The sequence below is a fragment of the Ictidomys tridecemlineatus genome, chromosome 14, assembly GCF_052094955.1.
Source record: "Ictidomys tridecemlineatus isolate mIctTri1 chromosome 14, mIctTri1.hap1, whole genome shotgun sequence".
Lineage (NCBI taxonomy): Eukaryota > Metazoa > Chordata > Mammalia > Rodentia > Sciuridae > Ictidomys > Ictidomys tridecemlineatus.
This window is the reverse complement of record NC_135490.1, coordinates 53108860-53180948: the sequence shown is the minus strand read 5'-3', so window position 1 is coordinate 53180948 and position 72089 is coordinate 53108860. Positions and strand designations below refer to the sequence as shown.

The following is a 72089-nucleotide window of genomic DNA, read 5'->3' as shown; positions in this document are numbered from 1 at the left end:
TTAATGGGAAAAATGTTACCAATCCAGTGAAACTATGGCCCAAGAGCTGAGAGAGACATCTCTGGAAGGAGGGCTGTTTATGATTGTAAGCAACCCCCAGGAAAGGCATGGGTGCGAGCAATGAAATGGTGCCCAATGACTTTCCCCAGGGACCTGAGGTCTGATCCCTAGCCAATGGGGACCTTGATTACAATGATCAATTTCATGGTAAAATTTAAAAATTTGCCATAATAACTATACATAAGTTATTTGAGTTGGAATTCTTGGGTTAATGGAAAGTGTGCACTTCAAATTTTGGTATATATTTTAAACTTCTCTGCAGAAGGGTTATGACAATTTTTCATTGCAATTATCAGAGCATGACAATTCCATTTTCCAACACTGTCAACATTAGGTTTTTTCATTCTCTTTATTCTTTTTATGTGATATGCACACACACAAATGTACTTTATATATTCTTTGGATTACTATATTGACATGAAATGCCATCTCAAGTGTATGGTATGTGATATTTTATAAACAGCCTACATTTGTCTTTTCCCATTTTTATTAAGGTGTTTGTTTCTTTTTCTTGAATTTTACGAGCTCCGTATATGATTAACCTCTAGTGAGCTGTTCGGAAACCCAAAGGAACATCATCAAAATACTGTTTTCTACCAACTGGGAACAATTTTGCCTCGTGTAGAGAGCCCTTTGCCAGCTTGGGAATTCTGGTTCTATTTCCAAATTTCAGATGTGAAATCAAATTTTTCAGATGGGGTATTCTGGTGAATATGATTGATATTGGTGAAAGTCAGGGAAGAAATCTTCAATATTTTACAATTATGTTTAATTTTTACATGGATAACATTTGGGTCACCCAAATCAGGCTTAGGTAATATAAGTAAGTCTCTTGCATTGAAGAATAGAGTCAATCCATGATGTCCTACTGAAAGTAAATGTGAATAAAATCAAGAATATGAATGAACTAGTTTTCTTTCTTTTTCCTTCCTTCCTTTATTTATTTGTTGTTTTGGCTATTTATTTATTCATCAGCTCCTGGGGGGTTTCCCCTGGTGGGATTGATCCATACCTAATTAGGGTTCTGGCAGCCATGCAGATCCATGAGGAGGATCTGGCCTTACTTGAGCTCCATTGGGAGTCTGCTGATGGGTGCATACAGTCCTGGGCCCTGCCTGAGTTCTGGAAGTGTCTGCCAGTGGACTGAGATAGTTCTGGGATGAGCCTCAAATCTGGTGAGGGTCTGCTGGACTCAGGCCTACCCTAGGTAAGGACACCCATGCGGTTGCAATAGGCTGATCTGGACAGAGCCTGAGCTCCAGAAAAGGTCATCCAGTGGCGGGATGGTCCTAGGCTTACCCTGAGCATGAGCTCAGGAGAGTTTGGCTAGGCAGATCAGATCTAGGCATAAGCTCCTGCAGTGGTTGGCTGGTGGGGGAATGGACCTGTGGCCATTCTGTGCCCAGGCTTCCACTGCAGGTCATCCTCACAGATCTGGGGTGATCCTGAGCTCCCAAAGATGTCTGGCAATGAGTGGAGGAAGTCCTGGGCTGAGCCTAAGAACCACAGATGTCAGGTGGTGGCAGGTAGAACCAGGGCTTTCCCTGGGGCCTGGCTCCTGGGCAGAGCTTGAGGTCCAGATGAGGTGTGCAGGTGGTGGGATGGAACCAGTCCTACACTTGCCAAGGTTCCCGAGCAGGTTGGAGAGGCAATCTTGAGCCAAGCCTAAGCTCCACCTGCTATCTAGCAGTAGAGAAATGAACTCAGGCCTACTACTGGACTCCCACAGGTGTACTAGGATAATGTGGGCTGAGCCCAAGCTCCAGCAGGAGTCAGCAAGTGAGCAGAGGCAGTCCTGGCCCGGGCCTGAGTCTGGTGTGCATCTGACCATAGATAGAGGTGGTATTGGGCTGAGTCTAAGCTCCAGTGGGGATCAGACACTGGGGGGATGGCACTATGTCTATCCATGTGTGGGCTCCCAAGTAGGTGGACTAGGCTGATCGGAGAAGAACCAGAGTCCAGAAGGTGTCTGCCTATAGGTTGAAGCTGTAGAGCATGTGGCCTGAGCTCTACCAGGGGCCTACTTGTGGCAGTTGATCCCAGGCCTACCTTGGACCAGGCTCCCACACCTGTCAGCACTGCTGATCTGGGTGGGGTTGAACTTGGGTGACTGATTGTCAGTGGGTAAAGTCATTCATGAGCAGAGCCTGAGCTTTGGTGCCAGTCTCATGATGACTGGATCGACTTGGGCTACCCTGGGCTCTGCCTTTGTCTCCTGCCAGGACACTGAGTTGTATCTGGTTAGAGCTGGAGCTCTGGTGGGATTCTGTAGGTGGCGGGATGGAACTGGGCCTCCCCTTGCACAGGATCCTGCGCAGGTCAGCAAGGCCAATCTTGGCCATGTTTGAGCTCTGCCTGTGTCTGGCCTTAGGGCTGCTTGGGGCCTGCTTGTGGCATAGTCCAAGGCCTAACTTGGGCCAGGCTTGCTTGTCTGTCAGAGGGAGATCTGGACTGGGGCTGAACTTTGGTGACTGTCTGACAGTGGACAGTCATTTCTGGGAGGAGCCTGAGCTCAGGTACCAGTCTGAAGGTGACTTGATGGACTTGGGCTACCCTAGGCTCTGCCTCTGTCTCCTACCATGTTGTCGAGTTGGATCTGGGCAGAGCTGGAGCTCTGGTGGGGTTCTGCAGCTGTCAGGATGGAGCTCAGCCTCCCCTTGCCTGGGCTCTTGTGCAGGTCAGCAAGGAAAATATGGGCTATTTATGAGCAGCAGGGGACTGCATGAGGGTGGTGGTGGTCCTGGGCCAAGCCTGAGCTCCAGCAGGGCTCAGACAGTAGAGGAATGGAACATTCCTAACCTTTCCCTGGCTCTGCTGCAGATGCTCCAGCTAGACCTGGGCTGGGAATGAGCTCTGGAGAGTGTCTTGCCAGTGGGCAGAGTCGGTCCTGGGCCAAGCCTGAGCAGAGGTGGACGTCTGGTGGTGGCCATATGTTCCCAGTGTTACCTTGTGCCAGGGCTCCTGTGCACATCTGCAAGGGTTAACTGGTTGGATGCTGAGATACAGCAGGGTTTCAGCTGTTGGCAGGAGGGAACAGGATCTACCCTGTCAGGACTTCTCAGTGGTTTAGCAAGCTGGATTGGGGCACAGATGAGCTCTGGCAGAGGTGGGCCTTTGGGCAGAGACTGTCTTGTTTCTGGCCTGAGCTCTGCTCAGAGCCTGCTTGTGGCAGTTGGGTCCAGGCCTACCTTGGGCCAGGTTCCTGCACCTGTCAGTAAGGCTGATCTGGGTGGCTGCCAAAATGACTTTTGGTAGGGTAGGCCTTTGGACAGAGACTGCTAGTCTCATGGTTACTGGATTGCCTTTGGCTACCCTGGGCTAGGACTTCATCTCCTGCTATATCATGGAGTTGGATCTGGGTAGAGCTGGAGGTCTGGTGGGGTTTTGCATGTGGCGAGATGACATTGGGCCTATCTTTGCCTCTGCCTTCAAGCAGGTCAGCGGGGCCAATCTTGGCCGAATTTGAGCTCCACTTGTTGATCGGAGGTGGTCCCGTGTCTGGCCTGAGCTTTTCTTGGGGCCTGCTTATTTCAGCTGGTACCAGGTCTACCTTGGACTAGGCTCCCGTGCCTGTCAGTGAGGCTGATCTTGATTGGGGCTGAAGTTCTGCAGCTGTCTGTCAGTGGGCAGAGTAGGTCCTGGGCAGAGCCTGAATTCCAATGCAAGCCTCTTGATGACTGGAAGGACAGGCCAACCCTGGACTCGGGTTTTGTCCTGCCAGGTCTTTGAGTTGGATCTGGGCAGAGCTGGAGCTCTGGTGGGGTTCTGCAGGTGGCGGGTTGCAACAGGGCCTCCCCTTGCCTGGGCTCCTGTGCAGGGTAGTGAGGCTCATCTGGGACTTGTATATGCTCTGGCAGGGTTCTGCCTGTGGCAGAGTCAGTCCCGTGCCGAGTCTGAACTCTGGTGGTGGTGTGGCATTGGACATATGCTCCCAGGGCTACCCTATTCCTGGGCTCCTGTGCCCATCTACAAGGCTAATCTGGTGGGTGCCTGAGATACAGCAGGGGTCTGCTGGTGGTGGGATGGACCAGGGCCTATTCTGGGCTTCAGCTACCACTCAGGTCGTGGAGGCTGAAATGGGCCAGGATTGGCCACCAGCGAGTGTTTGTTGGTGGGCAGTCTGTCCTGGTCCAAACCTGAGCTCTGGAGGTAGCTGCTGGAGGTTGGAGGCAGTCCTGAACAGAACCTGAACTTTGGTGCCAGTCTCAAGATGAGTGGATGGACTAGGGCTACCCTGGGCCCCGTCTCCTGCACAGGTCCTCACGGTGACTCTGGACTGGATCTGAGCTCCTGCAGTAGTCTGCTGGTGGGCAGAGGCAGTCATGGCCCAAGGCTCAGCTCTGGGGAGGGTCAGCCAGTGTTGGGATGGACCTGGACCTACCCTTTCCTGGGCTCCATGCAGGTTTGTGAGCCTGATCTGGGCAGAGCCTGAGTTCCAACAGGTGTCTGCCAGTGTGGGGACGTGGTCCTGGGCCAGACTTGAGCTCGGTGCAGGTCTCCCAGTTGAGGGATGGACACTGGCCTACCCTGTGTCTGGCCTCCTGCCCAGGTCAGCGGGGGCAGATCTGGACTGTACATGAGCTCTGGTTGGTGTCTGCAGGTGAGTAGAAGCATTCTGGGCTGGGCCTGAGCATCCCACTGTAGCTCCAGTGCATCTGGGAAGGGCCTGAGCTCCGGTGGGTATCTCTGGACCTTTATCTTATTCATTTGTTCATAGAAGGTACTGAGAGTCAAACCCGGTGCCTCACACGTGGGAGACAAAGGTTCTATCACTGAGTCACAACCTCAGCCCTATTTGCTTCTTGTTGACCTTTAATCATATCATCTTTTTGTTCTATATCACTTTTTTCATGCATGAATTTGAATTTTAATAAATAGCTATTATTTGATATCACCAGTAATGCTTCCCAAGCTGGCCCCAAATCAGACCTTGATCCTCAGCAGGATTACATCCCACACATCCATGTCGCCTCTGGCATAGGTGCGAAAGAGAGATAACTAAGAAATGGTCCATGATTCTCAAGTTTTGGGAAAAATTGCTTTGAAGAGGTAAAGGGTAAGGCGACACTTGACAGAGATCTGCAGAATTCAGAGCAGGTATGTTTTTGAATAAGATTTATGTATTGATAGTTTGTTTATTTCCTTTTTGCTGATGTTGATTTATCTGTAATTTGTTTTTCATTTTTCTTTTTGGAACAGGGATCAAACCCATGGCTTTGGGAATGAGAGGCAAGCACTTTGCGGCTTTGCTATTGATCGCTTCCAAGGCCATTCATTCATTGTCAGCGTGGGAATTTGGGGCCTATTCTATGAATGAATCTACTATGAATATTAAAAAGAGACTGACCAATGGCATTAGTATGTGTCCAACCCAATTAGCATAACTTTGGACCAATAGCATTGGTACCTTTTTCAAGTCCTAATTAGCATAAGTTTGGACCAATAGCATTGGTACTTCCTTCAAGTCCTAATTAGCATAAGTTTGGACCAATAGCATTGGACCAAGTGCTATATAACCCCCTTGGAGGCTGTTCTGCGAAGAGAAGTTGCGAGGCCATCCAGGTTGCTGTCCTCGCCTTGCGGGAGCCTCGCCTCGCCGCCGGAGCCTCGCCGGAGCCTCGCCGGAGCCTCGCTTTGCCTTGCGTCGCTGGAGCCTCGCCTCGCCTCGCCTCGCCTCGCCTCGCCGCTGGAGCCTCGCCTCGCCTCCCCTCGCCTCGCCGCTGGAGCCTCGCCTCGCCGCCGGAGCCTCGCCTCGCCGCCGGAGCCTCGCCTCGCCGCCGGAGCCTCGCCTCGCCGCCGGAGCCTCGCCTTGCCTCGCCGGAGCCTCGCCTTGCCTTGCGTGGCCGGAGCCGAGCCGAGCCTCGCCGGAGCCTCGCCTTGCCTTGCGTCGCGGGAGCCTCGCCTCGCCTCGCCGGAGCCTCGCCTCGCCGGAGCCTCGCCTCGCCTCGCCGGAGTCCCGAGGAAGTTCCAGCCTGCTTTGTTTCCTGGAGATGGTTCCTCGACTTCCTAGAGGCTGCCGAAAGAAGAAAAAATGGTTGAGGATCTGCTGGGGTCTGCTGCAGCCCTGGATGGAATGGTCCGCCATGAAGAGCTAGGACTCCTCTGTGCTGCAGAGGCCTCCCTGCCCCTCGCGGGCAGCCCCTTACCTGCCAGCAGAAGCCATGGAGCTTCGTCTTCGAACTCCGGTTTCAAAGGTATTGTTATATTTTAGATAATTAGTCTAAATATTGAAATTTGTTAGTTTTTATTTTTAATAGTGAAAATTATGAGATTTATAAAGAATAGAAAATTAACTTCCCACAGTTCTGGAGGTAAGAAGCCAGAAAAAGTCTGTCCCAATAGTTGTGTCGTCATTTGGCAGAGAAGTGGGAGAGACTATATCCACTCTTAAAAGCCCTTTTTCTTTCCATTCATTTGATGTTGATTTGAGTGTTATTAAAATGTTTAAAGGAACCGAGGAAATGTTTCATTTTATTGATTTTCACTTATTGGTTGTTTTAGTTATAAAATCCATTTTTAAATTTTTTTAAAGTTGTTAATGGACTGTTTTATTTTATTTATATGCAGTACTGAGAATTAAACCCAGTTCCTCACACATACTAGGCAAGTGCTCTACCACTGAGCCACAACTCTGGCCCATAAAACTCATTTTGATATAGTCCATATTTGTATAATTATACTTTATCTTTTTAGAGTTGCATTCTTAGGATGTCCATGGCAGTGGGATTCCCTGTGTTGTTTCCACGTATATACATGGTAAAGCTGTGTCAGAGTCTTTCCACTCTTTCCTTTGCTTATGTCCTTTCCTTTCCCGCCATTCCCCATCGTCTAATCTACTGTACTTCTGTTCCTATCACCCCTCCTGTTGTGAGATAGCTTCCACATATCAGAGAAAACCTTTGTCCTTTGTTTTTTGTAAACTGCTTTAGCTTCATTAGCATGATTGTCTCCTGGTGAATCCATTTATGGGCAGATACTATAGTCATATATTTTTCTGCAAATTGGTATGTTTTCTTTAATCAACTTTTAAAAAAACTTGTTCTAATTCTACATGACAATGGAATGCACTTTGACATATCATACATAAATGTAGTATGATTTCTCATGTTTCTGGTTGTGCAGGATGTAGCATCATACTAGTCATGTATTTGTATATGTACTTTGGATGTTCTATCCAATATACTCCTTCCCCTCTCTTCACTTTTCTATGCAATCTAAAGCAACTGTAGACTTTCCTACTCCCCCACCTTCTCATACTCTGATTAGCATAAGCATATCAGGGAAAACTTTCAACATTTGTTTTTTGGGATGGGCTTATCATTTAGCATGATAAGCTTCATCCATTTACCAGCAAATGTCATAATTTCATTCTTCTTTAAGGCTGAGTTGTATTCCATCATATATATGTGTGTGTAAAATTGTGGTTTTTTTTGGTGTGTATATATCTATAATATATATATACACACACACATATATATATGTATGTGTGTATATATATATAAAATCATATATATACACACACACATATTTATATCTATACTCATACACACATTTTCTTTATTCATTTATCTGTTGAAAGGCACCTAGGTTAGTTCCATAGTTTAGCTGTTATGAGTTGAGCTGCTGTAAATATAAGGTGGCTGTGTCATTGTAATACATTGATTTTAAGTCCTTTGTGTATAAAATAAGGAAAGGGATAGCTGTGTCAGATGTTGGTTCCATTTCACATTTTCTGAGAAACCTCCATACTGCTTTCCGTAATAGTTGCACCAATTTGCAGTCTCAGAAGCAATGTGTGCATGCACCTTTTCCCCACATTCTCGCCAACATTTATTGTTATTTGATGATTGCATTCTGTATAATCATGTTTGTGACTAGAGTGAGATGAAATCTTTGAGTAGTTTTGATTTGCTTTCCTCTAACGGCTAAACGTTGAACATTTTTTTTCATGTATTTGCTGCTGCTTCTGTGAAGTGTCTGTTCAGTTCCTTAGCCCATTTATTGATTTGGTTATTATTTTTTTTGGTAAGTTTTTTGAGTTCTGCATATATCCTAGGGATTAATGCTCTGAGGTGCATGTGGGGAAGATTTTCTCCCATTCTGTAGGCTCTCTTTTCACATTATTGATTGTTTCCTTTGCTGAGAATATGCTTTTTAGTTTGAATCTATCCTGTTTATTAATTCTTGAATTTACTTCTTGGAATGTAGGAGTCTCCTTAAGGAGGTCTTAGGCTGTCATAATCAAGATGTGGGCCTACTTTTTCTTCTATTAGGCACAGGTTCTCTGTTCTAGTGCCTAAGTTTTGATCCATTTTCAATTGAGTTTTGTAAAGAGTAAGAGAGGGCTTTACTTTCTTTTTGTTTTATGTGGCTTTACAATTTTCCCTGCACCACTTGTTGAATAGACTTTTTAAATTTAATGTATGTTTTTGGTGCCTTTGTCTAGTATGATATAACGGTATTTTGTGTGTTTGTCTCTGTGTCTTCTATTCTGTACCGTTCATTGGTCTCTGTTGTTTTGGTGCCAATGCAATGCTGTTTTTGTTACCGTGGCTCTGTAGTACAGTTTAAGCTATACTATTATGATGTGTCTTACTTCACTCTTCTTGCTAAGTATTGCTTTGGCTATTCTGAATCTCTTATTTTTCCACATGAATTTCATGGCTGCTTTTTCTAGTTCTGTGAAGAATTGTCTTTGGGATTTTAATATGAATTCCATTAAAATTTATGCCCAAGCACAAATTAGTTAAAACTGTGAAAAAGAATCCCTGCTCACCATGGACATGACAGCTGTCTGGTCACTGGTATCTGTTGAGCCAGCTACTATCTCCTGCACACTGGGTGGTGGCTAAGCTGAGGTTACTTGTTGCATTTCGGTGTTAATGGTGTCTTAGAGTTGAGTCTACTCTGCATGTTGGTGCTGAGGTCTAGATTCAGGCACACTTTTGCCACCACACAACCTGGGATACTTTTCTGGGTTTTTTAAACTTTTAATTGTGTCTGAAAATTTCTTTGGGTCCTTTAACCACTTTGCTTGATAATTTTGTTCCTTCCACTCATTCATTTAACAAAAATTCACTGGGAATGTAGCACATTTTATCACCCAGTTCAGGGGTCTCACATTCCTAGGAGGGAGGCAGACCACAGAAGGACACACTAGGTTCTTTGCAAGGCCCTTTGGTGAGAGCATGTTGGGATACCATGTTTATCAAAGCCATGGTCCAAGAGGGGAATTGATCTTTCAGGAGAAAAACACAAAATGTGGCTGGCAGCAAAAAGAAATTGAGGTACTGAATCCAGGTAAACTGCACACGTGGATTGAAAGCTTGGCCAGCAGACAGGATCAGAGCTGTGTGCTCTCTGACCACAGGATTGAGGGCCACACGGAGGAGGGCCAGGCCTTGTGACCACTAGGCTGAGGGCCTGGCTGGAGGCTGCCCGGCTCACCCTCCACTCTCCTGCAGTGGCAGGGCCTCCCTTTCCCAGTGGGGATACTCAGATGGTCTCCACAGCTGAAAAGGGCAGTAGTCAGAGGCAGAGCCACTGTATTCTGCAGCTCCACCATTAGGGGATGGGCTCTGTAGAAGTAGGAAGGTTTTCTGAAGAGAAGGATTAACCTGAGCCTGTAAGCTGAGGAAAGTTTCCGGTGCTGTCAGTCTCCCTGACTGTGGTCAAGCCAATGATGGTAGAAACCTGTTGTAGAGTGTCCACTGGCCTCCTCCATCTGCTAAACAGCATCCTTTTGGAAAAGAGGACACAGCTGCAAGGGAATGCTGCTTGTTCTGGTATACATGAGGTTGTCGGAGGGCTGGAGCAAATGTAGCTCCCTTATTCTTGCTGTCGCCTGGAGGATCCAGAGGGGAGTTTCACTTTAAGAAATGGAAACCTTTTTTTCTTTAATTGATTTTATTTTTTAAATACATGATAGCAGAATGCATTATAATTCATATTACACATAGCACAATTCTTCATATCTTTTTATATAGAGTATGTTCACGCCATTTCATGTCTTTTATAAATGTACTTTCTTCATTAAAACTCTTATTACACATATATACCTCAGTTTTTCATAACTCTGGTTGTATATAAAGTAGTTTGACACCCAGTTCGTGTCTTCATACTTGTGCTTTGGATAATCATGTCCATCACATTCCACCATTCTTGCTAATTCCCTGCCTCCGCCCTTTTACTCCAAACCTTCTTCACTATATAGAATTTATCTATTTTTTCCCATGCTCCCCCTCCCTATCCCAGCCAGTATGACTCAGCCTCCTTATATCAGAGAAAACATTCGGCATTTGTTTTTTTGGGGGGATTGGCTAACTTCACTTAGCATTATCTTCTCTAATGCTATCCATTTACCTGCAAATGCTGTGATTTTTTCTCTGAGTAAAATTCCTTTTTGTATGTATGCCACAATTTTTTATCCATTCATCTCCTGAAGGGCATCTAGGTTGGCTCCACACTTTAGCTATTGTGAATTGTGCTAGTATCAACATTAATGTGACTGTGGTCTATAGTATGCTGTTTATAAGTCCTTTGGGTATAGTATGAGGAGAGGGATAGCTGGGTCAAATGGTGGTTCTATTCCCAGATTTCCAAGGAATCTCCATACTGCTTTCCATATTGGCTGCACCAATTTGCAGTCCCACCAGCAAGTATGTGTGTGCCTTTTCCCCCACATTCTCGCCAACACTTTTTGTTGTTTGTCTTCATAATAGCTGCCATTGTGACTAGAGTGAGATGATATTTAGAGTAGTTTTGGTTTGCATTTCTCTGATTGCTAGAGATGATGAGCAATGAGCATGTTTTCATATATTTGTTGATTGATTATATATCCTCTTCTGAGAAGTGTCTGTTCAGGTCCTTGGCCCAATTGTTGATTGGGTTATTTGTTTTTTTTGTGCTTAGCTTTTTGAGTTCTTCGTATGCCCTAGATATTTGTGCTCTACCTGATGTGTAAGGGGTAAAAATTTTCTCCCAGGATGTAGGAAACTTTTTAGTTTGATTCCACCCTATTTATTGATTCTTGATTTAATTCTTGTGTTATAGAAGTCTTATCAAGGAAGTTGGGGCCTAATCCCATATGATGAAGATTAGGGCCTAGTTTTTCTTCTATTAGATGCAGAGTCTTTGATCTAACTCTTAGGTCCTTGATCCATTAAGAGACCCAGAATAGCTAAAGGAATAGTTAGTAAGAAGAGCGAAGCAAGTGGCATCGCTATACCAGACCTAATCTATAGAGAAATAGTAACAAAAACAGGACAGTATTTGCACCACAACAGACTTGTAGACCAATGGTACAGAAAAAAGGACACAGAGATTAATCAAAAAAATTATAATTATCTTATATTAGACAAAGATGCCAAAAACATAGACTGGAGATAGGATAGCATCTTCAACAAATGGTTCTGGGAAAACTGGAAATCCATATGTAACAAAATAAAATTATACCCCTATCTCTCACAAGAAATGGAAATCTTCAGAAATCTGCAGGGAGGAACACAGACACGCAAGAGACTCTACAGAGCAGAGGCCACTGGTAAAGACAGGAAGTGGAATACTTCTTGAAGCTGCAAGAAGTGACATGAACAGGAGTGTGTCTTCCTGCAGCTATGTGTGCCAAGATGTGAAAGGGCCATTCCCTCCAGGTCACCTTCATTCCTGGGAAGTGGGAAGATGTATGCCCAGAGAGGTGTGCAGGCTGGAGTTGGGATGTGGAAGCACAGAGAGGAAGTGTCTGGAAATCAGTGCAGACAGTGCGTTGTCGGGAGCTAAAGACCCAATTGGACCTGTGACAACTCAGGCGTTAGACTTCAGTTGTAATAACGGAGGCATCTACTTTATAATAAATTCTTTTTGAAAATTGGCTTATAAATGACATTTTGACAAATTCTTTCTCTTTATCCAGGAAGACAAATAAGAAAGTCATGTGCTCATTATGCCTGGAGATGGAAAATAACAACAAATAAGGCAGAGGATCCAGCCTCATGAAAGAGCTCTGTAGGGAAAACAGGCCATGCACAGGCACAGGCCTGCTGCAAGGAGGCACTGTGGAGGCTGAGCTATAAGAGCAAAGAGGAGGGCGTGCATGACTGCTTCAGAGTCTCTAGAAAGTTGATAGTTGTGTTAGTCCACTTTCATTCACTGTAACAAATATGTGAGCTAATCAGCTGATGAAGAGAAAGGGTTTGTTTGGGTCCACAGTTCTAGAGATGCCAGTCTACAATGGTTTGGTGCTGTGGCTTTGGGCCTGTGGTGGGGTGGCCCATCATGGTGGGAGGGTGTGTCAGAGCAGAACTACTCCTGTCATCAGCCAGGAAGTCAAAGGGGAGGAGGGAACAGCTAGTGTCCCACACTCCTCCTCAAGGACACACCTCAGGGGCCTCAGGCCTACCACTAGGCCCACCTCTCAAAGGTTCCTCTTCATCCCAATTATACCACCCTGTGGACAAAGCCTCAGTAAATGGGCTTTGGAAGATCTGTCAATACCCAAACTATAGCAAGGAAAGACGCTTAAAGGATCCATGAAATGGAGAAGCATGGCTGTTCCTCACTCCCCAGTTACGAATCCAGTGACTCTGTGGTCTCTCCACCCATGCTGACCCAAGGATTCATGCTGATTCAAGCTGGCACTGAAGCCACCTGTGGTTCATGGCTATCTGTTCTGCACAGTATAGGGAAACTGGAGGAATTTGCTCGAGGCCTGAAAATGAGGTAGATGATCCATCCAGTCTACTATGAGGGCTCAGTCACATGCACCCAGCTCAACTTCAAAGGGAGCTGCCAGGAAGAGATGGCAGGCCTTTAAAGCACCCAACCAGCTGTCCACTTTGATCCTGTCCAGCATCCCTCAATATCTATCTATCCACTCTCCCATCTCCACATGTACACACTCACAGACATACACATGACTTCAAAGAGAATAGTACACCTACAGCATATTTTATAGTTATACCTACAAATATTATACTAGTGTCTTGTCCATTATATAACAAAGTTTCTGTTTGCCAATTGGATGATGAATGAGATCATTTTCTGTTGAACTTGGTTTTGGTGAAGACTCAGTTTCTGTTACAAGTGAATATACCTGGAACAGTGAAAAAGCATGAAGGTGTTCAGTACTTATATTGGTGAGTACATCTTTAGATTTATGGGTGGTTGATATGCAGATCACATCAGAATTGATTTGGTTGTTTTGGAAAAGTTAAACAGCTTGTGGGGGGGCAGTGTTGCTTTAGAGTTCTATCAAGTGAGCCTAGGTTTAACCCATGTACTTCTTCATTTGAAGCAAGAATTATATTTGGAGCATGTGCCTTTAGTAATTCATTTTGCTTGGTCTTTATAGTGTGTTGGATGATGTACTCCCCAATTCATGTTCACCTTGAACTTTAGAATGTGAGGTTCATGGTCTTTGCAGATGTAGTTTATTTAGGATTATTAAGGGTGTACCCAAATTCAAAGATTAGTAACTTTCTAAATAAAGAAGAGGACACAGAGAGACAGAGAAGAAGACCAGGTCAAGACAGAGGAGGCCCTGGGTTTAACAGCACCAGCTGAGGACAACTAGCCAAAGAAGAGACAGGAGAGATGAAGAGTACAACTATGATCATAGTCTCTAAGGATCAGAAGGTTGGCAGCCACCAGGCATCCATGTGTGAATAACCGGGAGAGATAGAACCATGTGGTAGCCAGTCTTTCCCAGGAGAAAAGAAAAATTATCTGTCTTTTTTGATCTATTGCTAATTTTAAAAATAATTTTATGCTATACATGAAATTATACAGCCACATAACAGAATAGATGAAAAATGAAGGGGAAGAAAAAGCCCCCATTGTCCCACATCCTAACACATGGTGCAGTTCCTCCTCCTTCCAGACTTTCTCCTCATCTCTAAGTTCTGCATGGTGATTTTCTCTTCACTTGATCTGTTTGAATATTCTAATGTGTTGAGATGCAGAGGGAGGTGTATCTAATATCAAGAGGAATGGAACCACAGGGCCTCCTCTTCTAGGCTTGCTTGCCCACATTGGTTTCACACTGCACCAGAAACTTAGCCATGTTTGTTGATAGGATTTCTGGTAATTGCTTCCATAACTCTAAATGACATGTTCATGACAATTTATTTTTTTATTGTTTTTTTATTAGTTGTTCAAGACAATGCAATGATCTTAACATATCATACATTTGATTCAAATGGGGTATGAATTCTCATTTTTCCACGTGTACAGATTCCAGGATCACATTGGTTATACAGCCACGTATATACATATAGCAATACTAGTGCCTGTTGTATTCTGCTGCCCTCCCTATCCTCCGACAATTTATTTTTATAATGAATTATTTAAAAAAAACATTAGAAGTATGGTATAACAACCACCCAGCTCCACAGAATGCCAAAATTCTGTACCTGGATTTAGTTTTAAAGAAAAAAGTTTGCAGAATCCATGTGAGCCCTGCCCTCCACTCACAGACCCTGACCCCAGTGACCTTACTGTGTTTATCTTTCCCACGAACACTCCTGTTTCAGCTGTTCCCAGTCCTGCAGAATCCCTTCACATTCTTAAAGATTATAAGGACCCACAAACTATTTCCTGTGAGTGGATAATAATTATCAATATTTGCAGTGAAACAAAGATGGGAAATTTTAGAAATATTTATTAATTTGTTTTAAGTTACTTTAAACTCATTGCACATTAGAATAGATATTTTATGAAAAATCGATGTATTTTCCAGAGTAAATGAAGAAGGATTTCTTTTTTTAGTTTTTTTAATGTCTGGCTTTCTGCAAGACAGCTGGCCTCATAGGTCAGCAATGATACCCAAGTGCTGTGACGTTCAGCTCCATGGCATTTGGAAAACAGTCCCATGCTCATAGTAGAAGGAGAGTGGAAGAAAGATGCCTTAGTCTCATGATGTTTTCATCATTGTTGTCTTTAGAGTAAAATTCCTATATCATAATGCCTGACTGGAACCAACCCTTGTCCCAGAGCTATGGAATGGCTGCCCACAGGGCCTGGAGTTTGGGTGGCAAGCTGCAGCCAGATGGAGCCCATCACATTGGCGTGGGCCTGAGACACCAAGACCAGGCTTAGACCAAGGTGGATGCTAACTGCACACAGCACTGCCTCCATAACTCCAGCCTCTACAATCCCAAGACCTCAACTTCCTGCTGGCCAACCAATAGTGAGAAAATACCACTGGGGTGAACTAGAATGGAAATTCAGGCTTCAGTGTGGTGAAAATCACGTTAGTACTTTTCCAAACTCTGATTATCATGAGTCTGAACCAATATCATTGATCCAAGTGCTAGATAATCCCCTAGACTAGCTCACTTGGACTGAAAACCTGCTGTTGGATTCCTTCTTGCCATTGCAAGAGTTCTGTTTCTATTTTTCATACTTAAATAAATTCTACTGCTTTCACACATATCTTCTGGGACATTCTTTGGATTTGTGTGAGAACAACCTGGAAATAAGTTGGTAGTGAATTGCTAGAGTCTGTTGCAATACTGGAGACCCTCCCCAGGCAGGGAGCTCTAGCACAAAACTGAAACACACTGCTCAGTGGCAGTGGAGAAAATGGCCTGGCCTGTTCTGACCCTCAGAGCTGACAAGGGCAGGCATCCCCTGCTGTGATTCACAGTAAACACTGAAATAGGCTTTCTTGGCTAAAGAGGCCTGCAGTGTACACAGACTCATCCTATCAACAGAAGTGGTAGAGTTTCATCTCAAACTGATCTTATGACTGTGCTAGAAAGGAGGCCATGTCCCCCTGTGATGCAAATGCAGTGACTGTAGTTTTGTTCTGGAGGTGATTCTGAATTCCAGCTTGATTCCTCCCAACACAGCCTTCCCAGAGCAAGATGCTTTTCTATATGATGAATTCATTCCTGTAGATCAATGGACTTCAGCATAATAAAATACAGTGAAATAACAATAAAACGATGAAGTAAATGACTACACATGCTGTCCATAAATTGCAGTTACACCACCAGGTTGGTTGTTCAGGTGATGTTCAGCTTACTGGCACTAAGCACTATTCTGCTCTGATTTGGGTATCAGTGGGGAGGATCTAGGGCTTCACAAAGTGTTTTCTGTAGTAATCCCAAGGGGCTGGAGCCACCATGGTCATTTTTGCAAGGGTTTTAAGTACCCAGTGTAGAAAAGTCAACACAGCAAAAGCTAGCAGAGATCTTTAGGTCCCTGCATTCTGGTGCAGAGCTCCCTCTTGAAACTTGTCTTAAATCTCAACACCACATGCAGATAAGGTAGCCACTCATTAGAGTTGTTGTCTGTACCCAAGCAACAATGATAGAAGTACACAGTTAGAGTTTAAGAAGCTGAGTTCACCAGTTCTGCTGGTGAGCAGTCTGTGAAGATGCAGATAACTGCAGTCAAGCTGGCTCATTTTAAGTGTTAGCAGCTAATCAAAGAGGGGATGCCTAGGAAACCACAGTTTTGAGGTGAAACTTAATTTACTTCTGCTGCTGCCAGGTGGGGTCTGCACAAGCTGCAAGCATCTGAACTCAGGAAGTACTTACAGCTCCTAATGGCAGGCCCTGACCACCAGTGTTGCAGTATAACCCAGCAGCTCACCTTCCATTTTTATTTTGTTTATTATGAATTCAAAGAATGAAATTCTCAAACCAGGATGAGTGAGTGTAATAGTAGGATTCATTGAGTTACAGGAACACAACTCATGCCACACAAGAGAGGAATAGACAGCTGGGTTTCTCTGCCAAGTGTGCTAGTTTAGGAATTTATAGAGTCCTTGGTTCACTGCTATTGGTCCAAACTTACGCTAACTAGAGCTTGGAAAATTAATTATGAAATTGGTTAGTCCTGAATTTCATCCACATTTAGCTTTACTTTGCTCCCTGCTTTGGGAAGCAGAAGACTGAAGTCATTGATTGCACATGCTCAGTGGGTATCTGAAGCCATGGTACTGCTATAGAGTGTGCTTTTGTGGTAGGTGTGCCACTATGCATAATCCAGGCTTCAGCAGAGTGACAGAACAGCTTGCCCTAATCTACCTCAGCACTGGCCTGCCCTGCCTCAGGACATCCTTGGCTACATAGCAGTCTCCTCAGGGCCACAGGCCACATGAGCTCTATATCAGCATCTTGACAAGAACCAGTAGGATGGCTGATTTGGCTCAGCAGCCAGGAATCCACATCATCTACAAGTGTCAGCTTTGAAGGTTGCAACCAGGAAAGTCTGAATCTTCTCAACTACCATTAAGTGGCATATCATAGCTCTCAGTGTTATAGCTCTGAACGTCTGCTATGCTCTCCAGTGCTGCAATAAGGTCTAGCAGTTTACCTCTAATGTCTTTCCAGGTTTGCCTCACACATCCAAAGAATTAAATTAATGAGATAGGGAAGGCAAGAGTAAATGGAATAGAATTTAATTGGAGTGAAAATAAAAGCAGAACTCCTATAGAGACAAAAACAGACCCAATATCAGGTTATCATCTAAGTGTCCTAGGTGAGGGGTTTATATAGCATGTGAGTCAACGCTGTTGGTTCAAACTTATGCTAATCAAGGTTTGGAAAAGTACTGATGCTATTGTAACAATGCTTGAGCCTCAATTTCCATTCATGTTCACCCCACTCCCATTTTCTCACTTTTGTCAAGCAGGAGGTTGAAGTCCTGGGATCATGGAGCCTGGAGGTTCTGGCTGCAGTGCTGTGTAGAGTAGGTATCCACACTGGGCCCAGCAGGGCTGCCTCAGCTCAGTGGATCTATGTTCCCTAGTTTTCCTTGGTGCTGGCTCTGCTCACCTCGGGCCCATTGCAGCATGGTGGACTCCGGGTTGTAGCTCATGCTCACTGCCCATGCTGCAGCCCTGGGGGCAGCTATTCTGCAGATCTAGGATAAGGATTGACTTTAACAGTGGCTCTCCCCTGAGAGGCAGGACAGGGAGGAGGTTGGATGGCAGCAGGAGCAAAGCACTGTGAAAACACAGAAGTCCCAGTAGGCTGCTTCCCCATGAGGGTTCACAAAGGCCCTCAGTGTCCTTGGGTCCTCAGAATGGGCCTGAAGCCTCTAAGGTCTCACACTTGGCTCCCCCTGGCACTCAAACAACCTTGCCTCTACCAGACAATTGATGTCTGTGGTCTTCCACAGCTGAGACTTTCCTGGTCCCTGACAGGATCATGCTATTTGTTGATAAGCCTCAGACAGCCAGGTGGGGCCATGTATGGCTACCGTGTTCTGTGCTGTTGCAGGAAGGCTTCGTTCTCCCTACAGCTGGCCTTGGTCACACAGGCCTCAAGATAGCTCTACCTTGGGCTCTTTACTCCACTGCCTCCCACAGACATTGGCCCCAGTGGCCAAGGCAAAATGAGGAGCCAGAGCGGAGTCTGTGTAGCACATTGCCTTGCAGGACTCAAGCCGACTTCTTTGTCCTGCCAACATTGACCTTACCTGCTTGGAACTGTGCATGAAGGTCAGCTTCCTCTTGTATGGAATGAATCCTGGTGTGCCTCCAGAAGGCTCTTCATCATGGGGGCCTCTGGAGGGCCCACCTGCACCTGCCACCCAGGCAGCTGCCCATTACCCTGCCAACAGGAAAGCACAGCACACCAGGGAACCTACAAGGCCTTTGTTTTCCAGTGGCTTTTGACTGTGCACTGAGGAGAGTATCCAGGTGTATGCCCACCATGCAGGCCAGATTGTAAAAAGTCCAGTCTTATTTCTTGTTTTAGGGTCTCATTGGCTGGTTCTTGAACATTCAGTATGAAACCAAACCCATGTGGTCTGGACTCATTTTAGTCCTCTCTGCCATGGACAAATATAACAGAATGTTGGGTGTGTCCACAATTTTTTAAAAAATTAATTTTTAGATAGGTTTCCATGTGTGTTTTTATACCTGGCCTACAACGTGTAATAATCCTAGAACCTGAGGAACCATCCATATAATTGTTGTGAAGATCTTCATTTGTTAGCACCTTTTTCCATTATTTATATATAAAGAAAGTGTCTATTTTCTGCATTTTTCTCAGAATGTCATAGCTGACATCTTTCTCATGTTACTCCTTGACAAGTCAGTCTATCTTGTTAATTTCGTGGCTAATAATAACCATTAATGCTCCTCTTCACTGTCTGGATTTGCATGGTTCCTATTGGAGGTGATTGGAGCTAGAAGGACCTGATGCTTCCCACTCCTTTCCAATTGAGATCTGAGGAAGTAGGTTCAGAGTGGCTACCTGTATTCAGGTGACTTCTAGAGAGTGTCTCTTGCTGAATACACAGGGCATGGGTTGGACACCAACAGCATCCTTTCAAAGGTGTAGACACTCCCTTTCCTGTGTGTGAAGGGATCAGAGAGCAGGCACAGAAGGCTCCAGGCACCTGGATAACCACTCTTCATTAATGTATCAGCAGCAGGCAAGCCTCTGCCAGGTGCTGGCACTTGAGGAATACTTCCTGAGAAGCTGTCAGCCAGGCATAATGTGCGTGGGACTCTGGAGAACAGAACAGTCAAAAGTCTCCAGTACACAGTGCACATGGATCTTAGAATATTTTCAGAAGGCATGTTCCCTTCATGGATCCAGGAAGGTCATGGCCCCTTCTTCTCACCCTGCTATGTCCTCCACAGCTGGCCTGGAACCTGTAAGGATTATAGAACCCAAGGAACTCTCTTCAGACTGCCAAATTCACATGGTTTCCATCTTTGCATTCTGCCTACCTCAAGTGGGACCTTCATGGGACAGATGGTAATGTCCAGTTTAACAGACTCTTCTTGTTAGAGTCACAATATATAACATGTTTAGTGATACTTGTAACATTCCTGGTTACACAGTTTTGTGAGAGTGCAGAGTTTCATTGAGTAGGTGAGACCTTGAGAGGGGAAAAGAAGATGCTTTAAAACATTAACATCTGCAACAGTTCCTCCCAACTCTGTACCTCCTCACTGGCATGTAATTAATGGCTTTGGACCACATCCAGAATCATTGGCTATGGTCTAATTTATGGGAATTGAAATACTCTATCTCCAATCAACAAAATTACATTATATTCCACAGGGCAGTATTTATGTCCCACACAGAAAAGGGAATCAGAGCCTGGTGAGAGCGCAGCTGCTTGACGTGTACATGGAGTTTCTTACCACAGTAGGTCTGAGTGGAAGAAACTGTCCTTAGAGTCAGGTTCAGGCCTGTGGGGACTGATGCTAACTCAGCCACAAGGGACATATGACAGCCTGAAGCTCTCATTACCCCAGGATGTCTAGACTACCAAGGCAGTCTTAATGGTGGCTATTTATTTTGTACTTTCTCCTGTCTTATCAAACTGTGTTGTGAGTTTGCATTTCTTTATCTCTTAAGGTCACAGTTAATAATAAGAAACTTACTGTGGCCTTTATGCTTCCTGTGTTTTTGATTCTTTCTTTTCTCTTTTTCACATTCAGAGTGACAATGCCTATATCAGTCATAGAGGGACTTAAATCATCAACAAGTATTTTCTGAACATCTACCAGACACTGATGGACATATGCAGTAACAAACGAAGTCCTTGCTCTCATTTCTGGGGAGAGAGGCCTAAGCAAGCATGCAGGTAACAGGGTAGTGTCTTCTGCATTGCTTAGTACTGTGAAGCCAGGTTAAATGTGTCTTAGTCTATTTTGTGCTGCTGTAACAACATGTAAACAGATTGAATAATTTATAATGAAAATAAATTTAGTTGGCTCACAGTTTGGGCCTGGGAAGGCCAAGGCTAAGGGAGAGAAAGAAGGGTGGAGCCTGCACAGACCAGTCAGCTCTTAACGATTTCTCCTCCTAGAACTGTTGCCCAGAATGAGGTTTCCAGCACATGAACTTGGAAGGAAATAGTCAGACCTAGGAAGGGGTCAGAGAGGGCATTGAGAGAAGAACTCAACACTTTCTAGGGATCCCTGATATTATGATAGATGGTAACAGCAGAAACCTGAAGAAAGGTGTAGGAGGACTGTGGGTCCTGCGGATTCAGTGCTGAAGGCAGGGAGTCTGTGGAGCACAATGCAAGAGACAGGTGTCCTGGGGGACACAGTGCTAGTGGCAGAGTGTTCTGTGGGACACAGTTATAAAGGCAGGGGTTCTGGGGATCACAGGGCTAATCAAGGGACCCTGGGACCCTGTGCAGCTCCTGAGTGAGGTTGGCTGTGAAGTACTAGAGGAGCAAGGAGAGCCAGGGTGAGAGGCAGGTGAGTCAGAGACAGTCCAGTATGAGTGTGAGGCAGAGAGGGCCAGATCATGCTGTGCTCCAGAGGTCTTGTGAGGACTGTGGCGTGGTGTGGAGACAGTTCCTGGGAGGCTCTGACTAGAGAGTGACATAACAGGTTTTAAAGGAATCACTTTGTTTGTTAAATGGAGCAGATGGTGGGAGGACCAGAGTGGGTGCTGGGACAGCTGGGGCCTTTGCAGCAGTCCTAAGAGAGGCACTGTGATGGTGGGAGCAGAGGCAGAGTGATTGTAGTGACAGCGATCTCTGGTGTGCCTTGGCCTTTCCCACCATGGGGCATTCTTTCCCTTTACAATGGAGTGTCAAGGCACAGTGCTTGTTTGGCTGCTTACTCAGTACACCCTGTTGGCCTTACCTGACTATGGGATCATGAGGAGCCTTTGGAGGACCAGGCTAGGTTCCAGGGTGGCCAGCATGTAATCGGAGGGTGGAACTTTGAGCTAAACCCTGGATTTTCAGGAAGAGAGGGAGCCAGGGATTGACATTCACTTCTCTCAGTGAGTCCCCATCCACACCACACAATGGAACCTCTAGTTGTCCCTAAAAGCTACAGTTCTGAGAGCCTCCAGAGTGGTAGACACAAGGGGCTGTAGGACACCAAGGGAAACAGTGATGCCCCACCTCCATAAGTCCTGTTTTTATTATGTCATATCAGAGGAGACTATTCAAGGAGTGGAACTTGGGAGTTGCCATGTAACCCAACAAGTCTCCTCTAAGTATACACTCTGGAGAACTAAAGCCACACAATGAGATAATAATGTGTGTGTTACATTACCAAACCTTGGCTTTGAGACAAAACCAAGCTCACTATGGTTGCTGGCAGGTGGAGCCAAGACGTGCAGCAGCAGACCCCAGCAGCTCACCAACACTTTTTTTCTATTTGGGCTTATCAACTTGTGCATTTGATGAATGGAATCCACAAACCAGGATGAATCAATGTAACCATAGCATTTATTGAAGAACAGAAACCAGAAACTTGTCATAAAACAGAAGATGCTGGTGACAGAAACAGCAGATTTGACCTGTCAGGGAAGGATGTTTCAGGTTGTATATAGCTCTTGGGTTACTGTTATTGGTCCAAACTTATGCTAATGAGAGCTTGGAAAGGCAATAATGCTATTGGTCAGCTCTGGAGTCCTGACTTCCATTCAGATCTGCCAACTTCCATTTCTTCAGGGCAGGTCATAAGGGGAAGGTTTAGGTGCTGGAATGGGAATGCAGCACTGCAGGAAGCGGGCTGCTGCCACAGGCCTCAGTACTGGGGCCAGGTCTGGCTGACCAAGGGTGACAGGTGGGCATGGCTTGACTGGCCTGGGCTATGGTTAACAGTGCCTGAATGGCGGGTTCACATGGCTGTAGGTCCTGCTCACCACCTGGACCCCACTGGGGCCACCACTCCTTGCTCCACTGCTCTGTTGCCACTTTGCTTCATTACAGGGACCAGTAGGCTGGCTATGCAGCTGCAGGGAGCCACGTCAGTTGTGCACAAAGCCTAAAACCAGAAACAACCCAAATAAAAATGGAGAGAACAATGGAGAGGATGAGGGAGGTGGAATATTTAATATTCCAGTTGAAGAGGAAGACAGTTGTGATATGTGTCCCGCAGGGTTCCTCCACAACTTGAGCTAAATAAAGACACCTGCATCAAAGAATAGGTGTGATCCCACTATTGGAAATGTCAATAACTGGTAAAATCATGCAGAGAGAAAGTAGGAAAGCTATTGGGATATGAGGGTGGGGGTTCTTGGAGTGACTGCAGAAGCTGTACGTCTTCTTTCGAAGGTGATGGAAGTATTTCAAATATGATATGGTGATGGGTATCCAGAGGCCAGGAGTATACTACAAACTGCTTTCTCATTTGTGTACTTTAGGATGATGAACTTTATCCCAGTAAAAAATTTCAAAAAAGGAAAACACCTTCAGAGTCATACCTCTCTGGTCTTCTCTCCCCAACAATTATTCAATCTTGCAGTTCGTGTCTTACTTGGGAACCTCCTGAGAATTCCATTTCCTTCCAATTTCTGTGCCACATATTCAGTAATTGCCTTCTTGCTGCATGGCCTCCCTCCATCTCTTGTTTTCCACCAAATAATCCAGCACCTTGCCACCAAATTTCCCCCTAAAGCTCTTAAACCCAGCAGGAACTCATGCCTCCAACCAAATAATACCAAATAATACAGTGTGTAAGCAGTTTGCAAATGGCATGACATGGGCTAGATATCCATTTATACAACATGGCTGGTTGGGATGCCACGCCTCCATTGCCATAAATGTGATACCCTGTTGCAATTGGTTTTTAAGTGAATTAGGCAGATACATCTGTGGAAGCCAAATGTTTGGTAGATACCTTGGTAGGAAACCTAATGATTTTACATAGCCTCTCCAGTGCCAGCAGGCCAGATACTGCTTTGAGGTTGACTTAGAGTCTTTTCTCTGCCTAAGGTTGCATGTTTGTCAAGATGAAGAGAAGGGTAACCAGTTTCTGTTTTGAAAAGAAGAGGCATATAAACATGCTGCTAGGTGAAAGTTTTTGCTTTTGCCAAAGTCCACATATCTGGATGAAACTGATGTCTCCATAAAGCAAGCATGAACCACTTGTCTACTTACTTGGGGCACTCTTCTGGGAAGCTGGGCCAGACATGTACACAGCCAGAATCACTGTGACTGAGAGTGAATGCTTTGCACTCTCTGATAGGCAAGTGGCTATCTGTACTCAGCCACAGTGACAAGCTGGATGTTCTGCTGTGATCTGCACATTCAGAAGAGCCCATTGTGAGGATTAAGATTTTTTTCATGACTTGGGAGCACCATCACAGGGAGGGCAAGCAAAGTTCTTCCAAAGTGAAGTTCTAGATATGAACTTTCTAAGTAATGAGACTGGAGGAAAAATTTAAAACTAAAGTTCATATTGTGCATATGCTTGTGGGTTGTAGCTTCCATCATGGATGTCCACAAATGTTAGGCCTTCTGTGCTGTGCAGGTGCTGGGAGTTATTTGGGTTTGAGTCATTTAGTTGGTTTTGGTTAATGAACAGGATGCTTTATTTTCCAGTGACCATTCTGATTTTTAGGAAGCAGAAAAAGGCTCAGCATCAGTGCTATAGTGAATATTACTGTAAACATGTCAAGGTTATTTGGAGGAGTATAGATTTGATCTGAGGAATACATTCCATAGTTGACTTTAAATGGAATGAAGTTGTGGAAATAATTCTGATGTTCTTGAGAGAAAGTAGACAGTGTCACAAAGCTCTGACTTGTATGGCTTCAAATTTTCCTGGACAGAGTAAATCTTTTACTGACAGCTCTTCTATTACATTTGTGTGAGAAGAAGGTTGTGGCCCAGAGAGAGGAGTCAGAAGCCAAGTCTCAGAGCATTGCTTTTGAGGGTCACTGGCAGGTTGTTTCCCACTGACTCACATGTTCTGAGAGTCCCTGTAGTAGGCCTGTGGAAACATGAAGTTGGCTTGACAGGATGAAGTGTTCCAAACCTGTGTGGGGTTTGAGGATCTTTAAGAGATCATAAGCTGTTCAGGCAGTCCATGCTTGAACAGTTTGATTCGAGTTAAAGTCATGAAAGAGTTCACAAATCCCCAGTGTATGAATGTTTATCTAGAAATTGACATGAAAATGCTAGAACATTCTAGATGATATGAGCAGGTGTATAATCATAGATTTGTCTTCTTTTATGAGTTGTCAAAAGGGAATACAGATAAGAACAATTGCTAAGAAATGAGTGGTGCTTCACGTGCCTCAACTGGAGAGAATTCATCATATATGAGACCAATGATGCTCCCTTGCTTATTTTAAATTCTGTGTTCTTGAAATCATTATAAGCTCTTCATGTATGCTGTCTACGTATTTTTAAAAACAGCCTTATGAAGGTGGTATAATTATTATGGTGTCTTTTTAAGGGAAGGAAATAAAAAAATAGAAAGGTAAGAACTGGTAAGTAGTTAGGCCAGGATTATTTTTCAGAGGGTTCGTTTATATAGAAAACATGCACTTAGCTGTCTTACTATCCTGACTTTAAAGAAATAAATGAATGTCAGTCTGAAATCATTCCAAGGACATGTTAGAAACAGCTTATCCAGAGTCTTGGAGTTGGTTGTTCGGTATCTAAATCGGTTTATCAGATTTACCCTTAGAATATCCCTTTTGTGGAGAAGACAGTCTTGGTTTTATTTTGTGTTTAATGTATTTATAATGTCCTTTTGTTATGAAAATATCTTTTGAGCACCAGCCCATATCCAGTTGGACTATGTGCGTCCTGCATCCGGGTTATATCAAGCAGAAGCTTGAATGATTACTAAGGCTCAGTTCTCTAACTCACCCATCAGTTCTTATCCTGGTTCCTTCTTCTCTTTGGCAGTCATATTTGAGACTTCCAGAATGTATGGTTTTGATTAGATTAGAAGGCTAACAGAAAAAAGAAGGGAAAATGATTAATGAGAAGATAAAGCAGCACACGTGTGCAGAATGGGGAGCCCAATTACTATGCCCCAGATTAAAGGCAAAATGTGACACCCAGTGAAAGTGTTTATCTTTGTGCCTAAGCAGAAGCAGTGTGTAAATAAATATTGCATACCAGTGCAATTTTATATTTTCTTAACTGCATTATCATTTTGAGGCAAGTATTTTTTCCCTGTCCCTTAAAATGTTATTTATTTTTTAATGTGGAATATCAAATTTTAATTTTGAAACATTTCATTTAGTTCTCAAATTATTAAATAAAAGGAATGATGAATTATGATTTTAGTAACGAGCCCTTCTTACAAAATTCATCTCCTGTCTCAAAAAAACAATAGAAAATCCATATATGATATTAGCTAATGATCTATTTACAGATGAAATTTTATATAAATTTATAGTAGTAAACTATTAAAAGAAATACTTCAATCATATAGCTTAAAATATGAAGACAGGTGAAAATTAACTCAACATGTAGTAGTCTTTATACATTTTAAAATTTGTATAAAATACAATAATTTCTTAAAATAAAGAATATTATGACATATTGGTGTCAACTTACACAGATGTAAGCTGGCATGAGCTTTTTTGCCTAACTTGTTAATTTTACCAAACTTCATATATTACATGGATATACCAGTATTTTTTTTACTTGAACACACAGGAACATAATGTAGTGTTTTATAAAACCAGTGGTTAACTTAGGAATGATTTCATTTTCAACCACATCCTATATTTTTTTTAGTTGTTGATATATTTTTGTTTTATTTTTCATATATGGTGCTGAGAAACAAACCCAAGGAAGGGCCTCATACATGCCAGTCAAGTTTGCTACCACTGAGCTGCAGCCCCAGCCCCACATTCTACATCTTTTTAAGATGATGAACCCTCTTGCTATTGGATGAAGTCTTTTCAGTCCATGTTTCTATTTCTAAGCATTAATTCTTATTTTTTTTTAAACTTGTTGTTTCAGTACTTAGTTCCCATGGGAAAACTGTGGTAACTACCTCACTACCAGGCTTCTTTCCCTACTTTTGTTCTCAGGACTCTGAAAACCCATAACTATATGACACCATAATGAAATTGGTAGAAGAGGCCAATGACAAAGAATGGATATAAATATTAAAAGGTAGGCTAAGCTGGATCCTGCCACAATTGTAAGGTGTGGGCACACTGGCTCCCTCCAAGCCTTCCAGAGATTCCACAGAACAGCTCCTGGTTAAACTTTTCCTTTCCTTCTGTCTGTTGAGAACACAAAGAGCATTTTTATTCATGACTCCTCTGATGGCTGATGGACACCTTAGCCAGGGAGGGAGCGAGTGTGCTCAGCAGACCTTGGTCAGGAGTGGCTTTGGGGTAGAGGATGCTGGTTATTTTACATCTCTTGTATTGCTCAGTTCTGAATGCAAACTAACCTCAGCAGAAAACTGCAAATGAAATGTATACATCAAGCATGTTCATGTTACTGTGGGACATCCAGGGTGGTTGAGAAAGAGCCACAATGGATGAATGTAAATTTTTCACATTGTTTCTTTAGCATTTGACTTGAACACAAGTGCATCACTTACCACCACATCTCACAAATGTTCTGGACATGCAGTTCGTGGGGTAAAATGGAAATTACATTTCATAGCCATTGTCTCCCTGACAGCAAGTATAAGATTAATGTTGCCTACTTTCCAACCAATGAATTGAGCTGCTTCTGTTATAAAATTAAATATTATTTCTGAATACATTTCTAGTCAATGCTTTTGCTTTTTTCTCATTACTTTATTGGTTTCATTATAGGAAAACTAAAAACCTATAAAGTTGAGGATCAAGTCTTTAGGTTAACTCATGATCAAACTAGAAAGAATGAATCATTAACATTTTTTTTCCTTGAGTTTTTCCTCCCTACCATAGGCCCTTACTGATACTGAGTTGTATGTTTAGTTTCCCAAAGAGGAAAACCCAAGTTAGAGTACCAACATTTCTGTCTTAAGGAAGCAAAATGTAATGATGGGGAACAGGGGTGAGGGAAGGAAGATGCATTCTACAGCACAATGAATCTCTTGGCTTAAGTAGGAGATAATACAGCTTCTCCTTGGCTCTTATTTCATAAATTAATTTCTTAAAATCATAATCCAAAGAGTTTATCTATTACAAGAAAATTTCAGTTTTAAAGAAGCAAATACATTAGCTAAGCCTTGTAAACAAGTGTCCATTTTAGTTATACATTGTAAAGACAAAACAAAATAAACAAATACAAAAATGGTTACTTAGCAAAGGTACACCTTACAATCCCAACTGAGTGGTGAAACCCAGACACCTGCTTCACTCTGATGGCTGGTTTGGTTGTGCTAAGACTCAGGAGCCACACAACAACTCTCTGCACAGCTCCTGACCTTCTGGAAGTCCACACATGTGCTCTTTCCATCAGACTGCTTTGTGATCTTCATTTTTGTGATGTGATTTCAAGTCTTCCCAGTGTTTATTTCCTCTGATATTTTCCACAAAGCCTCCTGGGAAAAGCCCAGTTTTCCCATAGTGTTGTAATGTGCCTTTGGACCAACCATCCTCTCACATTTTATGAACAAACATAATATCTCCTTTAAGTCCCCAAATTCTGCCTCACTTAGTGGAGGATAGGAAACCTCCACCTAGTGCCTTTCACAAACAATAGGTTAGATTCGTTCATGACAGGACCCAGTGAGGAACATGCCAAACCAGGAGGTAGAGCAAAAGGACTGCAAAGTCCAGGGAGCTAGTCTTCAGATGGAAAGCTTCTTGGTTCAAGGCTGTTCCTGCTGGTGCCACAGTGACTGGGCCATTCCCATCCATGGGGCAGTAGTCGGCCCTGCCATGGCCTCCCTCCAACTGGTAACTCAGGACCCATGGCTCCCTGTAGGGATGACTCATCACCATTTATCCCTGATTCCAACTCCACTTCAACTTCAGCAATGCTGGAGGTGCTACTCAGGGCTTCAATTTTGTGGCAGAACCAGAAGGCAACTTCAGTAACCCCTTTTTTCTATTTTACTGTCCTTGTCAAGTTTCCTTGCTGAACTGCTTCCACGAGATGATGAAGAATCGTGGAGTTGTGGGAGGCCCAGGGAGAATGGTCACTGTCTGGCCACTGGGCTTGGTTTCATGAGAGGCAGCGATGATACTTGGGGAGGTCTATGAAGTGGCTGAAACACAGGCCAGTGAGGTACCGGCTTAACTGAAACTGACAGCAGCAGCATGGGCAGCAGAACCTGCCACTGGTGGCAGAGGCTGTGGGGAGGCCAGCAAATGACGGGGCAGGCCCATAAATGCAGGTAGCATTCTACACCTGGATGGGCATCAGTGCTGCTGTGGGGTATTCTTAATTATGTGCTGCAACTGCCCTCACTTCATTGGAGGCATGGTTGACTGTAATCTGCCCAGGCATGTGCAACAGAACCTTAGTTTGACCACTTATTTGGTTGTGAGCTGCTGACACTGCAGCTGGAGAGACAACCATGGGTGTCCCAGCCACATCATTTCTATGGAGCTTCTGGGAAGGCCCTCCTGCAGTGGAGGGCCTGACCTTTGTCATCCCCTAACTTTTCTGACCCACAGTAGACACAGGAACTTTAGCTTGGGTAGCATTTATCACTTCCTTTCTGACAGATGCCACATAATTGCCCCAATCTCAGTGGTATGCATTGACATCCCTTTGAACCAGCCATCTGGCAATGCTCAAACACTAAAATCATCTCCCCTATTCCCAGTTCTAGCTCATCTTCTTTCTGGGAGTCTATGGGTGGATAGCCACATACACACTGGGGTGAGTCTGAGTCTGAAAATGTGCAATCTGTACAGTGGATCCTTCCATGGGTCTGGGTCCCATTTCAGCAGCAGGAACACCAACAGTAGTGTGGAGGTGAGGACAATGACAGCCAGGAGATGTGGTGGTAGAGGGGAGGATTCATAGTTCCAAGGGCAGCTGGAGTGAGGACATCTAACAGGAAAATGAATGAGGAGCCAGTTATCACTGAGCTGCTTAGGAATGAGGTCACAGTTAACTCAGTGGTATTCATATGAATTTGAGAAGGGACACTGCAGGAATTCCAGACAGTTTGCTGATTCTCTCAGCAGCTGTGGGGTTGCTGGAGCTGATGAGGACAGGAGGGCTAATCTCCATGGAGTGGCAGTTCTGGGATGTATGGGAAGACTTCTTTGCCATGGTGAGGGAAGTGAAAAAGTGCTACTTTTTGGTGGTGTTCTTGGTGTCAGAGAGCTTTGGGGCAGTGCTGCTCTGGACTATTGCTGAGGGACATTCTCCAGCATCAACTTCTGGCAGGGGATGCTTATCTCATTCCATCAGCTGTTTAGCAGCTGAGTTAAACTCAAATGTGGGAAATCATAAATATGCCTACTTTCTCTGCCAACATTCCGTCAGCCCAGTTTTCATCCACTCTGGGTATCACAGTCAGAAAAATATCCTTTGCAAACAGAAGGCAATCTTTGTCCACTTCTTTGTCTTGTACTTCAAAGTCATAAAGTTCTTTGCCCTGAGGTGGGGGTTTAGGTAATGGTTGAATAATCTGCTAAAAGTTGGTGGGGCCAGGCTAGGGATGTGGCTCAAGTGGTTGCACGCTCACCTGGCATGCGTGCGGCCCGGGTTCGATCCTCAGCACCACATACAAAACAAAGATGTTGTGTCCGCCAATAACTAAAAAATAAATATTAAAATTCTCTCTCTCTCTCTCTCTCTCTCTCTCTCTCTCTCTCTCTCTCTCTCTCTCTCTCCCACTCTTCCTCTCCCTCTCTCTTTAAAAAAAAAAGTTGGTGAGGGAAGAGCCATGGGTCTCACTGACTTGCCCAAGTTACCAGTTTTCATCAACTTGTCGCAAAACGATGATGTCATTTTGGTGAATTTAAAGTCACCAGGTTCCTTTCCCTCATAGTTATATAATGCTTTGGTAACTGAGGTGTACCTCTCACTGGGGGACTCCAGGCTTACACCCGAGGCTGCTGTCCATACTGGGAACTCTGTAGATCATTTGTGCTACAATTAGCTATAGTGCTGCCCTGAGCCGTGAATGCATTTGTGCAGTTGGTCCCACTGCCCCCACTAAGGCTCAGTTTCCAAGGCCTCTGTCCAAGGCCTCTGCTCAATGCTCTCCAGAAGCCTATCCATCAGGATGTCACTGGGAAGCTCCTCAACACCAGAGCCAACAAGGGTCCTCCACTCAGAACAACTGAGGGAACCTAGAATCCCCAGCAAACATCACTTGCAAAACCTGTGCTGGCAAGACAAGACTTTTGCAGAAGCATCTAGGTATTCTAGACACACAGGACGCTCCAGGAAGGCAGATTCATCCATCTTGATCTACTGTGCTGAGAAAGAGTCTTCAGAAATGTCCATAGTTGTGTGTATCTCTTAAAATGATTGGTGTAACATGCATTTTAGACTTTGCTCTTGTGCCTTGAGTGCTCCTCTTTGTTTTTAGCCCTTTGTGAAGCCCAGTCTTACCCACTGTTAGCTGTGTCTCTGATGCCATGATGCCCCCAAGACTTTTCCATGCTGCCACACTTCATGCACACACACAGTATGCCACTGCCTCCCACTTGCCCAGCCTTAAATATTATTTTTTTAAATCAACAGAATGGGGCTGGGGATGTGGCTCAAGCGGTAGTGCACTCGCCTGGCATGCATTCGGCCCGAGTTCGATCCTCAGCACCACATACAAACAAAGATGTTGTGTCCACTGAAAACTAAAAAATAAATATTAAAAATTCTCTCTCTCTCTCTCTCTCTCTCTCTCTCTCTCTCTCTCTCTCTCTCAAAAAAAAAATCAACAGAATGCTTGGTAGGTTTGAAACCAATTTGTAAGTTTGGAAAATCCAACTTTCAAGCCTGGCTTGATTATTTTGTGACTTTAGAAAAGTGACCTAACTTTTTTGTTTTCTTATTCTCTGGTGGCAGAAAGAGTCCCTGTTGTAGAGAACAACAGGAACTACAGACAAAGGTCCAGTACAGTGGCTTGTCAGGATATACACTCCAGACATGGCATGCTCTTAAACAAGAGCAGTAATGACAGTGTCTTGTGGTGATGGGCAGCTGACAGTGCAGAAATAGCAAGCACCATCAATCTTTCTGTGACAGCAGCTGGAAGACACCAAGGTAGATGGGGCCTGGATGCTTGACACTGGCGACATATTTATGGCTCTCCCACTTTCCTTGCAGAATGTCTCCCAGGACTTGTCCATCTGTACCTTTTTGCTAGAGCAGTTCCTCCTGGTGCAGAACCTGCAGGAAATGCTGGCTAACATGGTGGAGAAGCTGGAAGGGGCAAGTACACTTTAGACTTGAGTATTTTAGTGTTCTCAGCTGCTATGGGATGGTGGCTCTTACAGGTATTGGAAATCATGTTTGTGGAGATAAGTCAATGACTTTCACTGTGACTCCCTTGGGGTTGACCTTCTGCTTTATGTAGCACCCCATTATATCTTGAACTTGAAAATATAAATCCAAGTGCAATGTTATCTGTGTGGCTGCTTGTTGTGCTCATGTTTAACAGCCTTTTTTGGGCATCTGTGTATCTCCCTGCATCTTCAGAGCTCTGACTGTTCCTGTTTGGACTAGTTGTTTTGTGCATGGCTCTTTGTTGTTTACCATTATTTATTGTCAAATACTGTTAACTGTGTAGCTATGTTCTAAGCTGTTTTGACGAAAAAAATTTCATGGCACTGTTACATACTTTAGGTATTGAAATCACAGTGATATGCTTTTAGTGAATTGTAATTTGCAAATAGCTAATCATTTTCTTTTGAAAATTAAGACTCTTATTTCTGTCTTCAAATGCAGATATTTTCCTTCAAAAATCTATCTGGTTATTTTAATTACTTTCCATGTGACAAACTCTTACTGACTGGGTAGTACCCATTGGTAACAAATTGATAGTTCAGAGTTAAGGAGAAGTGTAAATGGTAACATTTTTGGGTCTTCTCTGTAATTTTTAAGGGCATTCTAAGTGCTGCACTGTTGTGTAGTTTAATAAACTAGAGTATTTCCAGGAGTAGAACCAAAATTTTTCTTTTGTCATTAGTGATCTCTGTATTGCTATCATTGTTGTATTATTATTATAGTTGAGATCAGAATAGAAATTAATAATACATGGTTCCAAAAAAATGAATGATTAATTGTGATGTAACATAGTTTTACACATGTACAAATCTTATAGCTCTGCATTTTAAAATATATTAGCATCACAGCTTAGGACTTTTAATTAGGCTGTGAATGAATTCTAAATTAAATTTTAACATGCATAATTTGATGAAAACTTAATATAGGAAAGAGATGCATTTCATGGAGCTGGATCTTTCTTTCAGATGCTAGAATTTCTTAGGAAGAAAACACTGTCAAATAGCTCAAGGGAAAAATGTATGAGTTTTTAGGGGTAAGAAAGATTCTTATTTAAACAGTTTTGATGGTACCCAGGAGATATTCAAAATATTTTACAATTGCTTTGGCATAAATACCAGTGAATCAGAGTGGCTGGCAGCCAGAGTGCTGGAGGTTGGGTGGTCTGAGTGATTTGTGTGGGGTTCTTGGAGGACCCTTGGGGAGGTCCAGAGATGTACACCAAGAAGGATAGTTATTTTACACTGTAACAATTATGAGAGCTTTTATATTTGATTGATGGATGCTGCTGGAACTTACAAGAATCATCTTTCAGATTCCCTAGATGCCAATATAATCTCTCCTTGAGTCTTCTTATGTCTCCTTCAAACTCCTTATGGTACTTTGATGGTGGGAATCCTTTTATCAAGCAAATTGACATTTCTCAGTTAACAAATTATACATAGTACCTTCTCTGGATTGAAGATTCCCCGTTTCCTAGGGTAACATGTCAAAAAGGAAACACTAATATTTTTTTGGGAAGCAGAATACCAGGGATTGAACTCAAGGGCACTCAACCACTGAGCCACATCCCCAGCCCTAGTTTGTATTTTATTTAGAGACACGGTCTCACTGAGTTGCTTAGCATCTCGCTTTTTGGTGAAGCTGGCTTTGAATCACAATATTTCTGTCTTAGCTCCTGAGCTGCTGGGATTAGAGGCATGCACCACCACACTCAGCTTACCATTTTCTAAATATAGGGTGCTACTGATTTCCTACAAGACAATGTTTGCATTTTATAAAGCAAAATTTTAAGTATTAGAATTTTGGTAGGAAATGAAATTACAAGTTGTAGAAAAGTGCACAAACAGTTGTTTCTGAACTCTGGAAATGTTCAAGAATTGCATGGGGTACTGCATCTGTCATCATCATCTCTGGTGATCTGGAGAATGATTATATGAATAATGTAAAACTTTCTTAAATTTAAATAAGTGGAAAGACCAGGTGCCCATGTCACAGAGTGGAAAATCTCAAATGTAATTGCCCCAGACTTCAATTTTTAGCTGGGTGTGGTTCAGTATCTTATTACTATTTGTTATGCTATCAAAGTTTCTTTTCCATTTCAAAATTCTATAATCCTTCAAAGGGAAATGATTTTTAAGAATTCTCACTTTTTTTGCCTCTAGTTAATAACGGGTAAAGGAGAGTGGGAATAAGTGGAACATTTGATGTCTGTTCTGTCTGTCCATTTAATGATGAGAATAACTCTATTAGTGAATATTATTATTAGCATTACTAAAGTGTGAATGAGCTGCATGTTCAGATGAGGAAAATGCTCAAGAATTTGATTTGAAAGTAGGTAGATTGATACAGGTGCAGTAGATGCAAAGAAGCTACTCTCATTTAGTGGCTTTTACATCCAAACAGAAACATCTCTGGAAAGTAAAGAGGAATCTGCAGCCTGATTTTTGTGTATTTTACTTGATGGCTAACTGCTTCCATTGGGGTATGGAACTAAAGACAATTGTCTGAGTCCCAGAACTGTTGCTTTTTAGTGGTATGCCTTGACCAGTAATCTCTCTGAAACTTAGTATGATTTGTGTTGCTATAATTGAATATCACCCTTAGTAAGTTATAGAAAAAATACATTTATTTAGCTCTTGGTTCTGGAAGTTCAAGAGCACGCTTCTGGCATCTGCTGAGTCCTACTGGGTCATAAGGTGGTAGAAGATAGCATATGTTGTGGTTTCAGAGGGAATAGCCAAAGTAGCCTTAGTGTGCTGGTGGGGCAACTGCTTCCCCTCACCCCTACATGGGGGTGGTCCTGGAAGAAGTAAGCAGGGTTGTGGTGTGCATTGTTGGAAGACATGGAAATACACCCTAGTCCTTATGGCTGTCTGTAGGAGTTGGTGATATTTACAGCTATTGGGTTTTTTGTTGATGTTTTGTTTTTGTGGAGAAGTTATCAGTCAGTGAGGAGCAAGTGTTGCATGAGAAGAGAAAAAAAGCTTGCTCTAAAACTTTCTGGATTAAATGAAGAAAAATGTGAACTACTTGAAAAAGTTATCCTTGTTCAAAAAGAGTATGAAGGCTTAGAGTCACCTTTAAAGGATGACATTTTGGTAAAGGAGTCAATAGAAGCAGAAAATTTGGAGGCAATTTATGAAAACTTGGATAGGTTGGTATTTAAACTTGAGGATGAAATAGTCTTTATAGAAAAAGAGCTAAGAGAAAACTAAACATTCTCAACTGGATGAATTGATGGTGGTTATATCAAAAAGGATTAAGTTCCTAGAAGATGAATCAAAATCACTCAGATCACAAATACCTGATAATAAAACAACCTTGAGACTATTCCAAATGAATGAAGGAGGATTTAAGGAAGCAATAAAAGAGGTTTTGAATGAAAATTCCCAACTTCAAGAAAGTCAGAAACAGCTTTTACAAGAAGTTGAAGTATGAAAAGAAAAAGTAAATGTCCTTAATAACAGAAAATGACATTTGAACACTCTAAAGTACATGCAGAATAAGTTCTAAGAGATAAAGAAAATCACATTAAGTCTCTGACTGAACACTTGCTGCTGATGAAAGATTGGGCTTCTGTGGTTGGGGAAGACCTAACAGATGATGGTAACTTAGATTTGGAAATGAAGGGTGTTGGATGATCACTTAGAGGATCAGCCAAAAGGAGATTTGAAGGGATGGTTTTATGCTCCTAAGTTAAAGACCTCTTTTAAAACCTTAGAAGGAGAAGAAAATCAGGGCTGGGGATATGGCTCGAGTGGTAACACACTTGCCTGGCATGCGTGGAGCGCTGGGTTCGATCCTCAGCACCACATAAAATAAAATAAAGATGTTGTGTCCACCGAAAACTGAAAAATAATTATTTAAAGACTCTCTCTCTAAAAAATGAAATTTTTACTTTGTTTCAATTAAATAAGAAAATAAAGGAAGACCTTATAGAGAATATTAAAAATCTTAAGCCAAAACAAGTATCTTTGCAGTCAAAAAATACACCATTTAAAAGTGAGAATCAGAATCTGCAGCAACTTAAAGTAATGATTGAACTATATCAAGAAAATGTAATGAAACTCCAAAGGTAATAAATAGTAGAGGGAAATTGCCAGGTAGAGAGAGAGGAGAAGCTTTCAAAAATGGAGGAAAACATCAGCCATGCAACTGAACAGCTGGAGAACTACAGAAAGCAAGTCAAAGATCCTGAAGAAGAATTGGAGAGAACCATTCATTCTAACCGGGGGCTGATTATGTACTATGAGAAAAAAGCATATGATAATGAGTTGGCACCTCAGAGTGCTGAAAGAAACCTCAATGATTTAAGGAAACAAAATGCCCAAAACAGACAAAACTTAACTTAAAATGAATATAAATTTAAGCTTGTAGAAAAACATCCTTCTGCACTTGATGATTCAAATACAGCTTTTGGCAGAGAGAATTCCCCAAATGGTGCCTCACCATTGGGTTGATCTTCATCTGAAGTGAGAGATCCTCTTTTGGAAAAGAAATGTCCACTCAGACTCTTACTTTGCTTACAAGGGCAGGAGGAAGAGCCTGAAGAGGCCCAGAGGATTCTCTGGGCCCTCAGATTATCAATGAAAGAAGAGAATCAGGCTATGATGGGATAAGTGATCCTCAGAGAGCAAATTATAACATTGGGCCCCTGTCAACTCCATGGGAACAGAAACCTAAGATGATGATGTCTCCACCAGGCCAACCATATTCTGAACCACATCTTCCTGTACTAAGGCAAGATGAATGTTATTCTAATTATGGTTGACCACCTTGGAGCGGCAGAACTCAGAAGTTCTACTATGTCTCCATTGGATAAAATGGATGGTCCTATGTCTTCAGAAATGGGATCTAGTAGAAATGATACCAAAGTTGATCTTGGTGATTCCAATGTGCCTGATTCATCTGTCCCTGCTGAAAATGAAGCAACTGGCTCTGGCTTTTCTTTCTAACCTTTCCCTCCAATCAGAGGTCCATTGTTTCCAGTGGATCCAAGGAGTCAGTTGATGAGAAGAGGACCTTTTTTCCCTCCACCTCCTCCAAGAAACATATATGGAGCCCACCACCTGCTCCATTCCCAATGGGATTGTTGTGTTTTGCTCATTATCTCCTCCCAAGAGCTGAATTTCCCCCCTCCCTCCCCCGAATTCTGAAAGTAGAAATGAGTTTCCTTCAGGGTTGTTTCCATCTTCAAATGAGCCTGCTACTGAACATCCAGAAGCACAACAAAATCCTGACAATATTTTGTATCTGCCTTCAAATGTAATCTATCTCTCATTTTTAGTTTAACTAACTGCTTTTACTCAAGTGATTATACTTCTGCTCCAATTGAAACTTAATGGAATTATAATTCTTAGAATAACATTTTGTAAATAAATATGGTTTAAATATGAATCCAATGAGTCAATTATTTCCATTTTATTTTATTCTAGATAGTGTAACTTAAGTTGATTAATTTACTATTACATAAGCAACAATGGGAATATTATATACATAATCTTGCAATCAGTGATATTTTAAAATCTAAACAAAGCTTGTGCCTTGATACAATTAAGTATACTTATTATGACTGTAGCAAATGTGAACATAACTTTATGCTTAGTGAAAGATTTTAATTGATTTAAAGTCTTATTTGCCATTGATGATAATAATTAAAATCATGTAGTTTTTCCATAAAATAAAAATAACTAGAGCATATTAAGAGTAAACAATAAAACATAACTATGTCATGTAAGTAGGAAATTTAAAATATAAAAAAATTTCAGTTCTCAGAAAACTTTATAAAATTGTAATCTACAATTTAAGTTCACTCAGCCCCCTTTGTCGCTTATATCCTTTATTTTATGCCCATTTTCATAAAATTATGAATTGTATTGTGCTCTGAGCTAGGTACCCCTTTTTTTGTATTGACAAGCATGTCTTCAGGGTATGATGTGCTCCTTTAATGAAGACTTGTGTGGTAGAATGGGGCATTCCATGGTTTAAAATTATATTCCAATGAGTGTAAAATTATGCAAAATCACAGGTTGTATATGCAGGAAGTTATGTGTCTTTAAATAAGTAGGCTTGCCCCTAGTGGCAAAGCAGAGTAATAAATGAGAAATCTAAGAAGATACATTTTTTGATCAATAGGCAATAGCCAGATAAACCCAGAATGAGTATCAGTGGAAATATGAAGAAAGAAATAAGGATGAAAAGGAGGAAAATGTGTAATATGCATTTGCCAAAGTGCATTAAATGGATTTTCAGATTCCCACATAGGGGCCTGGAAGGGTGTACAGTGAGAACAGTTATTGACAATGGCATGAGCTTGTTGAGAAGAAATGGAAAACATCATCACTAGTAATTGAGCATTTTGATGAAAAAATCCATGAAATTTTACAGCATCTGAAAATAAAAGATAAAGTGATCTCACAGCTCTGTGTGGGTGTTATTCTCTATCAAAAATCCAGGAATCTTAGTGTGGCTGTAGATATGAGCAAGGAAGTTGGGGGGCATATGATGCTCTGAAAGAGTTTGAAGAGTTAAAAAGAAGAGACAGTAAATTGGATTCCAAATGAGGAGATAACACAGCTACAGAAATATGAGGAACAGGTTTACCTGTATATTAAGAATCTACAACAATGTTTACAGCAGTAGAAAATAATCTCAATGCCAGGATAATGGCAATTAATTCAGCTTCCTCTGAAGAGATTTGATGCAGGATCCTGTTGTTTCTTTAACAATTGGAAAGAAAAAGTAGAAAGTAGTTGGGCTTCAGTTGTAATTTCTAATTTCTTTGAGAAACCATATTGCTGAAACTTAATTCCAATTATTCTATATTTAATTTACTTATTTTAATAATAAAATAAGAATATCAGAACAATGTGATTAGCAGTATTAGTTATCTCTTCTCTGTTGAAAAATTTTAGAAGCAATGGATGTTTTATTACATTTTAGACATTTTTTTAGAAATAAAGATTTTATTGTCTGGCCATCTAAAAAATCTTGTGAGTTAGAATTTTAAAGACGTCTATATTTTTATTTAATTAATTGATTTGAATTGAATTGTTTGGCTCCATCTACTGACTTAAATTTTAATTGATGAGTGCCAATTTGTTTAAATGCCAGTTTGATACCAAGCACACTATATATAGACAGGAAAGGCCTATATAATTGGAAATGCTAGGTATAAAATCTAGTAGCCATGACGGATACTGAAGTCAAAGGTGATCCTAGAGGTGGTGCCAGATGAGATGCTAACATCAACCTGTGGTCCAGTATTCATGAAGCTGATCTTTGCAAAAGCAATTAATAGTAAAGCAGCTACATATCAGACAATATGAGTCATTGCAGGTAGAGTTCTTTTACAGTCTACCCCTAGAACTCTATCAAAGACTATAACAATATCTGAAAGTGGTGTTATTGCATCAACTTTCAGTTTTACAATGCAGATGCCAAATAAAATAGCCATCTCACCTTTGAAGTCACCAAATAGAGCAATGAAATCAGCTGTGCAGAGCATCACTGTTGGAGGAGTGAGCATATCACGATTTAAGACAGATATTCCTCTGGAAACTGCTCCCAATTCCTCTAGAAATGCTGGCAACTGTTCAGCAGATTCAAGTGCCTGGAAGGAAGTTTCATTATGTCTGATTTGTTACTGCCACAACAGCCAGTATCTTAACTCAACCAGTTAGTCAGAATCCAAGTACAAGCATTAAGCCTCTTTAGGAAGCAAAGCCAGTGGTTGTTAATACAACCCCAGTGCACATGTCAGTTCTGTTTGTCCAAGCTCAGGCTTTCCAACAAGTTGTCCCAAAATCAATCAATCCAGCTTCATAAATAGTAACTAACAGCCAACCACAGCATTGATGCCTTTCACCCCACTGACACAGATCCAGCCCAATTTCTCTAACCTGCCTCCAGGTACTGTCCTGGCACCAGCTCCAGGAACAGGGATTGTGGGTTATGCATGCTTCCAGCTCAGTACATTACTCAGCTACAGCAGTCTTCATATGTGTGTATAGCAGTCAGCTCTAATTTTACTGGAACACCTGGTATCCAGACTCAGGCAAGTCTTCCATTCAATGGTATAATCCCATCAGTATCTGCCAGTCAGACAAGAATTCCCTGTAATTGTAGAAAATCACTGTTTGAAATTATACTGTGATTGCTTCGTAAATGGCAAATTTTATAACAGTTGCAGTTCTACTAATTGTTGTAAGAATTTGGAACATGAAAATAAAAGGCAAAAAGTATAAAGGAATGCCTTGACATAAATACAGATTTTAAGCCTAGGATAGGGAAAGGAAAGGGGGAGAAGCATATTGATGTCATAGCAAGGGATGTAATTGTAAATGTCAGGATGTCTTAAAAACTCCTGAGTGCTATGAGGAAAAAAATAATGTGTTCCTCAATATGTAAATGTGTTGACTGTAAGAATTTTGAAGAAAGCCCAGAAAGAAAGACATGGATGCATTTGTCAAATAAAGCTGAAATAAGAGTGCAGCAACAAACTTCATGAAGACTAAATTATCTTCTCAGACTTGCTTACTAGGCCAACACTGGCTTTTGAATAGTGGAGGAGGAAAATTGCCACTTAGTAGGTTTATAACTAAGAAAGTAGTAATTGGATTCACACCCAGGCAGAGCAGGCAGACAAGAAGAGAAAATCAAAGGCAGCAGCAGAGTGGATGATTCTTGAGGAATTGGGGCGCTGTTTTGATGTGCATCATCAACTCTGCAGGAAAAGCAAAAAGTTACCCTGCATCCAAGAATTACTAACTCTTTCACAAGACTGATGAATGGACCTGTACAGAAATGATAAGGATGCTTGACTTTCTGAAAGATAGTTTAACAATTACTGTATTTTAATTTATTTCTTTTTTAAAAAATATGAAATTATAATATTGAAAGAGAAGAAATGAGAACATTTTATATCTTAATTCTATGCCTCATCTAAATTGGATTTTTCTTTTTAAATTTTTTTCTTTATTATATGGATTCTTAATTTCCTCAAGTGGTTAAGAATCAGATGTCCTATTCTTCTGATTCTATTGGCAAAGAACATTTATATATTACTATAATATAATTTATAAAGTATGGTATTGTGTGACTTTGTTCAGTTGAAACAGCCAAAGAAGCATTGGTATTTCCCAGTCATTCTTTGGTTCTAGATTTAGAATAAACACAGATAGAATGTCTAGATAAACAAATTATGGAACATATTTGAATCAAATGACATCTTGTGTTTAGAAAACCAATATCTTTTTAGGAAAAATTAGCTTTATTTAGGGTGAATTATGGAATATGCTATTTTTACTTTGGAAAATAACCAGGGGAAGAAATCCCCAGGCAAATTTTTTAAATTAAGAAGTTATATTTTCAAAAACACCCAAAATATTAAGGTACAGTAAGTGATTTTCAGAGGAGGGGAAGTTTTTCTTTAATGAGGAATGGCTAAAATGCTTAGAGGTCTCTTCATTGTCCTTCAGAGGTGGTATGTGTTTGAAACAATAAATTGTTGAAGTAGATTACTGGGTATTGTTAAAATGAGGTGTGTGTGAATATAATTAAACATTATGTAGGGGGTAACAGAGATCTTCACATAAGTATCAAGTATAAAATTTGGCTTGGATGGAGAAATAAGGAATATAGAAGCTGTAACAGATGAGTTTAGGGAAAGATTTTTCATCAATACATTTCTCTTTGTAGGCTTGGACTAAAAAGCTTCAAACCAATACATGATTCTTACTTTTTAACTCAAATGGACTGCCTAACAAAGCACTCAAAATTGTAGTGGGATTTGTTTTTATGAGGGATGTTTAATATGCTATTATTTTTAGCTAGTGATTTGGTAAGGTGAAAGTATCTGTGTTTTTATATAATTGCTAAAATAACCTAAATCCTTTTCAGTAATTTAAAAACTGAATTTAAGAGCCTTTTTAAAATTAGGACTCCAGATTTTATGACAAGAAAAAACGATGTTGGTATTCAGGCATTCTGTTAGGTACTTTAATCCTCAGTAATTATTATTAGTCTATGATCATTACTTTCCTACAAGGACTCCATAGTTGTATGTATTAAGTATATATATATATATATATATATATATATATATATATATATATACTAATATGAAAATGCAAGATATAGGTAATAGAAATTAAGTAATCCAGAAGAGGATTCCATTAATCATTAAAGTATCCTTCTTTTGAAATTTGGATTTATAAAATTATAGCATAGTAACTTTAAATGTAGATACTGCAGACATTCTTAGCACCTGAATCTATTATGTTTAAGTAAAATTTGTATCAATATAAATTAGCATAAGAGACAAAATAATATCTAGTCAAATTAGTTTTCAAGAGATTGCAATTAAATTGCTGGTATAAATCTACATTTTGTTCATTTTTATATATTCCATATTAATTCTAATTGTATCATTGTGATGTGTATTTATATAAAGTGTGCAAAAAATGTCTGTAAAATTTTGATCATAATTGTAGAGTATGTATGATGGCATTGATTAAGAATGTCTTGTTTGTAATCAAATGCTATTTATTTGAAATTTTCAGGAAGATAACTAAAGTCCTAAACTTTTTTCTTCCCATATAGTACTCACTAAAAAAAAAAAAAAAACAACCTTTTTGTATTTAGGTATTTGCATCAAATTGCTGAACAAGAATAATAGCCACATTAAATCAACAATTTTAAATGATTATTTGGGGGGGTTTGGGCATATAATTTTTTAGCTCTGTTTATGTCCCAAAGTAGAAATATTATATTTACTAGAGCTCTTCAGATATACTTTTCTATATTGTAAAAACAGGAGAGCAAATTCAATTTCACAGAAAATAAACATTTATACTATTCTGTATTACACACACACACACACACACACACACACACACACACACAGACTGGTTGTAGGTTAGCATAGAGTGCTGTCCTAATGTGTGGAAGACCTGAGTTTGAGCCATTCCCAGCACAGAGGGAGAAGTCAAACTCATGCATCTGTAGACTTGTGTAAACACCATTAACAATTGTGTGCTGTTTTCCAGAAGCATACCTTGAGATTGTCCCAGAAAGGGCAAAAGTACTAGGTTGGCAAAGTTGTACATATGACCAAGTGGCATGGAAAGGACACTGGGTACATTTCTATTACTACCTTAAAAAGAAATCATGGTGAGAATCATTGCTAGAAATGAAAACAGACATTTAATTACGATGAAATTAGGGAGTTCAAAAGAAAAATAAAATAATTATGAATTTATATGAATCTAATGACATGGCTTTTAAATTTGTAAAGACCCAAATGGAAAATAATTATAAGGAAAAATAAGCCAATTTACAATGTAACCATACATATCTCAACTATTACAATAAGCAGTCATATCAGTCAATGAAGATGTAGAATCTGAACAGTATGATTGATAAACTTACAGAATACTGCACTAGCTATTGACAAAGTACACAACTGTTTCAAGTGCAGGTGGATCATTTGCCAAATTTGGACATGGTCCATGTATAAATTTCAAAGGTTTGAAATAATTTAGTAGTATATTCTGACCATTATGGAATTAAACTAGAAACCAATAATAAAAAGATAAACAAAACCCATGAATCTATGAAAAGAATGAGTTACTTACAATGAAAATTTAGAGAATTTTTAAAATGAATAATAATGGAAAAATGAAACATATCTAAAATTACAGATGCATTAAATATTGTTTATAGTGGTTTTGGCCCAAAATACAGAAGAATGACTAAAAAATTGACTATTTCAAGAAGATAACAGAAAGTAAATATTAAACACTGAAAAGTGTAGAAAGAAGAAATAATAAAGAAAACAATTTAACAAACTGAAAAGAGACATAAGTTATCAAAGTCATTCCACTGATTCTGAAATTTCCTGGAAAAGTAGTTTACCGTCTCTCACATAAGAAGTGGGAAATATGAACTCTCTATTTATTAAATAAAGTTAAATGATAATTAAAAGCATTACTGTCACAAAGAAATCCAGGCCTGGGTAACCCTCCTGGAGAGTTCTACTAAATAGTTAAGGAAACACTAATACCAATCTTAAACTCTGAGGACAGAAGTTTCAGCTGATTTTATGAGGTCCAATTAGTAACCTGATCCTAAAATATGCAAAGACTTTACAAGAAAATAAAAGGTTGTAACATCCATTATGGATGTAGATGTACAAACACTTTGGAAAATAAGAGCAAATCAAATTCATCAATATATCCCATATTACAATGAGGTTGGGATTCAAATATCAATTATATATTCACAAAACCAATTATTACGTGTCACCATGTTCAGAGAGGAATAAAAAAATGGCACCATAAAATGTTTTTAAAAATTTAACACCCATTTTTTGTAATACTAGTATGTCAGTAAATTAAGAAAACTTCATTAAACTGGAAGATATATCAGCAAAATGGAAAACCAATGAAATATTGAATTCTCTCAGTACAATGTTGAATACAAGTATTAAAAGTGGACACTTTTAGGGCTGGGGTTGTGGTTCAGTGGTATAACACTTGTCTAGCATGCTTGAGGCACTGGGTTCAATCCCCAGCACTACATAAAAACTAAATTAAACAAAATAAAGGTATTGTATCCATCTACAACTAAAAATACTTTTTTTAAAAAAGTAGACACTTTTAGAATTAAAAAGTGATGGAGCTGGGGTAGTAGCTCAGTGGTAAAGCACCTGCCTGATATGTGAGGCTCTGGGTTTGATCCTCAGCACCACATATAAATAAATAAATTTAAAATATTATGTCCATCTACAACTACAAAACTATTTTTAAAAAGTGAGTGAAGCAAAAACATTTCTCAACATAATTTACTGTTACCCTTTTATATGTCAGCAAAAGGTAATTGTAAAATAAAAATTTTAAGTGAATCCACCTAAGTCATATAAAAAAACATATCTGGAAATAATTCCAATGAAAGATGTGCAAATCTTTACACAGAAAATTGAAAGCATTTTAAGAGAAATAGTGATAATTTTTAAAAGGAGAGATGCCATCTATGTTCATGTACCAAGAGGCTTGGCATTACAAAAATGGCACTTCTTTCCAAATTAACCTATAGATCACTGAAGTTTCAATCTAAATTTCAATGGGCTTTCTTCTCTTGTATGTGAAAATTGACAGCTGATTGTGGGCATCACAGGAAATGAGGAGATGTACTATTAAAAATATAATATTGAAAAACAAATTTGGAGTCTTTGTCTACCACAAGTTGAGACTTATTCTATCTCAGAGATAGAAAAATAATCCCCACTAGAAAAGAATTTTGAAGTAGATCTTTGAGTTACTTTCTTGACACATCATTACCTGGCCTTCAGGGCAGTGGTTCCTCAGTTTGGAATTAGTGCAGGGTCAGCTGGACAGCTACCCAGGATGGAGAGACAACCCTTGGATCCTCCCTACCATCCCACAAAGAGACAAATGACCAGGTGAGTTCTGGCTCTCAGGTGAAATGTAAAACACTGACCTTTCTAAAAACAAAAATGCAGGAGAAACTTCCTGATGGAACACTGCCACAATAATCAAAGAAAGGATTGGTAAATTGTACCCTGCTTAAGATGGTCCATTTATCCAAGGTGCTGGTAGGAGAGTAAGAAGGTGAGTCTCAGGCTGGAGTAGACATTAGCAGTGCACATATAGGGCAGGGCACCGAAAACCAAAAACTTGAGTCATCAGACAAATTGGAGTAAATGGAATGAATGGTGACCAGGGTGGCTCAGAATGCCTGTGGCAAGCAGAACCTGTAAAATGTGGAGCTTGCCATGCAGATTGGGTGTCCTTAGGTGTTGTGAGTCAAGTTACCCTGATCTGTCACCCTTCTGTGGCCAGGCTAGGGCATGGTACTGACTCCTATGGCTGAATCCCACTCCATGCAGCTCTTCAGCCCCATCCCAGGACCTCAGCCTCCAATTTCCTGGACAAGCAGGAGAAAATGGAAGTGGGATAGAATTGAATGGAAGTGGGGACTCCAGAGTTGACCAATAGCATCCTATAGTATATCCAAGCCCTCATTAGCTTGAGTCTCAAATCAGTAACATTGATACTTCTTCCAAGTCCTAGTTAGCATAAATATGGACCAATGGCAGTGAATCAAGTGCTATATCAGCCCTGAGACTAGCAAACTTAGATTTTTATAGTGCTCACAGCAAGACTTCCAGACTTGCTTTTGCTCTTGCCCCTGCTTCTGCTTGTAGTGAGAATAGGTAAATCGTTTTTTTCCTTGAAAAGACCAGAGTACAGGTAAGGGAAAAACACAAATTACTGCAATCAGATATCCATAGGCTCAAAGAGCCCATGAAATATAACTGAGGCACTACCTTGCCAACTCCCAGCCGGTGAACACCAGCCAGGTTTGTTAAGAACATTGGAATGATTTCTCTTTCAATAATGCACCCCTTTGTGGTTGTCACATGTCCATTAAAATCCTGCAGTAGTTCCCATCAATACTTCATTTACTTTATTTTGTTCATTAATTCTCCAAACCTAAGTATTCACCATGAAAAAAAAAATCCCAGATTTGCCTAAAGAGGGCTGTGGAAATAGGTGTTTAAGGATAAGTTCTGTTGTTGTATCTTAATTGCTTATGAGGAAGTGTTATGACCCTGCATTTTTGCTACTTGTTTTCATGTTTCTGATATATATTTTTAAATTTTAGATCTTGTTGCCTCGTCATCCAGAGAGGGTAAGTGTAAAACTAGCCGAGAATATCCAGGAACTGTGGGTTATGAATAAAATTGAAGTTGGCTGGCAGTATGTTCAGGTACATGATGTTAAAATATATTTTCAGATTCTTTTAATTCATCTTAATATAAACCCTTTTTCTTTGTCCTGCTGTGAGATGTCATGAGTCAATTGGTTTGATTTTTTCCAGCATATTAATTTTGCATAGGTTTTACTTTCACTTTCTAGATGGACTGAGATTATTTGTAGACTCATTTAAGGATGGATCAGTTGCCAAGTCATTGAAAGCTATCTGTCTTTGGGGTGAAAGTTATACTTTAAAATGGGATTAACAGACAATGGGCAGCAGAGATTTCTGAGCCATTTAAATAACACCTCAAGCCTGAAGTAAAAGAAATAAGTCAATCTTATTTCCTGTGTCTAATCTTCATCTCCTCTTATTTTCAGCTGTACATAGTAGTCCAATATCTGTGATTAAATGCTTCCAAATGCTGATTTTCTAAAGATTTTAGTTCAGAATATTTCAGTACATTGAAAGACCTGTTTTTAGTAGGACCTTGTTAATATTCTCATTTTTATAATATTGTTATTCTAAATATCCTAAAGTTTGTAGTATTTTGTTGTACTTGATTGAACATAGAAATTGTACTTCCAAGTAATAGTCTATTGCTATGATGTATAAATGAATAGCATTTATTACTAATGTTAGTATCAGCTACTCCACACCACTCTGTAGTATGCCTCTGTAGATGGCTTTGTACTCTCACAGAATATCAGGTTGAGTTGTCATTACAGAGCATGGTTATGATATGTTATTTGTTTATCTGAAGACGTAGCTGAGGCTCTTTGCAGACTTGTTAAATGCTAGTCCTATAGCTAGTGAGTAGCATCTATAGTGCTGCAACCCAGGTTTTCTAACTTACAGTTGAGAACTGGTTTTCACTACAAAACTTGTCAAAGTATGTCCAGAAAATGAGATCCTTGCATTAACCAAACAACAGTTAGATGTTTATTACATCAGAAAACACTTAATTGTTATCTAGTTTGGTGTTGTGTGCATTGACTCTTAAAAATTGAGAAAGTGGATAAATGCTTAATAAAAAGAGCCAGCAGTTAAAATCAGTAGGAGAGATTGTAAATGTGTAAATTATTGATTGCCAGAGGAATTAGATAATATTCACCAAAAGTTTAAAAGATTAAGGAAAGATGATTATAGGATAAGAAGATTGAAAAAGAGCTCATAGAGAAAAATAAAAGAGCAACTCCCATGCCCCTGTGGTAAGTGCAGCCATTCTCCGAAGCTGTGCTCAGTGAAGACACTGTCCTTTGCAAGCTCAAAAATTACCTCAATAGATATGCTTTGCAGTGAATTATTTGTTATGTATCTTCTTCAAAAACTGAGGGAAAGTTCCCATGACTGTTACTCTGGATAACTTTGGTTCAGTTCCATTCAGTGTCATAAGGGCTCTTCCTGCTGTACTCAAAGCGATCTGAGTTTCCAGATTCTGAACTGCAACAGTTGCCCAGAGACACACACATATAACACATAGCCTATTGCCTCAAGTTACTATTTCTTGATCCAAGATGCTTTGAAGGAACTTGAGCTTCATGTGGCTCCAGGAAGTGATTGAGCCCTGGGTCCCTGAAGTCCTGCTGCCATCTGCCCATTTCATGGGCTGTGCTCCATAAATAGTTCCTTGTGTTTTCTCAGGACCCCTTCTGGGCAAGTAAAGTATTCAAGTGTATGTGTGTCTTTAGGAATTTTGCTTAGCTGTCTGTGTTAAATTGGTAGTTTTCTGCATAGATTTTGTAGTTGATATGGGATATATTTCACAGGAGCATCATGTAAGGGCTCTGTGTTATAGAATAACACCAGGCAGGTCCCCTCTGTTATTTATCTGTCTCTTTAACATTTATTGCTTTCCTTCTGCTAGCCTGGCTGTGCTTGGTACTGGGGACACAAATTCAGAAAGACTTTGGCCCAAAGGTGCTCTGTTTACCTTTTAGGACCTTTCTGGTTAGCTCAGCAAAGACACTCAAATAGTTCCAGAGAGAAAAAGAATACATAGGACTTTTCTGAGAAACTAGGAAGCTTCAAGGAGATAAATGTTAGCCCTGAGTATAGTACCTGTTGGCAGCAGTCAGCACAGGACCAGATTGTGGGCTGAGGAACCAGCATCTGTAAAATGAGGAGGGGAAGGAATTGGGCATTTGCACTGGCTTTTAAGTAGCATAGAAGAGAGGACCGTGCTTTGTACAAAGTAGTGGGAAGTCTAGCCTCTCAGGTAGAAGTTATATCACAAAGGACTTTGGGCAGTGTGCTTTTATTCTGTAAGGAGTAAGAGCTTAAAGAATGCTGAGGAGGGAGATAATATTCTCAGGTCCCTGCACTGGGGAAGCTGTACTATTTTGCCCAGGGGATAGGCAGTAAGTGTCACCACTCTGCCTGGCCTGGGAACAGAGGGCATGATTGCAAGAGTTGGTTCAGAATTCAAGAATGCCACATGAAAGGGTAGGTTGCTGTTTCATTCCAGACACCTGAGAGGACAGTGACATTCCTTCTTCCCTGAAGCAAAGGTGAAGGTGGAGTTCCATGCAGGGATTACCTTGGGACTGACACACATTCACTTTTTATTTAATATTTAGATCTAGGATTAGAGCTGTTTTAAAACACAGTTTCATGTATAAGTCCTATACCTTTATAATGATTGAAGAAAGAAAAGAATGAAGCTTTTATTTCTAACTTGGTAATATATTAAGACTTTTAAAAAGTCCTCATTTGTGTTTGCAAAATTTTTCTTCAGCACTTAGAGAAACTGGTCATTATTTCCATGGAGGAATGTGTTTCCTAACAGCATATGGCTGTCATCCAGTGCCACTATGGCACTAATGCTATAATTTTGGTCTCTAAGAAGATAGAAAATATAGTTACCAATGCAAGGATAGGGGATGTCTTCTTCACTCCTAATGCCATGGCTGATAAGTTGGTCCTCTGTAATCTTTGTTTTTGACATCTATGTACTCAACGAACTGCAGATCCAAAATATTAAAGAAAAGTGATTTCATCTTCACTGACCATATGTGGACTCCTTTTTTGTCATGATTTCTAAACAATATAGTGTAACATCTATTTTCCTATTAACTACTTTCCATCAGACTAATACAATAATTTAGAGGTAATTTAATGTATACAGCTGGGTTCTATCAGATTATATGCAAACACTGCCATTTTAAAGAAGGAGCTGGAGCATCCATGGGCTTGAATATTCATGAAGAGTTCTGGAATAAACTCTCTGTGTATTCTGAGGGACAGCTATGTACACTTTCAAGGATTACAATGAAAACTGGCTTTGTTAAGCTAACCGGTTTTGTTAAGGCAGTAGAGTGATTTGTGAGAGTATAGATGACTTTCAAGGGATGAAATGAACATAAGTATAGAATAAGTCAATCATGTTGTTTATTGATGTCTCTAATCAAATTAGAGCTAAAAAGAAAAAAATATTACTGAATTAAAATTATGTAATTACCACACCCTCTTACACAGGATTTGTTTTAGTTTATAAAACTTGTTAAGCATCTGCCATGCATCAGGCACATTCTTGGTGTTTGGAGAAAATCAAAGAACAAAAGACTGGGGTTGGGGTTGGGGCTTATTGGTAGAGCACAGTGCTTGCTTTGCATGTGTGAGGCACAAGGTTCCATTCTAAGCACCACTTAAAAATAAAATAAAGATATTGTGTCCATCTACAAATATTTTTTTAAAAAGAACAAAAATGCAAATCCTTGTTCCTTTGTTCTTCTCTTACAAGTGCAGGGAGACAGACAATAAACTAACAAATAGATTGGGATCTAATCTGTTAAAAGTGTTGAGTATTTTGGAAAAAAAAAATAAAGGAGTAAAATTGGTGGGCATACTGCCCTGTGAGCAAGACTAGTGAACCTCATAGAGAAAATGAGATCTGAGCAAATGCTGGAAGGAGTGGAGTGAGCAGTAGTGTGGGCATCAGGGGAAGAGTACGCATGGCAGAGGCCCACGTGAGCTTGAGGCATAGATGGGTGTAGAGAGCAGGGAACACAGAGGATGGTAGCCTACTACTAACACTTAATCTGATGAGGTGATGAGGGCCAGGGATCCTGAGACAGCTTCCTTTGGCACAGTCCTGAGTGCTACTTCTTGCTCTAGGTCTCTACTCACCACCTGTTGAAGCACCATTGCTTGTCTGATGCCTTAGAGTATTTTATTTCCTGTCAGGTCCCAGGTTAGAGATGACGATAAGAGACAGCACCCTTGTCTGGTAGAGTTAGTTTTCCAAGCTGCCTGAACAGGCACACAATGACAACTTCAATCTGTCTCATTTTTCAATCTGTCTCACCTAAAAAAAATACAAAAAGGAATGTTTTACTTTAACTTAGCTATGAAGTTAGTTGAATTCCAGCTAGAACTTTCCATTAATGTGTAGGTGGATTGGATGGATATTTGTTGGGAATTTTGCTCTAACCCTGTTATGTTCTGCCTTTTTGCTTCATGTCAGCATTCCCCAAAGGTATCCTCCAGGTATTGATGATGTTACAGAACATGGGAATTTTGTGATCCAGTGGATTTCCACTCTGAGTGTGGGTCAGAGATCAGGAACCAGGCCAGTCAAAACTGGTTACTGGTCTGTGACAAAATGAGTAAGGATATCAAGAGTAAAGGATTAAACATTTTATACATGTTGAAGGGAGAAATTTAATCCTATTAAGCTAATAACTTGAAATGGTGAGTATGTATCCTTTATGTCTTCATTTTGAAATGTTAATTCTTCTAGAAGTTTTATTGTATTTTATTAGAGATGAAGACCATGATGGAACTGGAAATTTAAAACTACTACCTTGTCATGGGTGGTTTGAGAAGTACTGATCTTACCTGTTTAAAGGATGCTGAGTTAAAAGGGTTAAATAAGTGTCATTTTTACTTCACACTTTTCACATCTGTGTACTGTCAGTAGCTAGAAAGGGTAGAGTTAGCCTTTCCTGTGTCTAGGCATACTGAGTCACAGCACCCTATTTAGAGAGTCCTCTGAGACTGTCTGTCTAAACAATAGTCTTTTCTTTTGGGAAGAGCTTTTTTTAAAATCATCTCACAAAGGTGACTTTGCTCTTCACTGGCTTTCTACCCGTGGATCTCTTGAATTTGCTCTCCCTTTGCAAAGGTAAAACTGGGGCTGGGTAGAATAAATGAATACACATACAAATTTATGTAAAAAGTTTAGAAAATTATTTTGAAAAGTCTGTGACTTTTGTCCCCTTTCATTTTTGATGTCTTGTAGAACTAGTTTTGTTCAAATAGGTTACTCACCGTGTACATTTTGGTTTGTTCTTTTGGTTTCTGTTTTGCTAATGATAAAGAGTTATTTTCACTAAAGCCATTTTACCAAGGACCCAAAACATAAAACTTAAACAAACAGTGTTTCAGATTCTAGAATTTGAGAAATAAACAAATTGGGCACAGACTTTGTCTGTTCAAGTAGTTTGTTTTGTTTTGTTTTGGGTTCTGGGGCTTTTACCAGGAGACACTCTTCCATTTAGCTACTCCCTCAACCCTTTTAATTTTTGAGAAAAATTCTCTTTAAAGTTGGTCTTGAACTTGTGATCTTCTTGCTTCATCCTCAGGGTACCTGGGGTTAGAGGTGTTCCCAGTTTCTACTAGTAACTTAAAAGAAGGAGGAATACATACCAATCAAGTAACTTATTATTCTACGAAAGATGACACATGACAGGTATGCCTGTATGAAGAGTGCACTTTGTCTCAACACTGAGCTTTTGTATGTAGTATGTCCTATATTTCCCTGTGTCACAGAAGTTTGTCCAATATGCTTAGTAATTCATTGAAGCTCATAATCTCTCCATCTTTTACAACATAATTTGGTTAAATCTGAGCTACATTCCTGTAGTTTTAGTGGTCAGAAGCTAGGATCCAAAGAGTAAGCCCTGGAATGTACACACCATATTTGCATGTAGTATGCTGAGCCCTGCCCACTGCAAATAATCCACTCTCATTGATGACAGCTACTGGTGGATGGTTTGATTAATGACTAGCTATGTAAACTGTGGTGTATTTCCCTATACTGAATACTAACACACCTTTTCATGTGATAATTCTTAGCATTTCTTTGCAGATATTTCATAGAGATACATAGTGTTTATTTATATGGTTTTGTGATGAAAATAATTCTACTAGTATTTAAAAAAATCAAATTAGAGGGGTAAAGCCCCTCCTTCTCCCAAATTTACACCATGTTCATTTCCACTATGCAAAGGATGTAGGGTGATTTCTGTTTTCTTTTTGTTTGTTTGTTTGTTGTTGTTGTTATTCTTGTACTGATTTGGCAAGGGCCCCAGCAGAGTAGATGAGAGAACAGTCTCTGGCACTGGGCAGCCTGGTGTCAAGGACTAGCCTCCACCAAGGTGATCTTCCTGAAGTAACACAGCTTCACTGATCCTACACTTTGTTCTCCTTGTTCAGTGGTAATATTAGTGTATCTATTTCTTGTCATGATGTGGGGGCTCAGTGACAGCATTATGTTGAAGCCTTTGGCATCACCTATGTACAGCAGAGCAAGCACCATCAAGGGTTTCTGCTTGCTGGCTTTACAGTATATCTCAGAGGGATTAACAACTTTTTTCATCGAATCCTGAGAATTGACAAACCCTCATTTTAGATGAAGGGGTGATTTAATCTAAATATAACATGGTACTCTTTCTGTGGCTTCCTCCCATGTATATTGTAAGCATATGACTTACTTTATACCCAAACTATCATTTGCATATTGTAGAACAACATGAAGTTCTCACATCTCCTTCGGAACAGCTCAGATCACTAGAGTATGCAACCAGGTGTCCCTGAGTGGACCACCTAGCTCAAGATCTAGTATCTGGTCTCCTGTTTAGTTGATACAATATTGTTCAAATTCCAGGTCTTAATTTCTGAATCAATAAGTCATGGTTCAAAAATTAGTATTGTAATTTTTGATAAATTATTATATCACACAAATTATTATATCATTTAGCAACACACAACATACTTTTGTAGAACACATTCTTTGGAAGTTAACACATAGTCAGTGATGTTCTCCTAGCTGAGTATTTTTCCTTGAGTGCTAGTTGTAGGATTGGTACATACGTGGGGGTAGGAGAGGGAGGAATGAGGGACATAGGACGGTGGAGAAGAGTGATACAGAGGGGGAGAGACAGTATGTAAGGGCAAGTTGTTATTGCTATCTATAGGAGCAGGAGGTCCTCCCTCTGCTCCCTCTTCTGTACCTTTTTCTTTTTTTGGGGGGGGGTCTCTTTCTGGCAGCAATCTTCCCAGTCCTGAATATTGTGAATCTTTATGTTTAAACTGGGGCCTTTGTTCTTCTTGAGCTAACTCTGTGCAGCTGTTCTCATCATGCCATGATTTAATTACCACAGAGTTGCTCAAAAGTGCCCCAGTGTTTATCCTTAACACAGACACCTGCTTTGAGGGCAGGAGGTATGCATCCCAGTGTTCCTCAGTGTATGATGAAGCAGTGTCACCTGAAGGCTTTTCATTAGCTGAGCTCATGGGCCACTTATCTGGCTGCCCAGCCAGGAACCCTGAGTCATTCTGGATACCTAATTTTGTCTTAACCCTGTGTCCAGCCCATCATTAGTCCCTCCAAGTATAGCTCCAATCTGTCCCTCCCCACTACCCCCATGTAGACTGTCACCAACTGTCATCCAGACTACCCACAGTCTCCTAACTGGTTCTCCCACCCTCTCTCTACATTCTGCACTTGGAATAGCACATTTACACATGCAAATATGTGCCCCCACACACAGGTTGCTTAAAACCCTTCAGTGGCTTCTCATTGCTCTTGAACCCCAAATTGTCACAGGAGCTGCAGGCTGTTCTACATCTGTATCTTACTCTCCCTTCTTCCCTGTCTTCCAGCCCCCATGACCTCCTCCCATGAGTTCTCTCTTTGCTGCCTTGTCTGTTCTCTTTCCCTTCACTAGAAAGTTCTCTGCCTAAGGTTCATACAGCCTCTTTCCTTCTTACACTGTTTCTACTTATGCCACTTCTTTGGTAGGGATTTTCCCACCACTTCTTGTCCTCTCTTACAGCACCATACAGAATTTTTATAGTTCTAATTTCAATACATAATCTTTCTTGTCAAAGTTATTCAATATTTGCCTTTTCTGTGAGACTCAAAACTTCATGGAGGCAGATATCGTGATTATTTTTATGACTTAATTTTTTTTAGAGCAGCTTTAGTTTTCCAGAAGAAGTTGAGGAGGAGTGTAGAGGTTACCCCATGCCATGCAAGGCCCCATCATCCACAGAGGTGTCTTTGTTACCCTGATGAACCTGCATTGATGTATCATTAGCACCAGGTGTTCAAAGCAGGGGTTCAAAAGCACAGTTCTGATGTGAATTCTAGCATGGTGTTCTCCACACATTTGTCCAGATGACTTCTTGCTCACATATTGCAAATATTCCCTGAACATTGATTTTATTTTTTTATCCTTTTCCATGTCCCGCTTCTTTGAATTTCCCTCCATTCTGATTTCTGATGCTGCAGAGCAAACCTGGTGTCTAGGACTTGGTTCTCTCTTCCCTCACTCATGGCTTCTAATCACCTTTTAACCCCTACTTCTTTTCTATTTTCAGTCCCCTTTTAAATGATACATTTTTTTATTTAGAAAATACATTTGGGGGCTAGGACTGTAGCTCAGTGATAAAGCACCAGCCTTGCACGTGAAAGGCGATGAGTTAAATCATTAGACAACAAAACAATAAGTAAAAAGATATTGTGTCCATCTGCAACTAAAAAAAATAACTAAAAACAACAACAACAAACACATGTGGGTATCTATTCCTCTATCAAAATCTCAATTGATATTGATCCATCCAGGCAGATATATGTCCAGATATCTCCATATACATGATATTTAGATAGGTAGGTAGCTACACAGGTAGCAGGATGTGGTGTATGTATTCAGTGTAAAAGGTCATTCATTACACTGTTTGAAATAGCTGAAAACTGAAGATCTCCTTGAAGATAATGAAAAGAAAACATGGATGCAGTTGACGCTGAAAATCAAGTGGAACTGGAAGAAAAAAAACATGACTTTATTAATCAAGTGTTGGAACTCCAACACAAACTTGAAGATCTGTCTGCAAGAGTAGTTGCAGTTAAAGAAGAAAATATGAAGCTAAAATCAGAAAACCAAGTTCTTGGACAATATATAGAAAACCTCATGTTTGCTTCTAGTGTTTTTCAAACAACTAACACAAAAAGCAAAATAAAGTAAGAGATTGGTTTCCCTTCTGTTTCATGGGATTTCTGCTGATCATTTTTTTTCTTTAAAATTTGGATAGATTCCAAAAGTTACAGTACCTTTGTTTGTGGCTTCATTGAATATTTATGAAGATAAAGGCATATCTAGGCAAAATTAACTGGATAGCAAGATACTTCCATGAGTTTGTGTATTATGTTAGTCTATGAAAATGGGCAAATATATTGTAGAGACTTTATAATTAGAACTGCGTATATTTATGAGAATTGAAGAGGAATGTTTTATCAAATTTGCTTTCACATATAGGTTTAGCACTGTCTTTTATTATATAGGCTTAGTAAAATATATAAGAAAATAACCACCATGTTGTGGAAAAGTGACCAAAATCATGTACTGAATGCACAGCTTTATGTTCTCTGTCCACCATCTTGTGCCTACCATTTCCCTTCCCCTAAGGGAAAGAATATTTCAAATTTGTAAAAGAAATTTTAATAGTTAATTATTTATGAGAGTAACCTGACTCTAATTGTTGAAACTCAACCAAAATAAGATACTCTCTTAGCTATGGCTTTTCCTGTGTGATATTTAATAATAAGAGAAGATTGCTGGTTTCTCTTTAAGCAATTGAAGATGAACTGAAACTATAAAAATGGTCTCATACTGGGAAGATTTGTTTAAAACTACCTTTTGCACAAAATAACCCACTTGTTACCTAAAAAGACAGGAGTTCTTATCATGTGTGTGTTCAAGATAGAGAATCTTGAGAAAAAATAGAAATGGGACAGGAAAGAACTTGGTAAGTACTAGTAAGCAACTCCAAATGCTTTCACTCCAAATTTGTGTTCTTTCTGGAAGAATAGACTTTTGGCAGACAAAAGATAAATATGAAAGTACATTAAGTTAGAATAACTTTATGTAAGCCACCTATTAGGGAGATCAATTGCCATTTGGTCTCAAGGACATTTACCCAGTAGATCAACTCTTGCAAATTTCCTTGAGAGAGGTTTTTTTCTTTCTTTTTCTTTTTTTTTTAGTAACAGTATCATGAACACATGGTAGAATATACATGTACAATAATGGTAATTTTAATTTTAGTATTTTAGCTCTTTATTCTACCAGAATTTTCTGTAAATTCAACCATTTAGTTTGCAGAGGTGTAGTCATTCTTTAACAATTTTTTTTTAAATTTATATTTCAGATTCCTTTTGGTAAGGGAATCCATATTGGAAATAATATTAAGATAAGAGGAAAAGAGATCTACTAGCATAGCTTATGGTTATTAGAGTTGAGCTAATTTCAATCATGGAATAATCTTCTGTATTAGTGTAAGATTTGATATGTGCCATTTTCATATTTACTTTTAAATAAAGTAAAAAAAAATTGAAAATAAAATGTTTTGTTTAGCTTTAAAACAACTGACTTATACTGTGCTTTGAGTTGTCACCTTCACAACTATTAGGTTTGGTTGTTTGGACACAAGGAAGGCACTGGTAGCTCATGTTAGCTTCTGTTTTGCAGGAATTTGTTGGCACTAGGATGTCATGTGAGTAGTTTGGATGAATACACTGAAGAAAAGGTGAAAAAAATGAAGCCCCCCAAGAAGTAAGTTGAGAGACAGGCTGTATCCACCTTCAGGGTGCAGTTGGTGCAGCCTTTGCAGATTGAGGGAGACCTGGGTGCCTTGCTTGTACTTGGCCATCCACTTCAGATTCAAAAATTCACATGAGCTGAATCACATGTGCTTTTTCATGTCTATGGTGGACAGTAGACTCTCAGGTTGCTGAGAGGAAGAGCAAAGCTCAGTGTGTGTTTGAGAGTGTTTTTAAAAAAAGAGTCTTATTCCTAACCTAGTGTTTGTGTGTGTGAGCACTTATATCCAAATTTATGACTTTATGTGACTTTTAATTTCTTATCAATTGTTTACAATTTTATTTACTTTTATAAAGAAAACATGTTTGAAAAATAATTATAAAGTATGTTTGTTATCCCTGTTTGAAGATGAGAAAGCTAAGCAAACCCATGCTGAGTGGCTCTGCCTGCAGTGGTGTGAACTGTACCTGTGGCAATGCTTAGCCTTGTAAACCTCTGCATCCTCACTACTAACAGTCCTTGAAGTTACCTGCTTTATAGGAAAGTGTTAGTGCTAAATGAGCAGGTATATGATGAATGGTAGCTATTTTATGATGTTATTATTTTCTCATTTATTCTTACTTAAATATTTAAGCCACTATTTGCAGGCCACACATTATTTTTCCCCACATTTTTTATTGGTACGTTATATTTTTATATAATGATGGAATTTGTTGTTATGTCTTTGCAATACACACAATATAACAATATCATTTGGCTAATATCACTCCCCAGCACTTCCCCCCTACCTCCACACTTCCCACCCCTTGGTCTCTTTCCTTTATAGACCTCACTTTGATGTTCATGAGATCCACTCCCACCCTTGTTTTCTTTTTTCCTTTCTAACTTCTGTGTATCAGAGAAAACACATGACCTTTGACCTTCTGAGTTAAACTTAATTCACTTAAAATGATGGTCTCTGGTTTCATCCATTTTAATGCAAATGATATTATTTTTTTCTTTATGGCTAAATAAAGAAAAATGTATATTAAAATTGTGTAGATAGCCAAGCAAGGTGGTGCAAACTTATAGTAACAGCAACTTGGGAGGCTGAGGCAGGAGAATCACACATTCAAACCCAGTCTCAGCAACTTAGCCAGGCTCTAAGCAACTCTGAAAGACCCTGCCTTTATTAAAATATTAAAATAAAGTGTTGGGATTGTGCTCATCATTAAGTGCCACTGAGTTCAATTCCTGGTACAAAAAAAGAAATAATATCCTGCATAAATACCACATTTTTATCCATTTATCCATTGATGGACACCTAAGCTGGTTCCATAGCTTTGTTATTCTGTACTGTGCTGCTATAAATACGGGTATACATGAATGGCTATAGTAAGATGATTTTAATACTGCCATTCATACTGAAGAGTTGTATAGCAGGGTCATATGGTAGTTCCATGCCTAGTCTTTTGAGAAGTACCTCCATACAGACTTCTGTACTTGCAATAATTTGCAATTACACCAACGGTATAAATGTGTTTTTTTTCTCTATATTCTCTCTACCATTTATTATTATTTGCTGTCTTGATGACTACCATTCTGATTGGTGTGTGATGAAATCTTGGTGAAAGTTTTTGGTTTTCCTTTTTGAATTAGAACTTTATGGTTTTCATAGTAGCTGGATTTATCTTGATGAACTTACACATACATGAAATTTAATTTCAGATCATGAACCCTCTTTTATCTCCCATCATCCCACCCCTCCCATTCTCCATCCTCAATGTAGTTATTTGCATTTCCCTAGTTGCTGATAATGTTGAACATTTTTTCAAATGTTTGTTGGTCATTTTTGTTTCCTCTTTTGAGAAATGTATCTTTGATTCATTTGCTCATTTATTAATTGTGTTATTTGATTTTTTTGGTGTTAAGTTTTTTGAGTTCTTTATATATTTTAGATATTAATCCTCCATCAGAAATCTGCTGGGGTAGTTAGCAGATTTTCTCCCATTTTGGAGGTTCCCCCTTCACTTTCTTAATTTTTTTCACTTGCTGTGCAGAAGCTTTTCAGTTTAATGTCATCCCATTTATTAACTCTATTTTTCCCTGAGCTTTAGAGGTCCTATTGAGAAAGTCATTGTGCCTAAAAACTGGAGTATTTACCCTATGTTTTCTTTTAGGTGTTGCATAATTTCTGGTCTAATTTTTAGGGCTTTGATTGATTCTGAGGTGATTTTTGTGCAGGGAGAGGGATAAGGGTCTTGTTTTATTCTTCTACTTATGGATAACCATTTGTTTAAAAATTCTGTCTTTTCCCAGTGTATGTTTTGTTGCCTCTGTCAAGGATCAGATAGATGTCTGCAGATGTGTGGCTTTATCTCTATGTCTTTTATTCTGTACTGTTGGTGAAAACTACTCATTATCAGTAGCATGTGTGGGAATGTGGTAAATAATATCATGGAGATGAAAACAAAGTATCCCCCAACTATCTCTCTTGTGTCATAAGGCCTCTGGCTCCCCCAGATAAACATGAAACCAAAGTGGAAATGTTGTGCCTGCTGAAAATGCAGCCTTACCAGCCAGGGTCTACCCCAGCAGGCTGCACACACCAAGCTCATTGCTTCCAGAAAGAGCTGATTGAAGCTGAGTTAGGACCTTGCACATTCTTATGTTCCAGATGTGTTTTCCAAATGTGTGGACAGTCTCAAAGATGTAATTTTATGGTATATTTTATATATTTATGTTTTGAAGCGATCCTTTCTGCTCAGTTTCTAGTGTAACTAATAGTAACAGATGAGCTATCTGCCATTAGAATCTACTTAAAATCCATATGAAAACATTGATAACTGAGAATTTTACATTGTCCATTTTTATCTGAACTGTATTTCCAGTCTATTTTCCCCACTCTAGATTATATCTTTGGGTGATGTTCTTTTGTCCAGCAGTCTTTGCCTTTGAGTCAAATTGCCAGATCAGTTGCAGTGTTTATTCACATACAAAATTTTGTTATTAAAAAGCTCATTCTTTTCAGCAAACCCAAAATTGCCGCTGTTTATCACAAAAAACTCCTGTTTTATTATCTCTCTGGTGACAATCAAGTCTTTGTTGAATTTTTTTAAGAAGAAAATAATTACAAACCACATAACGTACAAAAGAATTCATTATCCTCTCATTAGAGCCATTTATATTCTTTAAGGTTTTTGGAATGTATATGAAAAAGGCATTATTAGTGCTAAAAAGATTTTTAAAAATTAAAAAAAACCCAAACACAGCAAATAATATTCACATTTTTTTCACCTGAATAAGGAAATGGAATTATTAATTTCATGTTATTTTGTAAGCATAATATTTAATTTTTATACTGTTCTGTGTGTGTGTATAGAGTGTGTTATGTGTTTCACTAAAACCTTGGGGTACAATTTACAACAGACAGGTGCATAGTACCTCGGTTGTCAGGTTGTGGACTAGTGTGCAAAATGGTCCACAGTGCTGTGATACCCATAGGTCCTGGATGCATTGTGCTGCCACTCAGCTGTTACCTGTGAGAAAGCTTTTGCCCATAACAGGGGCTGGGCCTCCTGGGTTGCCCAAAAAGAAAGAGTTGTGCAGTCAGTCACTGCCACCAGCAGCCCTAGTTGTAATCCTTAGTATGTATAATGTGTGTGTGTGTGGTGGGGGGCTGATGGGTGGTTTCAGCACTACTAGGATGCTGGAGAGTAGAGCTGGGTCCCTGCACCTGCTGTACATGTCAACTTGTGGATGAAGGGAGAGAGGCAATGCTGCCACTGGGTGGGAGGTTCCATAACCAGCGAGCAACCTGTTGTATGGGCTGGAATAGTGCTCGAAGACAAGAGGGGATTAGAAGATGGCAGCCTTTCATAGAGGGGTGGTATCCATAGCACCTTCAACAGCAGACTTAATGTTGATCATACAGAGTCTCTGTCATCTAGGAACGCATCCACTGTATGATCCATAACTGGGAATAACATGAGGATGGGGTGTCGTAGAGAGGCTCTCCTTAGTTCTTCATGAGGGTTTTAAGATGTGGGCTGAAGAGTGGTGTGTGGAACAAAGGGATACTTATACTTTATACTCCCCATAGGAGTTGGGGCAGGAGACCCTAAAAGTAGGTGGTCTGGGAGAGACTGGTCCATTTTCCACCTGCCTATAATGGATAGAGTTATGGACCTGGGTGCCTGGCAGGAGCTGCTTATTTGAGCCTGGGACAATTATAACAATCTCTGCCATAGAAGAGGGTGTAGTGTCCATGCCAGTTGGCTGCTGCGTCAGGTATGTGGATGCATTAGCTCTGGAGATGGCAGATTTCCTTGCCGGAGTTAGGGGGCTGGCCAATGCTAACAGGTTTGCTGGTGGAAGGGATTAAAGGAGAGCTGAGAACGAAAAAAAGAGAAGAAGGAAAAATTCACACACTTGAGGGGTGGGGATTCCATTCTGCAGGAGGCAGGCTGAAGGGGAAAGGCCCCAGGATATGAGGTGTGGGGAGGAGAGAAATGGGGGTGCAGCATCTCTTGTCAAGTGAGTAGAGTGTTGATACTTACTAGCAAGTACACCCACATTGGGTCTGGGCCTCAAGAGATCCAGAGAGCAGCAGGAGCAGACAGATGAAGACAACCTCCTCATCAATAATTGGTTTGATTTCTCATTGGTCATGCAGTCATGTATATTCATACAGCAATAATAATGTCTATTACACCACATCTGATTCAAATGTATGATTGTCAAGATCATTGTACTGTCATGTGTAACTAATAAAAACAAATAAAAAAATTAAAAAAGAAATCAGTCAACCTGGTGGTAATAATAATAATAATAATAATAATAATAATAATAATTGGTTTGAGGGAAGATAGGCTGAAAGGATCAGGGGAAGAAGCCTGGTTTGCCCATTGGTGGTGGCAAGAATAGCTGGGATCTGGGAGGCATCAGTGGGTGGAGCCATGGATCTAAAGTCCCTGCAGGGGCCATAAGTGAAGAGAAAGTATTCAGAGTGGTGGTGCAGGCCATTGCAGTCTGTCTTACCCACCAAGGCCTCCATGTCATCCTCCATGATACTGCTTTTTTTTTGGAGACTGAAACTTTTTCTTCAGGGTCCTAAGTCTTCCTCCATAGGAATACTAGGACACTTAGGAGATGTGGCAGCTCACCTCAATGCCACTGGCAGTGGTAGCTACAGGGGGGCTTGTTTCTAGTGGGGGGCTTCCAGCTAGCAGCTATGAGTGGAAGATATCTCACTAATGGGTTAGTTGAAGACTTCCCCCTCCACCCCATCTCCTGATTCCTGGGAGCCTAGAGAACTGGGCAGAAGGTCTTCATCCAACCCTTGCTTTACCCACTTCTCTGGAGGCATGGAGCAGTCTGAGGCTTCCCAGGGAGCCCTGGTGCCTCTCATCAGGCTGCACCAAAGTCAGCACACCTACAACAGGGCTGTGCCACCTGGGGCAGCACGGCTGTCAGAGAAGTTCACTGGAGGCCCCTGGTCCCTCTCTTATATGGCGTTTCCTTTTCCAGTCCCAGGAGTAGGCTCCACACAGCAATGTCTTCCTGGGTCTCTAGAGGCTTGGAGAGTTTGATTCCCTCATTGCAAGGGACACCATTTCCAAATTGTGCAGTATTTCTATTTGCTGTTTTCTTCCTCTTCCTCCATTCTCCTCCTCCTCTCTCTCCTCTCCCCCTCCCCCTCCATTCTCCTCCATTCTCCTCCTCCTCTTCCAAGTTTTGTGCCTGTGCCACCACAGCCACTTCCACTGCTGCTGCCATCAGTTCCTCTGGCTGCTCTTGGGCCCTCACCTTTTTGCTTTTCTATGGACCAGGTGTCCTGAGCTGCCCAGCATGGTGGACCTGCTTCAGTGGTGAAGGCAGGACAAAAGATCTAGGCTCAAGAGGAGGCTCCTGAGGTTCTGGAGGGTCAGAATCTTCCCTTGTTACCAGTGGACAGTGCCTGCTTTTCCCTGTGGTCCCCAATAGGAGGGCAGCGGGAGGATCCACAGAGAGTAGAGCGCCACCTGCAGGATAGGGCCTCTGTAGCAGCTAGTTGAACAATGCACAAAAGGATAGGTTTCATGGTGGAAGTGGTAGATGCTGGGGAGCAGGGTGATCCTGCCTAGGAGCTGGAGGCTGGCAGGTCAGGCCAATGGGCGGGCGATAAGCCAAGATGGCCAGTTGGGATGCAACAGCGCTTTCAGAGACTGCCTTTTCAGAGCACTTGATGGGAGTTATTCTAGAGAGGAGTGGAGAGACCGAGGCAGCTGGGCTAGGACACAGCCAACTTCTGTTGTGCATTGAATCCAGTTCTTCTGACATATGGCTGGAACAGGGACGGAAAAGGGCAGGCAGGGATCTGGTGGGGAAGAAAAGTTGGTGAAGAGAAAGTTTCCATAGCAAAGGGCAAGGCCCACTGTCCACTGCTGGGCTGCACTTCTTAGTTACTGGGAACTCTCCACTTCCTTGCAGGCATGTGGCTACTGGGATGTTAGAGAGGTGCTCTTGGTCTCCGCAACCACTGTGCCCACCACATGAAAGTCAAGGGACCAATGTCAATCGTGCCACTAGATGGTAGATCCCTACACCCATGATGCACATCACAGCATGGGCCAGAGTTGCTCTGGGAAGCAGTAGGAGACTGGAAGATGACTGCCTGGTACAGTGGGTGGGTACCCACAGCATCATCTGCAGCAGGTTTGGGAGATGATGGTGCCCAGGTGTGGGGGAGAAGGGGCAGTCTGAATGACAGTGCAGGCTTCCACAGCCATATTATTACCCTGCAAGGCCTCCACATCATCCTCTGAGATCTAGCTCTTCTTCAGATCCAGAACCTTTTTTTTTTTTTTTGCAGGGTGCTTGGATTTTCTTCCATAGAAACAAGATGAGGCTGAGGAGGTGGTGGCCCTCTCCTCCATACCACAGCAGCCTTGGTGCCATTGACATGGGCCAGTTCCTTTTTGTGGCCTCCCTCTAGCAGCAGTGGTTGGGCAACAGCTCCCTAATCAACCTGATGAAAGATTTTCACCTAGCACTGCTCTCCTACTCCCAGGAGCCTTGAGGGTGGGACAGATTTTCTTCTTTCAGGCATTCCTTTGCCACTTTAATGGCAGAATGGAGCAGCTTGGGGTTGGCTCAGAGAGCACTGCTGCCTCTGTATCAGCCTGAGAAAGTCAATCAACCAGCAACAGGACTGTGCCAGCTGGGGACAGCATGGCCATCCAAGGAGTAAGTAGATCATGGGAGAAAACTGGGACCCACTTTTTTTTCTTGTATAGCATAGCATTTAATTTTTTTATTTTAAAATGTTTTATTAGTGCATTAAAGTTATTCACAATAATGAATAACAGTGGGGCTCGTTTTGACAAAATCATACACGCATGGAGTATAATTTGCTCCATTTTAGTCCTCACTGCTTACTCCATCTGTCCCTCTTCCCTCTCTCTGTTCCACTTCCCCTCCTCTATTTGTATTCTACATATTTATTATTTTAAATAGTGCTTTATAGGTACACACAGGTGAAATTCATTATGTTATATTCATATATGAACACGACATAATTCAGTCAATTTCATTTGACAGTTGCTTCTTTTCTTGTCCTTCCCTGTCATCCTATATTTCCCTCCTCTATTCCACTGATCTCCCTCCTATTTTCTTTTTTATTTGATATTTTTAGATATCCATGACATTAGTGTATATTTTGATGTATATTATACATACATGGAGTGCAACCCATACCAATTTGGATACGGGTCTTTTGGTTATACATGATGTGAAGTTACAGTGGTCATGTATTCCCATATAAGCATAGGCAAATATATCCAATTCATTCTTCTGTCTTTCCTATACCTAACCCTCTCCCTTCCCTTCATTTCCCTTTGCTTAATCCAATCAAGTCCTATATTTCCCTTTCTTACCCTCTCTTGTCATGGGTCAGCATCCACATGTCAGCATCCACATGTTTTGGGGAATTGGCTTATTTCACTTAGCATGATATTCTCCAGTTCCATCCATTTACTGGAAAATGCCACAATTTCATTGTTTTTAAGGCTGAATAATATTCCATTGTGTATATACACCATATTTTCTTTATCCATTCATATGAAGAAGGGTACCACGTTTGACTTGTTAGCTTGGCAATTGTGAATTGAGCAGCTATAAACACTGATGTATCATTGTAGTATGCTGACTTCAACTCCTTTGAGTATAACCCAAGTAGTGGGATAACTGGGTCAAATGGTGGTTCCATTTAAAGTTTTCTGAGGAATCACCTTATTGTTTTCCAGAGTGGTTACACCAATTTGCACTCCCACCAGCAATATGTGAGTGAACCTTATTCCCCATATTTTCACCAACATTTAGTGTTGCTTGTATTCTTGATAATTGCCATTCTGACTAGAGGGAGATTAAATCTAAGTTTAGTTTTAATTTTTCTATGAGTTATTGAACATTACTTTATATATCCTTCATATATTTGTTGACCATTTTTATTTCTACATCTGTCATCAGTTTTTGTCTTATTTGTGTACTGAATGATCCAGGACTCCTACACAACATTCATATTTGTTTCTCTCTCCTCATTTCTAGCCTTTTTTTCTTTTCATTTTTCTTCCCCCCCACTGAAAGTGTAATTTTCCCATGTTCTGTATTTTGAGGGTTAGGAAATTCTAATTAGCTGATTTTGATTTTGTTTTGTGTATCAACTTTGCCACTACTCTATCTAACTTACCTCCTGTTCTCTTTTTTCTACTTCTGACACCAAAATTTTATTCTCTCTCTCCTCCTTTGGATTCTTCTGTTTTTCTCTTCATTTTTTCATTAGCAACATATCCTAAGTACCACTGTGTCTGCCCTATTCACCCTTTGAAATTGAAAACAGTTTACTTCTCTCTTTTCTCTCCTTCTTTTCTCATACTCAGTTCTATAGAGGTGCTTCCATAAAATCCAGGAAAGTAAAAATTAATTGGTTTCTATAAATAACATACTTAAACTTGAAATAACATGAGTTTTAATTCACTTTTTTTTTCATTGTTCAATTCAATAGTTTTACAATTGAACATAGTGAGTTTCTCAGGGGTTATATGGCTTATTAGGGTTGCATGAAGATTTCTTTTTTTTTTAAATTTATTTATTTTTTTAATTGGTTGTTCACAACATTACAAAGCTCTTGACATATCATATTTCATACATTAGATTGAAGTGGGTTATGAACTCCCAATTTTACCCCGAATGAAGATTACAGAATCACGTCGGTTACACATCCACAATTTTACATAATGCCCTATTAGTAATTGTTGTATTCTGCTACCTTTCCTATCCCCTACTATCCCCCCTCCCCTTCCCTCACATCTTCTCTCTCTACCCCATCTACTGTAATTTATTTCTCTCCTTGTTTATTTTCCCATTCCCCTCACAACCTCTTATATGTAATTTTGTATAGCAATGAGGGTCTCCCTTTATTTCCATGCAGTTTCCCTTTTCTCTCCCTTTCCCTCCCATCTCATGTCTCTGTTTAAAGTTAATCTTTTCTTCCTGCTCTTCCTCCCTACTCTGTTCATAGTTGCTCTCATTATATCAAAGAAGACATTTAGTATTTGTTTTTTAGGGATTGGCTAGTTTCACTAAGCATAATCTGCTCTAGTGCCATCCATTTCCTTGCAAATTCCATGATTTTGTCATTTTTAGTGCTGCCTAATATTCCATGGTGTATAAATGCCACATTTTTTTAATCCATTCATCTATTGAAGGGCATCTGGGTTGGTTCCACAGTCTAGCTATTGTGAATTGTGCTGCTATGAACATCGATGTGGCAGTATCCCTGTAGCATGCTCTTTTAAGGTCTTCAGGGAATAGTCCGAGAAGGGCAATAGCAAGGTTAAATGGTGGTTCCATTCCTAGCTTTCCCAGGAATCTCCACACTGCTTTCCAAATTGGCCGCACCAATTTGCAGTCCCACCAGCAATGTACAAGTGTACCCTTTTCTCCACACCATCTCTAGCAGTCAGAGAAATGCAAATCAAAACCACCCTAAGATACCATCTCACTCCAGTAAGATTGGCAGCCACTATGAAGTCAAACAACAACAAGTGCTGGCGAGGATGTGGAGAAAATGCACTTGTTTTTAAAGATATTTGTACCTACTTTAACACTGTAGGAAAAATAAATATAAGTTAATGACAAGTGGACACATGAACATGCATTTTCCCTTTTACTTTGGGCTCCAACATGATTTTGCTGGCTCTGGCCTATCTCTGTAACAGGGGTCTACTTCATGCTTTGAGTATAAACTTTGCTACGTGACCACAGGCAGCTTATTGTAAACCTTTTTCCTTTTCTTCTTATTTTACCTCTCACACTCCATATCAGCAGGATAAGCAGACAAAATTATTCCTGTTATGGACTAAATTATGCTGTCCTTCACTGTCCAGAAGAAAGGGAGAAAGGGAGGAATGAAGGAAGGGAGGAAGGGAGGAAGGAAGGACAGGAGGAAGGAACTCTATACCTGAGGTCCAGAGCATTGTGTCACTCAAAGACACCTGATGGACACTAATGAATTATATCTACTGATAATATCTGGATTCCTCACCCTTGTGTTCTTCTAAATGCCCTGTGTTACTCCAGACAGAGAAAATCACAGCCTCTGGGGCAGGAGTCCAAAGTTCCTACTTTGCTAGCAAGTCAAGAAAACCTTTTTGTCTTTTTCTCAAAACCTTGTCCTTGTTATTAGATTGGCAATGAAGATAAAGACCAAGCTATTGGTATCATCCCAACTCATTTGTATGCATACTGCATATGTTGGTCCCTTTCTGAATCTGTGTCAAGAGTTCTTCTAAAGACCCAGAAATTTTGTGTCTATGTTCTCATTTATCTCTCAGAATTTTTAAATTTCCTCCTTAAGGTCTTCTGTAACCCATTGTTCATTCAGTAGCATATTGTTTAGTCTCCAGGTGATGGATAAATTTTCATTTTTTATTTTGTCATTGATTTCCAATTTCATTCCATTATGATCTGATAAAATGCAGGGCAATATCTCTACTTTTTTAATATTTGCTAAGAGTTGCTTTGTGGTCTATTTTAAAGAAGGATCCATGTGCTGCTGAGAAGAAAGTGTATCCTCTTGATGCAGGTTGAAATATTCTATATATGTCAGTTAAGTCTAAGTTATTGATTGTGTTATTGAGCTCTATAGTTACTTTATTCGACTTTTTTTGGAAGATCTATCCATATTGAATTTTTAAAAAGAAACAAACAAACAAAAAACCACTCATGTTGATTTCTGCCTTTTAACCCCTGCAATGATTGATATTTCTGTAAAGCACAAGAGTTAATAACTAGAATAAACAAATGGGGCTTACTCAAACTAAAACGTTTTTTCTCAGCAAAAGAAACAAGAGAGGTAAATAGGGAGCCTACATCCTGGGAACAAATCTTTACTCCTCACATTTCAGATAGAGCCCTAATATCCAGAGTATACAAAGAACTCAAAAAATTAGACAATAACAAATAACCCAATCAACAAATGGGCCAAGGACCTGAACAGACACTTCTCAGAGGAGGACATACAATCAATCAACAAGTACATGAAAAAATGCTCACCATCTCTAGCAGTCAGAGAAATGCAAATCAAAACCACCCTAAGATACCATCTCACTCCAGTAAGATTGGCAGACATTATGAAGTCAAACAACAAGTGCTGTCGAGGATGTGGGGAAAAGGGTACTATTGTACATTGTTGGTGAGACTACAAATTGGTGCAGCCAATTTGGAAAGCAGTATGGAGATTTCTTGGAAAGCTGGGAATGGAACCACCATTTGACCCAGCTATTCCCCTTCTCGGTCTATTCCCTAAAGACCTAAAAAGAGCATGCTACAGAGACACTGCTACATCAATGTTCATAGCAGCACAATTCACAATAGCAAGACTGGAAGCAACCTAGATGCCCTTCAATAGACGAATGGATAAAAAAAATGTGGCATTTATACACAATGGAGTATTACTCTGCATTAAAAATGACAAAATCAAAGAATTTGGAGGGAAATGGATGGCATTAGAGCAGATTATGCTAAATGAAGCTAGCCAATCCCTAAAAAACAAATACCAAATGTCTTCTTTGATATAAGGAGAATAAGAACAGAGTAGGGAGGAAGAGCATGAGAAGAAGATTAACTTTAAACAGGGATGAGAGGTGGGAGAGAGAAGGGAAATTGCATGGAAATGGGAGGAGACCCTCAGAGTTATACAAAATTACATACAAGAGGAAGTGAGGGGAAAAATAATACAAGGGGGAGAAATGAATTACAGTAGAGGGGGTAGAGAGAGAAGAGGGGTGGGGAGGGGAGGGGAGGGGGGATAGTAGAGGATAGGAAAGGCAGCAGAATACAACAGACACGAGTATGGCAATATGTAAATCAATGAAAATGTAACTGATGTGATTCTGCAATCTGTATACGGGGTAAAAATGGGAGTTCATAACCCACTTGAATCAAAGTGTGAAATATGATATCAAGAACTATGTAATGTTTTGAACAACCAACAATAAAAAAATTTTAAAAAGACAATAGAACGAAAAAAAAAAGGTTTCATAAAATTTTATGACAGGAAGAAAAGGGTAACTCAACATGGAACATTCCAGACATGAGATCTGGTTGTTAACAAATATCAGGGAAAAGCCAAGCAAACCCCCTCCTCCACCAGCTTCCTTTCTCTGCCAGCAATGCTGCATATAGGAGCTTTTCCTTCCAGTGAGCTCCCCATAATTCCTTCCCCAGCTGCAAAGGATGGCGCCCTTTCTGAGGGAAATGGCTACTCTGTCCTTGAAACTGCCAAGGTGGGTTCATGTTCCCCCTGCTAGCAGCCAGGGCACAGCACAGGATGCTCAGAGTTTATTGTTTAGTGGATCCCTGTTGGATCTGAATGGTTGGACATTGATACACAGGTATTTAACACCACAATTTTGTACGTGCAAAGGGAAATGCATCAAAGCAAGTATCCTGTGTTTTAGTGATGGTAGATGGAACTAACAGGAACCAACCTACCATGTCAAGTCCTAAAGGTCACTGAGTTTCCTTACATCTGAAATGAACAAATGGACTTTAAATATTTTAAAAACGCGGAACAGCTATAACTATAGCAAAATATGCACAAAAGTATATCCGCAGAAAGCTTTGAAGTACTGTGGGAAAGAAATAAAATCTAAATAAATGAAGAGATTACCTTTTTCATAATTTACAAATTGAGTATTTTTAAGATGCCAATTCATCTCAACTTGGTGAATACAAGATTCCAAATCAGACTTTCATTAACCTCTTTTATAGATTTTCACCAACTATTCATAACCTAGACTAGCCTACACAATACCGAATAACATATTTAAAGAAGTAATACCTTCTCATTCCAGTACTTATTATAAAGCCCCAGGAATTCAGAGAGAGAGCATGAGGAAATGATAGTGCATCATAAATGGAAAAGAATAGAGACTTCACACATAGACTCATGCAAAAAAATTCAAAGGATCAATGGCCAAGAGTACTCATTTCTTTTTTATTGATTTTTTTTTAAAAATTAATGAAAGTGGAATGCATTATAATTCTTTTTTTAAAACAAATATTTATATATTTTAATTTTTATTGATTTTTGAAAGAATAAATGACAGCAGAATGCATTACAATTCTTATTACACATACACAGCACAGTTTTTCATATCTCTGGTTGTATATAAAGTATGTTGACATCAATTTGTGTCTTCATACGTGCACTTTGGATAATGACATCTATCACATTCCACCATCCTTACTAATCCCCCACCCCTCCCTTTTCCTACCACCTATCTGCCCTGTCTAGAATTCATCTATTCCTCCCATGCTCCCCCTCCCTACCCAACTATGAGTCGTCCTCCTTATATCAGAGAAAACATTCACCATTTGTTTTTCTGGGATTGGCTAACTTCACTTAGCATCATCTTCTCCAATGTCATCTGCAAATGCCATGATTTTATTTGCTTTTATTGCTGAGTAATATTCCATTGGGTATATATGCCACATTTTTTTATCCATTCATCCACTGAAGGGCATCTGGGTTGGCTTCATAGTTTAGCTATTGTGAATTGTGCTGCTATAAACATTGATGTGGCTGTGTCCCTGTAGTATGCTGTTTTTAAGTCTTTTGGGTATAGGCCAAGGAGAGGGATAGCTGGGTCAAATGGTGGTTCCATTACCAGATTTCCAAGGAATCTCCATACTTCTTTCCATATTGGCCTCACCAATTTGCAGTGTATGAGTGTACCTTTTACCCCACATCCTCACCAACACTTACTGTTGTTTGTCTTCATAATAGCTGCCATTCTGACTGGATTGAGTCAGAATCTTAGAGTAGTTTTGATT

General features: G+C 40.4%; 5 pseudogenes across 2 annotated transcripts; 4 read left to right on the top strand and 1 right to left on the bottom strand.

Annotated features, from left to right (window-relative positions):
- Positions 1-27909: 27909 nt before the first annotated feature.
- Positions 27910-31214, bottom strand: LOC144370416 (E3 ubiquitin-protein ligase SH3RF1-like; annotated as a pseudogene).
- Positions 31215-34775: 3561 nt separating this feature from the next.
- Positions 34776-35987, top strand: LOC144370415 (melanoma inhibitory activity protein 2-like; annotated as a pseudogene).
- A 111-nt stretch (positions 35988-36098) lies between these two features.
- Positions 36099-37672, top strand: LOC144370539 (cTAGE family member 9-like; annotated as a pseudogene).
- Positions 37673-39446: 1774 nt separating this feature from the next.
- Positions 39447-40893, top strand: LOC101957734 (protein lin-54 homolog pseudogene; annotated as a pseudogene).
- Positions 40894-51388: 10495 nt separating this feature from the next.
- Positions 51389-62455, top strand: LOC144370414 (short coiled-coil protein pseudogene; annotated as a pseudogene). Of its 2 annotated transcripts, none has more exons than XR_013430386.1 (2): positions 51389-52597; positions 57660-62455. The product of XR_013430386.1 is annotated as a short coiled-coil protein pseudogene, transcript variant X2 (transcript). The 2 variants fall into 2 exon arrangements; XR_013430385.1 differs by lacking the exon at positions 57660-62455 and adding an exon at positions 55879-57481.
- The last annotated feature ends 9634 nt before the right edge of the window (positions 62456-72089 follow it).